Genomic DNA, 72,089 nt, shown 5'->3' on the forward strand with positions numbered 1-72,089 from the left:
TTCAGAGGTGCACGTCAAACCACCGCGACAACTTGATGTAATTTTCTGGCACGCGCACCTTTGCACCTGCTTCACTACGGCGAGCATAAACCAGGCTTTAATCAACTTAGTTAACACTAGTGTTGTTACTAATAAACAGCTGGTGCAACCGGCTCCTGTCTTTCTTTCTAATAGAAGAGTGAAGCGCTCTCTGATTGGATGTGTTTGCTTGTAGGTGTGTGTGTGTGTGTGTGTGTGTAAACTTTGAGTGAGTAGAAAAGGCGAGACATCCTGTAAACAGCTTCACTGCATAAACCTGTGGAATGTATTGAGACAGTGTGTGTGTGTGTGTGTGTGTGTGTGTGTGTGTGTGTGTTTTTGCACTATAACATTACAGGCAGTGGAGTCAGGAGTGGTCTGTCCCTTTGTGTTTGGTTGCAGGCAGGCAGTGTGTATGTATGTGTGTGTGTGTGTGTGTGTGTTTGTAATGTGTGTGTGTCTAGCTGGGCCGGTTCAGGATGCTCGACATGGATGGAGCGATAGGCGGAGGTGGGACTGCGTTATCAGGGGAGGCGGGACCAGAGCTCTCGTTGCCTGGGGGGGCGGGCCCCCGGTTGCTGTATTGGCCGATGAAGGAGCCGTCCTCGTTGAACTGGATGTCCACGCTGTCTCCGTATTCGGCCAGAGAGTCATCGCTGCCCAGCTTGCTTTCCCCGCACAGAGACGGCTGGCTGTCCGAGCGCTTCTCATCTGCATCACTGAGAGACAACACAGAGAAGAAAACACGTCAGTAATTAAACCCGTAAACTCTCATAAAAAAGCTGGTATTCAAATAATAGTCAGAGCGGCCATGGCCAGCGGTGGGATATAACTAACATTATGTAACATTGCTTTGATTTTATCAGTCACAGGATTAGCACTACTTCTGTTCTTTTACTTAAGTAGGGTTTTTACAGTACTTTTACTTGCAGTGGAGTATTTTTACATTGTTGTATTACTGAAGTAAAGGATCTGAGTACTTCTTCCACAACTGGGCACGATTGGTCGGGTAAAAAATGTGTAGTATAGTAATTAGTATATAATTATAGTACAATGATACATTTCCACGGCACTAATTCCATCAGCACAACAACAGAGTCGTGTGATAATCACTCTCTCTTTCTTAACAGAGATAATGTTTTCATACTCTAATTAATTCCAGTCGTTAATCTTCTTTGCCGTTCTCCTGATCGATGGAGTCAACAAAACTCAACACTTCCTGATGGTTTTTCACACTAAAAGCGTACTTATAAAAGGAAGGCCGGAGGAAGGGTTCATTCATGGTAGCGTAACATTGTTTGGGTAAAAAGGTAAAGTGGAACACCTGACATGAGGACTCTGTTGTTGTACTAATTAGTAAACTGTCGAACAGGGTAAATTAGAAATGAAGGTGTAGTTTAATTAAATGTAATGACGCATCATCACAACACAGGAAGCTCAACATGCATGCTAAGAGTTAAAGAGGCGGTTGACTCGCTCACCTCTCCAGAGATCTGCAGGCAGAGCGTCAAAAGAGAGAAAGAAATGGGAGATAAAATGGAAAGAGAGCCGGGAATGTTAGAGCTAAAGGTTAAATGAAGCAAGCAGCTACGACATTAGTGCAAAAACAGAACATAAAGTGTAAACTAGTGGAGATTTCATTCCAAAATAAAAGGTATTACAATTTAAAGCAGAGGTCAGAAACTGAGTGGGATGAGGAGGAACACATTAACAGTGGGTGTATTAGTGACAACGTTAATCAGAGTCGATCAAATCAAATCAGCTCCTGTCCTTTCATCTTAAAAGCAGAGCACTCTTCACTCTCAGCTCTGTGATGAAGAGGAGCGTCTGGCTTCTCCTGACAGGAAACTCGTGTTCAGAGCAACAAAGCAGCATCATAAACCTCAGTAATAAACCGTAAAGAGCTGTTATAATAACCACATGTTCAGTGCATCATGATACTGATTATTTTAAGTTTGGTTTACTAAAGTGGTGTACTTATGTACGATTTTAAAGTACTTTACTTGAGTACTGGTACTTTATACTTCTACGTTTTTTGTCTGCTACTACGACGGCATATTAGGGCCCAGGTAAAAAAAATGTAGGTAAAAAATAAATAAAATATGGAGCCCGGGGAGGTGGTAATATTCCGAGAAAAAAATGTAATTCCGAGATTAAAGTAGTACATTTACGAGGAAAAAAAACTGTAGTTTTCTCTGACATTAAAGTAACGAAAACTGTCCAACGGCCGACTGTCGGATCGGTGTGTCAGGGCTCTAACAGCTAAATCACACCACTCTCAATTCAACCAGGAAGTTTGATAAGATCTGGCAACTGTTTCTGCTTTATTTTCAAAATTGGACAAATCCTCATTAATGGTGCGATAAACTGACTGACCAAATATTACACCATAGTGTGTTGCCCTTTTTGCAGTTTGTAAGTTCTCTGTAATAATGTTCATATGTTTCCAGCGTCCCTCTGGGAAAGATGAAATGGGACTCGAGGAGAGGAGGAGGGACCCACCTGTACTCTCCAAACGTCTCATCTTTCATGGGCCGAGCTTCAGAGTCCACCTCCTTGTCTTCTTTGTCCTTCACTGTGGGGAAAAATCCTCAACATCAAACTCTTGACTACAGACTAAACAATGCATGTGCCATTGTGTGTGTGTGTGTGTATATGTGCGTGTGTTTAGTTGTGTGTGTGAGTGTGTTGTTTGTCTCACCTGCGTATTTGCCGCCCTTGCTGCGCTTGATAAGGCAGAGGATGAGCAGTATCAGCACCAGCAGCAGGATGGCGCTGATGAGTCCTATCAACCAGCCTTGAGTGGCGAACCCACCGGGCATCTCCGACGGCACTGAGAGACGGAGAAAGAATAATTAATTAATTAATTAAATAATGATTAATACCAATGGTTTTCATGCAGGTGCTACTGGACAGTTGAGGGAAAGTAAATAGGAAGTCTATGCTGTGGGCTACGACTTGAGCCCTGTATTTATAGCTTATATTTGTTTACATTTTGGTAAATTAACATCATCTAAAGTATGATGAATTACCTAGTAGCAGTTCCTGTTTACAGTGTACTCATGGATGTACAAACAACTATCACTGGATTATTCTGATACTGAAGAACACTTAAAAACATGATGAATCTCAGTTCTGCAGTCTTTTTTTCTATGATTTCTAAGATTTATTGAGGATTATAAACGATGTTTATTAGCAATTGGCTGTTATTTGTCTGTACCAGCTATTATTTGAGAGTTTACACTATATTTAAGAAAATCCAAACAGTGTGAGTTTGTGCATGTTTCCAATCCACACAAATACCTGGTCCGAGGGTAAACGTCACGTTTTCCCACTGAGTGTCGTTTCCGTGTTTGATCATGAGGTGGTACTGGGATCCTGGTTGGAGGCCTGTCAGCGAATAGAAACCCTGCGTGGAGTTCAACACCTCCGAGTCCGTCCACTCGCCCACGGCTGCAGCAAACACACACACACACACACAGACGCACACTTGTCATATTCTGCACTGATGAACGTTTCCTCCCTCTCTTATTCTTCTTTCTTTCTATCAAACATCTTTCTTTTCTTTCATCATGTCTATAAGCATGTGTTCCCTCTCTATGTTCTCCTCCTCCATTTTTATCTTAGGGCGTTTTCATATTAGGTACGATTGATCCGTACCGTGCCCGAGTACGATTGACTCCCCCCCCTCTCCGCTCAGCTTTCACATTAGTAAAGTTGTTCCGTACCCGAGTACAATTGCGTCATCATCCGTGTGTATTTGTTTATGTTAAGATCAGCTGTTCTAGTGGCGGAGCATCGTAAAACACTTCATTCAAACTTGACAGAAAAGAAATGAAACTCACCAACTCTGGTTTGGTCAAAATAAATTCTTATTTCACCGAGTTTGATGTAAAAATATGCCGACTCTACGCGTTGTTTCCCCCCAGCTGTCTCTCTCTCTAGACCTTCTTTTCAAGTGGACTCGAGAACGGATCGACGAACCGTGCCCGAGTAAGGTACGGAGCGTTCACACTAATCAAACAAACTGGACTTTGGATACACGTGTACTCGGATCCGGGCCCATGTCCCTGATGTGAAAGCACCCTTTGAGTCATTATTCAGAAAAGTAAAAGCTTCCCCCTCCCTCTCTCCCGTCCACCCGTCTCTTACGACTCTTCCTTTGGTAGCGGATGATGAAGCCGTGGTTCCTGTCTCGCTCTCCGGGCACCCAACTCAGGTTGAGTGACGTGTTACTGGGAATTATGCTGACGTGGGACGGAGGAACTGGAAGGAGAAAGGACGGGAAACAATAAAGTTAATATAGCGTAGATTACAGGAGAGCAATAAGAAATAAAGACAATTTAAAGTAGAAATACTTTAAACAAATGTGTAATTTCACCTCCTTCGAGCTGGGTGGCGCCCCTCCGTGTGATGGGAGGTCCTTGTCCAGCGGCGGTGCGTGCGATCACTTTGAAGATGTAATGAGTGCTGGGGTCCAGAGGGCCCAACTCCTTGTGAGTCACATTAGGATCGATGATGTCCTCCATCTGCAACGGGCTGTCCTCCCCCTCTGCACACGAAACACAAACCAGCAGCGAGTTTAGTCAGCAGTGGTGGAACGTAGCGGAGAATAACGTACCTGCGCTCAGTTTTAAAGCTAGAGTGAAGATACTGGTATCATATGAAACTAGAAAACCTAATGAATCCATTGGTACCAACCATGTCATACTAGCTTGTCGCAAAGGAGATAAAATAACGCTCCAAACTTACGCTAAATTTTGGCGAGGAAAAACTGTCACGGCCATTTTCAAAGCTCAGAGGTCCCTTGACCTCTGACCTCATTCTTTGTCATTGTTTTGTGTTGTTAATTGATTTCCAATAATAAATATATACATACATTTGCATGAAGCAAGCAAATTTGACAACTCCCATGTTGATAAGGGTATTACATACTTGACAAATCTCCCTTTAAGGTACATTTTGAACAGATAAATAAAGTGTGATTAATCGCGATTACCTATTTGAATCGATTGACAGCCCTAGTAATAATCAATATAACCTCCACACCCCAATGCATTTAGTACAGTCCCTTCTAAAATAGCCTGTGTCAAACCTCACCCTGTTGATACAGCACCACATATCCCAGCAGTTTGCCATTGGTTTCATCTGGAGGGGTCCAGTAGAGGATCAGGGATTTCTCTGTGGGATACTCAAACCTCAACGATGCAGGAGGATCAGGCGCTACACACACACACACACACACATAGGGGCACATGCACACACCAGTTAATATATCGTTAATGCATACCTTAAGAACATCTCTTACTGTAACCATTTGAAACAGATTTTCATTTCCACTCACCTCCCTCTGGCGTGCTGAAGTAGTGCGGTAGGGAGTGAGGCCCCGCCCCTTTCCTGTTGAAGGCAGAGACAGACAGCTCATAGCGAGAATACAGGTGCAGGTCCGACACTTCCTCTGAGGTCTTCATGCCGTGGACAACCACCACCCTGCTGTCCCTGTCTCTCTCCTTCGCTCGCTCCTCTCTCTCTTTCTCGTGGTGCAGTTTTCCGAGAGACCTCCGGACCCGATCGCCGTGGACACCCAGCCTCCTGATGTGGATCTGACACGGAGGCAGGTAAAACGAAATGAATGTACGGTTCAACCGAGAATGATGGATGCATTAGTGCTGCCTGGAATTGAAGTCACTAATCCTGAATCGCTTTGCTGGATTTACAACTACAGCAGAGAACCATTAGTCCAACCAGAAAATGAATTTGCAACAAGTTTGATTAGCAATTAATCGTCTTTTATCAAGCAAACATTCTCCAGTTCCAGCTTCTTAAAGGTCCAGTGTGTAGGATTTAGTGACATCAAGTGGTGTGGTTGCAGATTGCAAACAACTGAATACCCTTTCGCTCAATTCTCCCTTTCCAAGACTGCGGTAACGTGAGCCGCCGAGTGCAAAACCATGGTAACGCCGTTCGCCTTGCTCAGAAGTCATCCTTACCATAATAACACGACTAAAGGAGCAACGGAAGTCAGACGGCGGCTGGCGGTACCACGGTTTTGCACTCTGCAGCTCACGTTACCTCAGTTTCACAAGCGTCACACAGCTGCCTCTTCTTGAGTTGTGCTGTTGTAATAACTGGTACCTTGTATCCCAGCAGCAGACCCCTGACATTCTGGGCTTCGTTCCACTTTACTCTGATGGTGCTGTTCATCACAGTTGTTGTGACTCCAGTTGGAGCATCGTCAGGCACTGAGAGACAGAGACAGAGACAGATATTGCTTTAAGAATAAACATAAGCAAGTATTGAAAAAAACAAAAGTCATCATTTAAATTAAGAAACATTTGTTTCCCTCTATGGGATCCTTTTCAAAGGGTAACCTCTGTACTTTTCAACCTGGATTTTCAACCCATGTTGTTGTGTCTATGTGACTAGTGGGGACAATAATTTCAGTGCAGTGAGCAGCGTCAGTGTAACGTTACGTTGACTAAAAGTCCTTGTTTTTGCCGCTGACAGGCTCAGATTGTTATTATAAATGTCTGACAACATTGTGGAAAGGACCCTACGGAGAAATAAAACCTTTTTCTCACCTTTCTCTTGATCTTGTCTGTTTGTTATTGTGGCTAAGTCCCACTCAAGGAGAAGTCTCACTGTGAAATCTGAATATCCGTATACTCACGTTTCCACCATGGATGTATTCCTCTATTCCACCGTTGTCTTCCGGCAACACGTCACCTCGCCAGATTTCAGAACGAAATTTCTCCTTGAGTGAGACTCTTTCCATAATGTCAGACACTTATAATAACAATCAGAGTCTGTCATGGTCAAAACAAGCACTTTTAGTGGACGTAAATGACGGTGCCAGCTTGCCCCAATAGTACCATATTACAGCCTGTGAGCAGCTGCTGTCTGCAGCGTTCTCCCTCAATACCGGACCAATTTCAGAAAGTCGCTATTAGTCAGTTAGACACAAAAACATGGGAAAATAGTTGTTGACTTATGGACTTTACAACGCTCTAGAGTTATAAAGTCCAAAAGTCAACAACTATTGGATCACACACGTCTGAAACAATCCTACGGAGCACCACTGGAATCTAATTCTACTAACAGTAAAATACTAATGATATTAGTGTATCCTGATCTTTATCTGACACTGTGCACACAAATACCGTATTTAAATCTATCTTTTTTAAATAGTTTTATATACAGACTTTTGTAAAAAATTATACAGTAAGTGTGTTGTTATGATTTTAGTTCTACATGTGCGAATCTAATTCTGACAACCTCAGAGCAGACAAATCCTGGTGCACCCCCTGTGATCTTTGGCGCCCCCCTGTGGGGGTGCCGGACCCCAGGTTGGGAACCACTGCTATAAGCGACCTCTTGCTGATAAATCCACCAGTCTGTCGGCCCAAACTGAGACTGATGAGACTCACCCACATGATGTTACACAGAATTGGCATTGCAGTTACATAACAGCTGCCTATCCATCACTCACTGAGACTCTTGACTCTTGACCTAAAGACATTTTCCCTCCTCTGAGAGCAATCAGCAAGCTGCACAGCAGAACGCTTGTTTTCTACCATAAACAACAGAACGGGGCATTCACGTTGACTAGTCGTCCAACTGTTTGTCACTACTTTAATTGGATTTGACATTTCTGAAGAACAAGGCTTGATGTGATGCACTGTGAAGCCGTCTTATTGTAAGATGATATAATATCCAGACTCCCTTGTGTAAGAAGGGAATTGTGACCTCTTTTAATGAGGGATGTAATTACTCAGTTCTGGTGCAAGAAAGCTCTTCAAGTATTTGTGGCCCACTATAAAGAGGGTGAGCGAACAATTAGCCTCTACATACGGTTTACTACAGACACAAGCTCCTTCAGATCAGACACTACATTGAGAGCACTTTTCTCACGCCGTAGTCCATTCGGCTAGTCCCAATTTTCTATTTAGTCTGGTTCGGTTTCACAGTGCACAAATTAAAGCGGATCATATAAAAAAATAATCTGCTGAGGAATTGGGAATCTCAGACTTTAAAATATTGCTGTCAAAGTTTTCTCACTTTGACTTGGCACTGGTCTACAGTCTGCACGAATCCCTTCTCCTTCCGTTTATCTTGAATTACTTTATAAACATCACGATTTTTGCAGACTTGATTTAACATATTCTGTATGTTCTCTTCAGCCCAGATGTCAAACATCAGTCAGTCCTGTCCCACTCATGTTAACCTGACGTTTACCTGTTTCCATCTCAACAACAAATGTCCACACAGGCAGCCTGGAAACGGTCCGAGACAACCTCTCGCAAGCAGCCTATTTTTTAATTATCTGGATTTCATGCAGTCTTATGAGCGTGCAAATAATAATTGCAGTATATACTGTATATACATATATGGTGTATTATTTTTTGTATTTCTTTTGTTGTTTTTTAAATTTTCTTTCATTATTTCCTCTTTTAATTCCTAATTTTCTTCACATATTTTATTTATTTATATTACTTTTTTCTACTTTAATGGACTATTATCATGTACTTATTGATCAATTTTTCCATCTTTTCTTCTTTTCTTTTCCTTTTTAATGACTTTTTAATATTTCCGGTATGCATTGCTCGGTAGTATTTTTCTATATAGTTTTTTAATGATGTTTGTACCTACATTGATTGTCTGTGAGGGTGCAGTTTACTACCACATGTTCTAACTCTACTGCGACTAAAAGCATTCATGTTTTCTTCCAGGAGAAGAAATAAATTATGTAGAGGGTAAAAATTAGTGTTCATAGGATCAGTCACAATATGTCTCTGTCTCTGTCACTGGAATGAATGATCCAAAGCGTTCAGGAGACCTACCGTCCTCTCCGGAGTGTCCGATCTTGGGATCCGGTGCCGGTCCATCTCCCAGTGAATTGACAGCCTGGACTTTGATTTCAAACGGCGTGTACGTTCCTGTGTTGTTTACCACGAAAGGCGGAGACTGTACATCGGCGTAGTTCCAGTGTACACTCTTCCCGTCAGCCTCCCGCCAAAACACCTTGTACTGGAAGCCCGGGCCGTTATGCGAGCGTTTGTCCATCTCCTGCAAGGACACACAGAAATGTTAAAATGGATTTGGATTAAACTTGGTGAGCACGCATCAAGAGCATGATTACACACAGATGCATGCAGATTCAAGTACTCACATCCCACGTAATGATCAGAGTCTTTGGGTCTATGGACTCACTGCGAACACCAGACGGGTTACTGTCAGGAACTGGAGGAAGGAGACAGAGGGAGAAAGATAGAAAAGATAGAAAACATCACATTTTAAAGAGATAGTTTGACAAATACACTTATCGATACCATTCTTCACAGCCAGCAGCCGGTTAGCTTAGTTTAGCAAAAACAAACTGGAAAACTGGATAACAAAATCTACCGGCCGGCACCTGTGAAGCTCACTAATTAAAACGTTATATTTAGTTTGTTTAATCCGTATAAAAAACAAATTGTGGTTTTAAGGGACAATTCCTTGGCCGGATGCTAAACTAAGCTGATCGACCCTCTCTTCATCTTACAAGAAAAAAAAATAAGTGTATTTCCGAAAATGTTGAATTATTCCTTTAACAGCTCCGAAAAATGTCTAAAAAAAGTCAAAACAAATGTCCGAAAAAAAGTTTTTAAAAAAAGTAAAAAAAAATGTTAAAGAGAAAAAAATGTCTTAATGGAGACAAGATAAGAGTGGGAGTCAAACTTCTGATCAGGCAGCTTTAATGAAAATCTAATCCAAACATCACAGACGTCAGCGTCTGGTGTCACTTACCAGCTGTTGGCGTGTTGCGGTGCACTGAGGGATAGCTGGGGACGCTGTCGCCGATCTCGTTCATGGCGATGACCCTGAAGCGGTAGGTGCAGTAAGGGTGGAGGGTCAGCTCCACGTGGTTGAAGTCTCCAGGAACTTTCTTCCACATTTCCCACTTCCACTTCCCCTCCTCCATGTGCTGCTCCTCCCGGGCTTCCACGATGAACTCTGAGAGACATGATGATGATGTTAACACTACTGTACTTCCTGTAAAGTGTTAGAGCGTTCAGTGACTCCACGGTTACACAGCAAAATCCCTACATACTAAATCCTATCAGAAGGCAGGTTCAGGTAATATGTTTCTAATAACTGACAGTTTATTAGTTATCTAGGTGGTTTCTGCACACGCTCATGGGCATACTTGACAACTTTGAGGCCACAAAAATAGGCCATGTCATACCAGCTTGTCAAGAAGGAGGTTAAATAACGCTCCAAAGTTACGCTAAATTTTAGCGAAGAAAAACTGGCATGGCCATTTTCAAAGGGGTCCCTTGACCTCTGACCTCAAGATATGTGAATGAAAATGGGTTCTATGGGTACCCACGAGTCTCCCCTTTACAGACATGCCCACTTTATGATAATCACATGCAGTTTGGGGCAAGTCAGCACACTGACACACTGACAGCTGTTGTTGCCTGTTGGACTGCAGTTTGCCATGTTATGATTTGAGCAGATTTTTGTTATGCTAAATGCAACATGATTAAACATTTTAAATGATTGACAGCCATAGTTTTAGTGTTAATACTAATACCAGCTTCTACGTGTCATGTTAGCTAGCCAGAACAGACAGATGTCTATCAACATGTGGTAAAGCTAAAGTGCTCTATGTGTGTGTGTGTGTGTGTGTGTGTGTGTGTGTGTGTGTGTGTGCGTGTGTGTGTGTGTGTTCAGTACCTAAGATTGGGCTGTTGTGAGAGTGTCCGGAGATCCAGCTGAGAGTGAGGCTGTGGTCGTCAACATCAGACAGAGACAGATCTTTGGGAGGGTCCGGCCGTGCTAAGGGTCCGACACAAAACCGTTAGTGTTAAAACTACACACACACACACACACACACACACACACACACACAAACACACCGTGACATACCTACGACAGTGATGGAGCCAGTGGCCTTTACGTGATCCAGGCCAGTGATGACCTCACAGGAATACGGCGCGCTGTCGTCTGATTGGATGTCTGTCACTATCAAGGTGCCGTTCTCAAAGATAGTGTGCCTACACACACACACACACACACACACACACACGCAAAACAATCAGTATTAATATATTTTTAGTGTGAGGACTTTAATTAAGTTATTTCACTAACTTGTATTAGTTTAATGGACACCAGACTCCATTGACAAAAACAGTAATTTTGCCTCTCAGAACACAGGAGTTGCTGGTCTACCGCTGCCTTGATCGGTTAGTTTGTTTGTGTTATTGTGTGACTTTGGTGAATCTGAATTAACCCTTTAAAACACCAAAGTCACATAATAACACAAACTAACTAACCGATCGATGCAGCGGTAGACCAGCAACTCCTGTGTTCTGAGAGGTAAAATTACTGTTTCTGTCAATGGAGTCTGGTGGCTTTGAAGAGAGCAGTTCAGTTCCCCGTCAGAAGGTAAAGCGGAGAAAATATTCTGAATATAGCGTCCACTTAAACTGATATTGATTATTTATAGGTGTCTAAAATGTGTTTTGCTGCCGCCCCCGTCCACAGCAGTACATTGCTTTACTAATGTCTGTTTCTCCAAACTGAATCTACTGTAGTTAATACACTGACTATGGAGAAGTACCTCCTACAACCACACTGAGAAACATCCAAACCATCCCTTTAAAAACGAGAAAGTATTGTGATATAACAAGATAAAGTGACATGTTGAACTCTTGTTAAATCCGAATAATTTGGTTGTAGTAACAAGAAAAAATATGTAATTCTAACATGAAAAACATCTTGTTAGAATGTGAAAAGGATCTTTTTAAATCAAGAAAACTAGGATCAGTTGGATCAATCACTTCAACATAACTTGATAATAACGTGCTTTAGTTTCAGTGTGTGTGTTTACTTGTCATCTGGTGACGACTCCTGCAGTTTCTGTCCGTTTTTCTTCCAGACAATCTGGTACTCGAGCAGCTGAGGGTCTTTGTAGAAGCGACAGTCCAGCAGAGCGCTGGTTCCCCTGAGCGCTCGCACGTCCTGCGGGTTCGCCAGTATCACTGTTCGATCTGACAGGAACAAGAAAACACAGCACAGGTCACGTTGTTTGTTGTTAATGTTTAATTACGCTGAGTTTATGTTGTCCTCTCAGGTATCTGCCAGCCATGTGCACATCTGGCACATCTGTGCTACTATTTACTCCTGTATTATATGAATAATGTCAGAGCTGATGTGTACTTTATTATTATTATTATATATATATATATATATATATAGTATATAATATTACACTTAGGGCTGCAACTAATGATTATTTTCATTGTTGATTAATCTATTGATTATTTTCTCGATTAATCGATTAGTTGTTTGGTCTATAAAATGTCAGAAAATAGTGAAACATGTGGATCAGCGTTTCCCAAAGCCCAAGACGACGTCCACAAATGTCTTGTTTTGTCCACAACTCAAAAATATTCAGTTGACTGTCATAGAGGAGGAAAGAAACCAGAAAATATTCACATATAAGAAGCTGGAATCAGAGAATTTTCTCTTGAAAAAAAACCCTCAAACTGATTAATTGATTATCAAAATAGTTGGGGATTAATTTAATAGTTGACAATGAATCGATTAATCGTTGCAGCTCTTGTTGGACTCACTGAAGACTTCCAGGTAAGCGGCGATGGAGATGTTGGAGTGTTTAATGGAGCAGGTGTACTCTCCACTGTCACTGTGACTGGCGTTGGACAGCTCGATCGTCCCATTGGTCAGCAGGGCGACGCGAGGGTCAGACAGCAGAGGAGGCTTGTCCTCACCTTCCCTACAGACAACACACACACACACACACACACACACACATATTGATTGTTACATTCATTAATGAGACGCGTCGCTGCAGCTCTGCCCCTCCTGAGTCTTTTACTTCAACATTAGACAACCAGAGATTAATAACACAGCAACGGCAGTAAATCCAGTAACTACATCAATGGGAGTGTGTTTCCTGGCTCATCAGTGAATGGATGATAGCCGGAAGAAGAACATCAATAATTGATGGGCCAGAGAGAGAAGCCATATCACTCTGAACACTGGGATCATAATGTAACCTGGAGAAAGCATCCTTTGCATGCTGTATAATGCATGTAACACATAGAAATCTCCTTGTGCTTTTTGTTAATGCAGCCACCAGAGGGCGCTGCTCCGTTGAAGGTAAACACCTGGGGCTGTGTTGACATGTTCAGTCTGATCAGTTCAGGTGGGGACTGATTCAAAAGCTTTACAGGTTTTTAAGAATTTAAAATATGATCTTATACTTGAGAGATTTTATCTTATAACTTCAAGGATAAGGCTGCTGTTATTCTGTGTTTGCTTTATTGTCTTTATAGATAGAACAACTGTCAACTCTACAGCCGTAAGTGACATCACAAAATGATGATGATTAGAAAAACTGCTCACTACAGAGTGTATACTATATAGAGAGGTGTGAATGAGTGAACAAGGGAGTGATTTCGAACACAGCCACAGTGGAAGAAGTACTCCTTTACTAATGTAAAAGTACTAATACCACACTGTGAAAATACTCAACTACAAGTCCTGCATTCAAACCCTTACTTAAGTAAAAGTATGTAAGTGTTATCGGTATGGCTGTCAATCAATTAAAATACTTAATCACAATGAATCACAAATTTGCATTTTATTATCGCATTAACTTTAACAGTCCTAATATAATTGTACTTAAAGGACCGGTGTGTAACAATTAGGGGGATCTGTTGGCAGAAATGGAATATAATATTTCATAACATTAATAACAACCTAAAAACCGCAAGATGCGTTAATACGTTAAATAAATTAGTGGCGTTAAATCTGATTTAACGCGTTATTATTGCGTTAACTTTGAAGGCCAGGATTAGCAGCAAAATCTAATTAAAGTACTTAAGGTTTAAGTATTGCTGTGTCAGTAACATTTTCCCTGTCACTGTATATCTGATGTTTCTGGATAATATTACTGCTGCATTAATGTGTATGTTGCATTTTAACTCCTTCATATCCTGTTGGCTAGTTGATTCTGCAGCAATGCATCATGGTCTATAAGATATGTTTGTAGCGTCACTGTCCTGTGAGAACCACGTATCTCTAAAAAGTCAGTAAAACAGCCTGTTTTCAGCTTAGTGACGATGAAATTTAATTCTTAAATCAACACTTCCTACTTTCATTTAAAAATAAAAGCCGTCAAGCATTTTTTTTTTCCGTGGACAGAGTTCCTTCATTTGCTAACACGAGGCTTTTATTCTGAAATATTTGCAGGACAGTGTTGTAGGAAATGCAGTGACTTGCACAGCTTCATGACTGAATAAAGTACCGGGTTTTAACTGTGGATTATTACTATTATTTACAAATGAGCACACACTTCTCAACCTTTTTCTGTCTAAAATAATATAAATGGCATTTATAATGAAATGAAATGGCCATTATTAAAGGCAAACTCTATGTAGAAAGAAAGAGCTGGCAGCAGCAGCAGCAGCAGACACGCTGCCAGTGTGGACGCTGCACGTCTGAGACCCACAGTAGTTCAACAAGCCAGCCACCCCGCAGTGCTGACGTTCACTATGTGGCTCGGGCTTTAGGATTGCAGGTGGAGTCCAGCAGGAGCTCTCAGACGCCACCTCGGAGTTTGAATATTGTGTGTTTGTGTCTCACCATGTGACATGCGGCCGCGGCGAGCCGAAGGATTCACAGTGCAGCTTGATGTCTCCGCCCTCAGTGACCCTGTACACCACTCCATCAGAGGACAGGATCTGAGGAGGGAGCTCTGAGAGACACAGAGAGCAGGAATACATTATATTACATTACATTACATTACAGCTTCCAACAGGCTGGGAGGAAAGGGAGGCGGACGTTACGTACCGACGACGTAGATATAGGTGTTGAGGAGGATGGAGTCGTATTTGTTGATGGCCTCGCACTGATACACGGCGGTGTCAGCAAACTCAACGTCCCTCAGTATCAACACGCCACCTGATACGCTCCGACGAGGATCAGCGTCCACCTCTACACAGCGGGGAGGAGGAGGAGGAGAAGGAGGAGTAGACAAGGAGGAGGAGGAGGAGGTGAAGAGGTTAGAAACAATGGGACATTACTGTGAGTGTTTGTCAAACAGAAACTCTTAACACAAAGAATGTTTAACCAAGAAGCTGTCGTCCAATAGATGAAGCAGCAGCTGTCACAAACCATGAACTCCTCCGTCCTTCCTCTTTCTCCCCTCCTTCCTTCCTTCCATTCCTTCCTTCTTTTCATTCATTCTTACTAATTTTTTCTTCCTTTCCTTCCTTCTTTCTTTTATTTCCTTTCTCCCTTCCTTTCCTTCCTTCCTACCATTCGTGCGTTGTTACTTATTTTTTCTTCCTTTCCTTCCATTCTCCTTGATTTCCTTTCTCCCTTCCTTCCTCTTTTTACCATCCCTACTTCCTTCCTTCCATTCCTTCCTTCCTTTCATTCTTACTTATTTTTTCTACCTTTCCGTCCTTCCTACTTTGATTTCATTTCTATCCTTCCTTCCTTTCTGTCTTCTTTTGTTCACTTCTATCTTTCTTTACATCCATCTTCCCTCTTTCTACCTTTATCATTTCTTCCATCCTTCTTTCCTTTCTTCCTTTCTCTCTTTCTTTCCTCCCCCTCTCTCTCTAGGAGTCAGTCAAAAGACCTTGGCGAGGCGAGTCCATCATCTCAACACCAGTATGCAGCCTAATTCATCTGAGCTTAAGAGGCTCTCTGTTCTAGTGGACCAATATGTTGGACGGCCTGGAGCCAGGAAATGATCGCTGCTCTTCCCTAAAATCTCTCCGTGGTCATCAAGCTTTATCTAATGTAATGTTACAGTCAAACTTTAAGTGATACGAAAGAAAAAGGTCGCTGTTGAAAGTGCTGATCATTCCACATGGAGATTGAAAATGTCGATTAAATTAGATCAGAGCACTTCAGGACAGAAGCACGTTTGGATAAATAGTTACTGTAGGGGTCCGGAAAGAAGCTTTGTTTTACATTTCACATGGTTGGTCGACACACTTAACAACAAATAAAGTTAACATTAGAAAGAGGCGTACCTGAGACTGGCTGGCCGTTGATGCTCCAGGTGATGGTGGGCGTCGGGATGCCTTCAGCCTGACAGTCCAGTCGCACGGTTTCCCCGGGAGAGTACAGCAGGTTGGGAGGCTGCTTCACCCAGTAGGGAGCGGCTACAAACAACACACAAACAACTGTCATCTACTGCTGCTGCTGATGGAACAGTGCAATCAGAAAATCCCTTCATCCTATCCAACACATAAAACCAACAACAAAAGCAACAAAGGCAAAAACATGAAAGTAGATCAAAAATAAGCAACACGTCTTTGACTGATGCAGAGCAGCAACACAGAGGAAGTGAGGAAGGAAGTGAAGTGAAGCAGGAAGGAAGTGAAGTGAAGCAGGAAGGAAGTGAAGTGAAGCAGGAAGGAAGTGAAGTGAAGCAGGAAGGAAGTGAGGAAGGAAGTGAAGTGAAGCAGGAAGGAAGTGAAGCAGGAAGGAAGTGAGGTTGGGAGGATATATATACAGTATATATATATCTGCCATCAAGCACAGACTGCCTCAACACTAACAGTGACTTGTTAAACATACAGTAGCATGTGTGTTTTCAGCAGCCTACCGTCCACAGTGAGAGTGAAGGGATGTGAGGTGGAGCCGATCTCGTTGTAGGCCCTGCACTCGTACTCCCCGTCGTCATTCTGGGTGATGCTGTCAAAACGAAGCCAGCGGCCATGAGACTCGGAAACCACTTTGCCACTTGTTTCGTCCAGGCTGCCGTCCTTCTTTTTCCATTCCACCTTCGGAGTGGGTCTGCAGACGCAGAGATTACGATGAAAGGACGAACGGAGAAACAAAAGAACAGAAAGAGACAGAAGTGACTCTCTGAGACAGAATTGATCACGGAGGGAAGAGCGATGGATGGAAATGGATCGATTGAGAGAGATATGGAGGAAATTAGAGTTGAATGAACACAGATGATCTTCTTAATGATGTAATATCCTATTTCACTCCATTTATCGCCATGGAGACGGAGCTCCCAGGGGAAGGAGGATAATTAGAGCGAACACAAACTAGCAATGAGACAGAGGAGAGATAAAATTATTTAATAAAAAGGATTAGTATCAAACCTGTGTAAGCAGTGTGTGTGTGTGTGTGTGTGTGTGTGTGTGTGTGTGCGCGCGTGTGTGTGTGTGTTTCCACGTGTCCCATGAAGGATCGTGGTGAACCAGGATTGGATTGTTACCTCGAGTCAGATTTAAAACATTCAAGATACAAAACTGCAATTTAAATATCAATGCTTTTGCCGAGCTCAATGATGAACATTCAAGCTGAAGCACCTTTATGGAATTACCACAAAACTTTACACGTGTACAAAGACTTCTTACATGTGACACATGTAGCCTGCATGTGTTCACTTTAAATGATGCTTGTTGTGCCACATGGGGATGCCATCACATGGGGATGTTGTGCCATATGGGGGTTTCATCCCCCCTTGTTAACCTGCCGTCCCTCCTCGCCATCCTCTAGTAGCTGAGAGAGTGCAGGGCAGAGGGGTTGTTTATGGCCCCGACCACGGCTCTAAAATATCAGTAAGTTGGAATCTATCGTCCCGACCAAGGCTCTAAAATATCGGTATGTTAGAATCTATGGCCCCGACCACGGCTCTGAAATATCAGTAAGTTACAATCTATGGCCCCGACCATGGCTCTGAAATATCAGTAAGATAGAATCTATCGTCCTGACCAAGGCTCTAAAATATCGGTATGTTAGAATCTATGGCCCCGACCACGGCTCTGAAATATCAGTATGTTAGAATCTATGGCCCCGACGACGGCTCTGAAATATCAGTAAGTTAGAATCTATGGCCCCGACCATGGCTCTGAAATATCAGTAAGTTAGAATCTATGGCCCCGACCACGGCTCTGAAATATCAGTAAGTTACAATCTATGGCCCCGACCACGGCTCTGAAATATCAGTAAGTTACAATCTATGGCCCCGACCACAGCTCTGAAATATCAGTAAGTTACAATCTATGGCCCCGACCATGGCTCTGAAATATCAGTAAGTTAGAATCTATGGCCCCGACCATGGCTCTGAAATATCAGTAAGTTACAATCTATGGCCCCGACCATGGCTCTGAAATATTAGTAGGTTAGAATCTATGGCCCCGACCATGGCTCTGAAATATCAGTAAGTTACAATCTATGGCCCCGACCACGGCTCTGAAATATCAGTAAGTTAGAATCTATGGCCCCGACCATGACTCTGAAATATCATCAGCCTAACTGTGTATTGATAAATCCATGGCGCTGTCCGTGGTGCTGAAGTAGCAGACAGATTTGTAGTTGTGACTTTTTCTGTGAGTCGTGCCCTTCTGTCAGTTTCCAACCTAAGTTTCTCTAAACTACATAGCTACTGTCAGAACAGGGTGTGCAGTAGTTTTAGTTGTACTAAAGTAATAGTTTTTTTTTTAACATATGTGGCATTTCATGTTTTGTTCTTCAAATGCATTACGCTGCAAACGCTGTTGTGTTGCACCAATTATGACATGATGTGACCATTTATGACATGAGATATGGTGGAATTAAAATGAAATTAAAATATGTGTACACAGACTTTTACACAGAGAGACAGACACTGAGATCCTTACAGGCCTTTGGGGATACATTCAAGGGTGACGCTTTCCCCCATGAGGACGATCTTAGAGGTGTGGGAGGAAGTTGGATGGAAGAGGTGGGGTTTTCTACCATGAGCGACATCATTACCTGAAGAGAGAGAGAGAGAGAGAGAGAGAGAGAGAGAGAGAGAGAGCATATGAAATCAATACACTGTAATGTATTCATTATAAAAGTGACGTGATTTTTCTTCCTATTGAATTTTGCAAGACGGCATATTTTCATAAAGCCAGGCGTCTCTGATTATAGATAAAATTGAAGTGTTCCTTTATTGCATTACACAGAGAAGTGTTTCTGCTATTTAGCCTACCCTCATTGATATAAATGGGTTGGACAATATAATAGAAACACCAGTCAGTATAACGCAATACAATTCAACAGTAGCACCACTAACTGCAGCCTCCAAAATGATCATAGAGTGTGATGAACACCTCTCTGAACATATAAAACTGCGTTAGTTTTAGTCAGGTGTTCCCTAATAAACTGGCAGCAGAGAGTATTACTTCATTAGGTGGAATTGGGGAATTGTGTGATGATGTCATCAGGGTTATATAGATCCATTACAAACAGGAAGTGTTGAAAGAAGAGGGCATTTAGGAGGCAGGGAGGCTCTAATAAAAGACGCTATTGAGTTGCATTTTGGGAAATGTAGGATCCAGTGTTTTTAGAGCATGACTCATACTAAAAGTCAGATATCTCAGCTTATACAGCATTGATTTTGACTCTTCTTTGAGTCCCCTAACTTTATGGAAGTGCAGTACTAAATTATTTGAAGCTTCAATTGAGGTTTTCAATTCATTCGAATGTCTGTTGTCATATTTTATGATGTCATCACCCTAAAAAAAGAGATTTTTTTTTTTTTAATTGTGGTTCTACTTAATGAAAAAAAAAACATCTGCACACTCAAATATGTGCTAAAATGTTTCTTTCCTTATTGCAGTTCTATAAATGTAATTTATGGAGCTCGTAGATTTCTGCTAGACTGCCCCTTTAATACAGGAGCTGCCTCCCTTTTTTTAGTTTTTCAACCGCAGTGAAAAATGTTGTTTTTGAAATGCTAAACGCCAACAAATATGGATTGAGGCAGAATATTTCGGTAGATAAAAAAGTGTTGTGAATTATGGAAATGATTACATCTATCTTTTTTCAATAACTGTTGACTTTTGGACTTTACAACACTCTGGAGTTATTGAAAATGTTTGGATTAGGGCTGTCAAAGTTAACGCAATAATAATGTGTTAACGCAAATTCATTTTAATGCCACTAATTTCTTTAACGCCACTTGCGACTTGATTTTAGGTTGTAGTGGGCTTAAAGCTAGAGTGAAGATACCGGTATCATATGAAACTAGAAAATCCTAAGGAATCTATTGGTACCAACCATGTCATACTAGCTTGTTGTGAAGGAGGCTAAATAACGCTCCAAATTTACACACAATTCTGGTGAGAATTAGAATGTCAACGTTATGAATGACGCTTCCAACTATTTGGTACAGCCCTAATAAAAATGCAGAGCGAGTTGGTGACTTTACTTTGGTTTTTCCTTTAATTTGCCATATGAATGTAATATTGTCAGCACAATCATTTGCAATTGTTACACAGAGTTTGGTTAGGGTGTGTGTGTACTCACTGGGCTTGACGGTGAGGGTGACAGCGGTACTAGAGAGAATAGTCATGGCTGCTGCATACTGGGCGTTGCAGATGTAGTCGTCTCTGCTGTCGGTCTTCAGAAGATTAGAAAAGTACAACTTCCCATCCAGGCCGACCATCACTCTTTCGTTCTCCTTGATGTGCATCATCCCTGAGGCAAACAGGACACAGAGTTAGGGCACGATGGAGGCAGTGGGGGGGAGAAGAAACCGTGAAGGCGGTTGCAATTTGAAAACAGGAAGGCTCTTTAGTGCTCAGCAGTATTGACTTTCACGTGTGAGTTAAACGAAATGGACAACTTAAAAGGCACTACTTCATCAGACAGGCAGTGAGAGAGTGAAGGGAGGACAAGAAAAGAAAAAAAAATGATAAATATAAAGAGCCCAGCTGACAGTGCTGCATTCATTAGTTTGAGTGGAAACGGGCTGCAATGCAGCGCAGCGATGCAAATCCCTCAAGTCTACAAAGCTGCTCAGATTCAAGAGAGACAGACAGACGGACAACAACCAGAGACAAAGTGTCTGTCTGTCTGTCTGTCTGTCACACGGAAGGGTAGCTAATAAACTGGACAGAAGACACAAAGCCAGAATGAAAGACAGACTCACCCTTGTCCATCCAGTGGATGTGTGGAGGAGTTGAGCTGTGTGGAGGGTTGCAGGGCAGGATGATGCTGTCTCCCTCGAAAGCTTCCTCAATGTCTCTTTGTTGTTTTAGGAGAACGGGTTGAGCTGAGGACACAAACAAGACAATTATTAATTAAGAACTTCAACATAAATCATCAACAGCATCGGGGGACATCTTTCACATTGAATTGAATCTCACTGCAGCCTTTCCTGATGACTCTGATTCAGTAAAGTAAGAAAGAAAATAGGTCAGGATTAGCCAACAGTGCTGACTTTTATCTCTCTGTTTCACTTACAGGTATTTTCTGTCACATTTTTGCTGCAGCGAACCTGCAGTGAGTCAGTGCACCTTTCTTGCTTCACAGTTTTTTCTTGTTTCAGCAGAGGATGCTATACCGTTGAGCTTACTCAACAGTTTTTTTTATTCTCTTTTCTGTACAGAGAAAAAACAAATACTGTACACAGTATTCATTGCTTCACAGTTGCTGTAACACTATTGATCAAAGGAAATGGTAGGCATAATAACTAGGGCTGTCAATCAATTAAAATATTTAATCGTGATTAATCGCAAATTAATCAGAACATTTTTTATCTGTTCAAAATGAACCTTAAAGGGAGATTTGTCAAGTATTTAACACTCTTATCAACATGGGAGTGGGCTAATATGCTGCTTTATGCAAATGTATGTATATATTTATCATTGGAAATTATTAAACGGCTGTGTTGAATACTAGATTCTGATTGGTCAATCACAGCGTTCTGCGGTCTGTAATTTCTCTATAACAGACCGTTGCTATGTATAGCAGACCGTTGCTATGGGCGCAGCTCTGGTGTTGGACTCTGGAGGACCATTTTTGTGTCAAAATATTGATTTCTTAAGTAAGTAGCCGTGTAATAAGCGGGATAATGTACAGCTAGCCGGTCATTGTTGGGAAAAAAATCCCCTTCAGGGCTTCGCGTCGGGATGCAGCATCGCCCTGTCATAACAATGACCGGCTTGCTGTACATTATCCCTTACTTAATTAACAACACAAAAAAATGACAAATATTGTCCAGAAACCCTCACAGGTACTGCATTTAGCATAAAAAATATGATCAAATCATAACATGGCAAACTGCAGCCCAACAGGCAACAACAGCTGTCAGTGTGTCAGTGTGCTGACTTGACTATGACTTGCCCCAAAACTGAATGTGATTATCATAAAGTGGTCATGTCTGTAAAGGGGAGACTCGTGGGTACCCATAGAACCCATTTTCATTCACATATCTTGAGGTCAGAGGTCAAGGGACCCCTTTGAAAACTGCCATGCCAGTTTTTCCTCGCCAAAATTTATTAAATTGGAGAGTTATTTGGCCTCACAACAAGCTAGTATGACATGGTTGGTACCAGTGGATTCATATGATACCTGAGCCCGCTACAACCTAAAAATCGCAAGTTGCGTAAATGCGTTAAAGAAATTAGTGGCATTAAAAGAAATTTGTGTTAATGCGTTATAATCACGTTAACTGTGACGGCCAGAATTAATACATTTTTGTTGATGAGGCGAACTAACAAACTGTTGCTTATTTCCACATCCAGCAGTTACAGAGCAACGTGATGATTCATCAGGAGTCTTTGTGTTTGTGTCACCTGGTGAATATAAGTCCAATATTTATTCTCTTTAAGTTCTGTTTTTGGTCTCCTGACGGAAATATCTGTCTCTTTAGCTACTAAATGCTCCACTATGTTCACCAGCCAGTCTCTAAAAACCAGACCTCCTAACACCGCCTCATGCAACCCCCATGCACCCTCCCGACCGAGTGACGTCGCAGCTCTGTCTCCAGGAAATGGTTGCTACGGAAACAAGAGATGAGAGAGCAGAACAGCCTCGCTGAGTCATTGAAATGTGTGTGTGTGTGTGTGTGTGTGGGGGGGGTTTACTGTACATCCTTCGTAACATTTCATTCATGTGACATCTGTGACTCAGCATGAGTGAAGATAACAGTGGATGTACAGTAAACTCTCTGTGTGTGTGACTCACCCTCCACGATGACCTTTATGATTTTTGTCATGGCGGTCCCCAGGGTGTTGGAGGCGTAGCAGCGGTAGTGGCCTTCGTACGAGTCGAGAGGCTCGTTTTCTTGGGCTCGCAACGTCCCGGATCCTTTACGCTCCGACCTGAACACCTCGCCGTCCTTCACCCAGCGGAAACTATACAGAGGAGAGGAGAAAGCTTTTCATCACGTCAACAGCAGTTCAAAGATGTCCGAAACACCTAAGAAGACGCTGGCAGCAGACAGAAACACTACCTTAGTTTACAGTTCACAAAACAAAGAAATACATATATAGACATGGTGACATCTGTCACTAAAAAAAGCACTTATAGGATCAGATTGGTATTATTCTATATTATTCTTAATGTCAACAAATCCCATGTGTTAGTCCACTGGTTCCTACTGAAGACGCAATTCTTTCAGTAATCAGTAATTCTCTAAAACAGCTGCTCACTGTAGTCTTTATCAAACAAACAGGAGGAAATAGTGACTTTGATGGGGACTATCTTCAGCGACGGATTAATCCACATTTGGTGCTCAGTGAGTATTTGGGCAACACGTTCTCACTCCCAACTCCTCAAATACCAACGCTGGGTCAGTGACCCTACGGTCCAAATGCTCTACGTACCCCTATGGTGTCAGTTTTGGACGTGTCAGGATTGCTTTTCAAAATAAATTTCTAACGTAGGTTTACATAGTTTTTAGGTTTACTTACACAACAAAACTACTTTTTTAGGCAACAAAAGTACTTAGGTTTAGGAAAAGATCGTGGTTTGGGTTAACATAAGTATGTTTGTTACGTAACTTATGTACGCAGCGTTAGTTAAGTACTAGTCTGTCAATCAATCAATTAATCGCAAACTAATTGCACATTTTTTATCTGTTCAGAAATGTACCTTAAAAGGAAATTTGTCAATTATTTAATACTGTTATCAACATGGGAGTGGACAAATATGCTGCTTTATGCAAACATATGTATATATTTATTATTGGAAATAAATTATAAACACAAAACAATGATAAATATTGTCCAGAAACCCTCACAGGTACTGCATTTAGCTTAAAAGAATATGCTCAAATCATAACATGGCAAACTGCAGCCCAACAGGCAACAACAGCTGTCAGTGTGTCAGTGTGCTGACTTGACTATGACTTGCCCCAAACTGAATGTGATTATCATAAAGTGGGCATGTCTGTAAAGGGGAGACTCGTGGGTACCATTAGAACCCATTTACATTCACATATCTTGAGGTCAGAGGTCAAGGGACCCCTTTGAAAATGGCCATGCTTGTTTTTCCTCGCCAAAATTTAGCGTAAGTTTGGAGCCTCCTTCTTGGCAAGCCAACTTTAAAGCTCATTCCGCTATACCTAAAAATTGCAAGTTGCGTTATTGCGTTAAAGAAATTAGTAGCGTTAAAACAAATTTGTGAGCTTGCTTTGGCTTCTAGCCCCCAAATTTCCGTACCAGCATGTGATGTTGTAGGAAACAATACTTTCCACTAGGCTGATGTAAACCATCCACTGAGCTTCTTTTTGCCTTCTTAAAAATGTAGTCTGAGTGTTCATTCAAATTTAGGTTGGTGTCTAAAACCACCTACCCTCTCTACAGCTTGATTGGCTGACACATTGGTTGCCCGTCCCTATTGGTGACAACGAGTTCCTTAGTGTTGTTAGCGTTTAAGAGCAAAGCACTCTCTTGACACCATGTTAATAGATTGTTGATATGATTCATGTAGGCACTCTAATACATTGTTACCTTTAAACATTAAACCTACCATACTTAATGAGACCAACGTTGCTGTCACAGATCTGCATTTGGGCTTATGGGCTCTTTTGTGGGATTGGTCAACAATTACAAAAATATAGAATATCACCGGCCTTGTCATTTAAAATAATAAAAGTGAATTTGGGAAAGAGAAAAAGCAGCAGAGAGAGGATAGAGGAGATCAGGCAGGGGAGGAGTGGGAGGGAAGGAAAAGACGAAGAGAAACGGAAAGCCAGAGAGATGATGTTGTTATTGCTGTGATTTTATTAGAGGAACATTTATCGCCATGCCAACAGAAAGGCCAGAGGGAGGAAGTGAACAAACATCCAGACACATACATATGTCTTCTTGTTTGTCCATCGTACTTGTCCACATATTGTAAATACATCCACAAACACACACACACACACACACACACACTCGGAGTAAATGACACCAGGGTCTAGCTGCTGTACGTACGTGGGTGTCGGGTTACCAGACGCCTCACAGGGCAGAGAGATGTCCTCTTGAGAGAAGGCTGTGTACGACTCCGGCAACTCTGTCAGGATCGGCGGCTGTGACACTGAACACACACACACACACACACACACACACACACACACAGTAATGAAATACTTTGAGACGTACAACTGAACGTACAGTTATTACAGCTGAGCACAGGCAAGCAAATACAGGAGTACAAATACTCTCCTTTACGAGGAGGACAGGCCGTCGTTGATCTACAGTTGTGGTTCACAACAGTTTATGTCTGTCGTCATTTGAATTGATTTAAAACCAGATGTTATTTAATAGTTGATAAGATCTATTGTGTGTTTGTCCGTCCAGAGAGAGGGATCCCTCCTCTATTACCTCTTCCTGAGGTTTCTTCCATTTTTCCCTGTTAAAGGTTTATCCGTCCTGTCCTGTTAAAGTTTTTCCGGTAATGCTTTGTTTTACAGTTCCGCAAATTTCATGGTAATTAGGTCATAACTAGCAAGTAACCTATTTCAAATTTCTGTGGAATTACTGCCAAATTAACCCAGTATTTACCTCAAAAAATGTATCCAAAATTACTTTATTATAAACATGATTTAATAATTATATTCCGCTATTTCCCAATAGCTTATAATTTATTCAATACATTTCCAGGAAAAGAATTCAAAGTTGATATACTTTATTTCCATGTCTGCTGGTAAATATTTAATAATTAGCAAATAATTTATTTGAAATTTCTTTAAAAAAACTCCCTGAATCATGACATTAGCTACCAGGTTGCATTTGTGTTTAGACAATAAGTCACACAATGGTGAGATTTGTGCCTAATCAGAAGTGTTTTCAATTAGTTTGGGATTTCCACCTCCGATGAAGAGCAGCGCACCGCCGCTTCTCAAGCCTAAAGGGCCCTATTTTAACCATTACATGCTATTTTAGCAAATAATTATTAAATCATGTTTATAATAAAGTTATTTTCAATACATTTTGAGTTAAATATTGGGGTAGTTTGGCAGTAATTCCAAAGAAATTTCAAATAGGTTACTAATTATCACCTAATTGCCAAAAAATTTGCGAACATGTGAAAGGAAGTGTCATCTGAAATGTTTAATATCTAGATAATATTTAATGATTACAGTCAAACCAGCATAGCAAATAAACAGCATATAATGGACTGTAACCACATCCTGCTCTAAGTGCCTGGCTGAGGAACTTGAACACGAGCAAGCTAGTTGAAAGAGTGAAAAACTGTCCACAGTAGTAGGCCTGCAGTCTGCAGCATTGTGTGGGTGAGGTTTTGTCTGTCCGGTCATTCAACAGGAAGCTGGAGCCAGCAGACAATTAGCTCAGCTCAACCACACGACCCCCCCTTGTAAAACCATGACTTTCTACTCCTCAGTTTTTGTGGGAAGTGGGAAAGATGACATGCATCTATTTGGGTTCAATAAATCATTCATTAAATCCTCATTAAATTCTAAATGGAAAAAGCTCAAAATATGCATGAGGGACAAGCTGAAATAATTGTTTTCACTCTGGAGAAGTAAACACATTTTGGAGAAATATCCTTATTTCTTTCTGCCAGCAATGACTAATTTTTAGCTTGCATGGTCTACCTGTCTGTGTGGATAAGTGTAGGCAGAGAAATGTTCTACTGCGAGTGTCTAAACTTTGACATATTCAACTACTTTATCCAAAAGTTAAATAAAAAAGAGTGTTGTGTGTGTGTGTGTGTGTGTGTGTGTGTGTGTGTGTGTGTGTGTGTGTGTGTGTGTGTGGCTACGGGGCTGCAGGGACGGATGATGGAGGACAAACAGTCAACAATAAGACAGATTGGACTGCCGGCCTCCATCGTCTAGGTTTGTGGGGGTGAAGCGTCACTGACGTAAGCGGCCATCACACAGTTCTTCATTGTCACAACAAGGAGAGTCACTTACTGTTATGCACTTTATCTGTTTGTCCACACGAAAGCAAGGAAAGGAGAGCAGAGAGGAAACACTGAGACAAGGGCAGAAGTTTAACACACACACAGATATGACGTGAAGATGTTGATGGCAGATTTATTCATTTACTTGATTATAAATAACACAGACATTTATAGATAAACGTCGCATTGACTCCTGGATCGTACGTCGACGTGGGCGCCATATTGGACCAGGCAAGACTGGCCCGTAAACAAATACAAGTGAACGGGGGAGCTGCCGTTTTTCTGGATAAAAAGCACTATAACGTCTGCATTTCTCAACCAATTTCAACGAGTTGCTTTATATTCAAAAGTTTATGATCTACGAGGAGTAACGTTAAATTCACTTTACGATTTTTTTTTTCTTTTCCCAAAGCTTTTGGTGAAAAACTGTTAAATACGTTAACGTCACTGCTTCCGGTTCATGGATCACCGGTCTGTCCTTCCATATGATTCAATCAATTATAAGGTAATTATTAAAAACTTTCATATCACATTTTCCTTTAGTTAGTTCCTTAAGTTAACGTTGCATCTTTACAAAACGTTTGCTTCCGTAACATCAGATAAGAGCTAGCTAACGCTCGTTGTTGTTAGCTAATCAATATAAGCTAATGTCAGCTTATTGATGTTCATATCTAACATGATATCGTGTTTAAAACATAAAATAAACAATACTTATTAAAAACGATATGTCTAATATTGCAAACAATAAAACTGATGGCATGTCTTGCTTAATTAGATTATTTTGTTTTTTTTATAATTGGTGTATTATCACCATTATTTCAATAAATTCAGATCATAACTAATATTATTAAACTAATATTTATTCTTACCATTATTTATTTATGTACTACTATTTGCCTGTTATTCTGATTGCTCTTATTAGTAAGTACATAATAGTAATTACAGTAGCAGTGTGAGGAGTAGCCAGAGATTGAAAGCATGATCGCTAAAACGGAGGAAGACGTTTCATTGTACATTATATTATATTATATTATATTATATCATATAGGGACCTCTCCACAAGTATTAACCTTAAACAAGGAAAATAAGCCAAAGCCACTTGACAAACGTGAGTCTTTACAATTCCTTATGATGAATGAATTATTTTCTATCATGTCACTATCGTAAGTAACTGGAGACAAAACTTTATTTTTCTACTCTATGTAGACCATAAACCCTTTAATATAAAATGACTCATTGAAATCAGTTGAGAAATGTAGACGTTAAAGTGCTTTTTATCCAGAAAAACGGCAGCTCCCCCGTTCCCTCGTACAGGGTTACAGGGCGGTCTTGCCTTGTCCAATATGGCGCCCACGTTGACGTGTTGCTACAACAGGCTGAAGCGTCCAATGCGGCGCCTATGAATATATGTCTGTGCTAAATAACGTTGACATTATAATGCCTTCCTCTTGGTTTTCTGACTCAGACACGATGGCGTCCCGGATCAATTTACATCTTTCCCCTCTGAGTCTCCTTCTCTACCCATCCCTTCCTCCCTCCTTCCCTCCTTCCCTCCCTCCCTCCATGTTTCTGCTCTATATTCTGCTCATCTCTTCACCTTCCCTGTCCTCCTTCATCCATCTCCTCCTCTTCAGCTCTCCCCGTCTCTCATTTCCATCCCTCTCTTCTTCTTCTTCTTCTTCTCATCTACTCTATCTCTTCCTCTCTCTGCCACACCCAGAGGAGAAGGTCAATGGCTGAAGGTCGAGCTGAACCCGACTCCTCCTCTCCTCCTCCTCTGGGACCTTCGCGGCTGATCCTGCTGACCTTTGAACTTAACCTCCGGGGGGCCAGAGGTCACTCTAAACCTCATTGTGTGGATAAGTGTATTTGTGTTTGCGCTTATGTGAATGTGTTTAAATGTTCTCCACACGCAACGTTTTTTTCTTTGTGCGATTTATCCCAAGACAAACAAAGACCAAATGAACAAGAAAAGGACATGCAAGAAGAAGAAAAAAAACACTAAAGAGTATTTCCTGTTTCCTTTCATTTCAGCGCGGTATGAAAATTAACCTGCTGACACTTGAGTTGAAACATCTCATGCAGTTGATTTTTGTCAAACATAACTTTATGTCATAATGCAGTCAGCACTTTCAAGCTGCACTCAAATTTAATTTCACAATGCTGAAATTAATAAAAAACAACTTAAATGCATTTCTCAGAAATAAAGTTTAAAGTGGCAACGGACAACTAGTGTTTCCAAGTGGTATTATTGTTGGTGCCGCTGTCGCTTAGTCGATTTAGTGACTTCTCAGACCCTCTTCGTCACTTGAAAACTAGGGCTGTCCTCGACCAAAGAAATTCTTAGTCGACTAACACTCAAACGATTTTGCAGACTAAATGATTAGTTGATTTAATAAACAGATCTGTAAAATAACACAAAAGTACCACTTTAAATCTGGTGTCTACCAGAGATGTGCTCATAAGTTTCTTGGAAATAAGAAGTTCAGCATGTAAAAAGCATAAAAACACTAAAGAAATCTTAGTCGACTGAGACCAAAATGACTGATTACTCATTAAGGAGGCAGCCCTACTAAAAAGCGACTTGCGACAAATTTAGCTAATTATTCAGACCATCAGGGAAAAAGCAAGAAATATATTGAAATATATTATATTGTAATTAATTCCCAATGCTGCTCAGAGTAATCCCAGCCAACAGCACGGGGTCTCTCCCTCACTGCAACCGACTAACCACTAAGCTTTATGCAAATGAATGCACGATGACGTCTCCAATATGCAGATGAGTGTATGACGTCATCTGGCGACTTTTAGAGCTAGTGCGTTAGTGTTTTCAACACTGGACAGGACACACTGCATTTTGTTCTCCACAGCTACTTCGGTTGTTCCACCGTCCTCCATCCCCTCTACTGGGGATAGTAACTCCAAAGAACTTGAACATTGATCCTCTCTGGTAACTGGGGATAGCTACCGATAGCTACCGGGGAAAACAAAAGCGCTATCCTCTTTCTGTTTTGGTTGTGCAATGGTTGACTCACTTCCTTTGTGCCGTAAACGGAGCCTTCACTTTTTCTGAGAGATCGTGGAAAGTAAGGAGTGAGCTGAGGGGTACTTCGTCTACAACCACACCACTAGATGTCGCCAAATCCTACACGCTGTACCGTTAAAGAAAAAAAAAACAGTCTATTGCCACTTTAAATGATTTAAACTGGTGGGCGTAAACATAAACCTATACGAGTCAAGTGTTTCCATTCTAATCAACACTGAGGATATGGTTTAAAGACACATTTGGAATGGAAACAGTGACAGTGGGAGATGTTGACGGTGGAGGAGTACTCACAGTTTTCGGGGATTTGGATGGCTCCATGAGCGAGCGGAGGGGTGGAGGAGAGGAAGGACAGAGGGAGGAGGAGGAGGAGGATCAGGGGGAGGGCGGGGGAGCACGGCCCCCTATAACCTGTCCACCGACGCTGTGACACACACATCTCTCAATGTCCCATGAAAAGTGACGCAAGACACCCACACACTCATCAACACATAAAAACACACACGCACACCCTCCCTGCTTATGCACCCAACCAGACACACACACACACTTCAGGGACGTCCCAGACCCTCTGGAGAGTGGAGACCAGTAAACAACTGGGAGTTGATGTGTGAGTGTGTGTGATGCTTTCACAGTCCAAAGTCCTGAATGAGACTCTCTGCCTCTCTGTCAAGTCCACAATCCCTGCTCCGGCTGTGGAGGGGAGGAGAAGAAGAAGAAGAAGAAGAAGAAGGAGGGAGAGGAGAGGAGAGGGAGGAATGACCCCGAGAACAAAGGAGGGATGAGGGGGGAGGAAGGGAGGAGGAAGGGAGGGCACACAGGACAGGGAAGAAAGAAAAGACATCATTAATTTCATCAAACATAAATCATCCCAGAACTAGACAAATATTAATTTACCCCAACGGGGAACTTAGTGTTGACCTACAAATTAAAAATTCACAATTAACTCTCGGGCATGTGAGTGTGGGGTGTTTATTTATTTTTTATTTATTTTATACTTGATTGTTTTCATATATGCAATTTAAATTTCATATTTACAAAAGTTTAAAAACAAACTTTTAAGTAATGAGCTTAGAAACGAACAATGAGGCAATACAAGATGTACACTACTGAAAACAACAACAGCATTAGAAATTATATATAAAAAATAAATAAATAAATAGAAAGAAGTTAAATGAAATAAAAAATGTAAAAAAAAAATGTAAAAGAGGGGCAGAGATAAAACAACTAGGGTGGATGCTGTATTCAAGTTTTTACATTAGATTAATTTACATATACCATGGATACCGGCATATACTGTACGTATATGTACACGTACATTTCCATATATAAATATATATATATATATATATATATATTTACATATATATAAATATATATATGTAAATATATATATATAATATATAATATATATATATAACATATAATATATATATATATGCATACATACATACATAAATACACAATGTGTAGTGTTTAAAGCCAATTTTAATATTTATTTTGAATGCAAATATTTCTCTAATTTTAGACAACAGACAGTCTGTGTGTGTGTGTGTGTGTGTGTGTGCGTGTGCGCGCGTGTGTGTGTGTGTGTTTGTGTGTAGGTGTGTGTGCATGTGTGAGTCAAAGACGAAGGCATTAGGTCATCCTGATAAAGACAGAAGATCAGATCAAAGCAGCAGGAAACATCTTCTCTACTAATGACGTTACAAAGAGAGATTGTGTGTGTTTCTGCCACATCGACTGCATCTCCATTCATCTGAACATCTTCTCTTTTGTCCCTGGCTGCTGACTGAACACTGACCCGTGACAGCAGGAGTGTCGGGGTTTGGGGGGGGTGAAAGCAGACACAGATGGATTGGGCTTTCCCCCCTTTGTTCCTTTAAAACGCCGCCTCGCCGTGCAGGCCAAAACCTCACAGCTCCAAGTTTGGTCATTTTCATGTTTTCTTACTTGGAGTGAGGGATTACGTGCTCCTCCGTGGGCTCATCGTAAAGCTGGAGAAATCCTTTCAAAATCCGCTCTGCACTTTTAAAAACTCAGAGTCACTCTAAAAATAACTCCAAAGCCTTTGAAATCAGCTCCATTTATGGGAATACTTTCATTAAACACAACAAGAACTAAATGAATTCAAGGACATCCCTCTAAAGTGCAGTAACGGTGTTTCTTCTCCTCTTGTTGTTGTTAAACCGACTCCGTCCTCTAGAAATTATGTTTATTTACTACAAATTTCCATTTTTTTCTAGAGAAGGAAGTGCTGCTGCTCAACTAGCGCTGGTCGTAGGGAGGTAAGGGTGGATGATGGTGGACGTACAAGGTGCAGGACCTGCGTGTGGTCAGGTTTAGGCAACAACCAAAGTACTTTCACTTTCATTAACCTCTTAAGCCCTATAGGGTGCTGGAAGGTGTTATTCGCCTAGACAGACATACCCAAAATAAATCAAGAATAGCCCCACAACTACCAGGTCTATATGCATGATCTAGGTCTTTATGGATAGGTAAGACCTCAGAGAATTCAGAATAAGTTATAAGTAACATTGTGACTGTTACTATGCCTGAGTAAATTGTGATGAACCAAAGGAAAAATTTACATTTTTGTCCTCGCCTGAAATGTTTTCTGGATTAGACAGTGGATAACACCATTATAGCAATGATGCCATGCACAGAGACACCACTGAATTCATTCAGCAACTCCTTGACTACAACTGTGCCAAAGCAGATATAAACAACACAAAGCACATAGATTCTACAAAGGTTTTAGACCTTTAGACCAGGCGGACTCTCCATTTGGCCACAAAGTGTGCCAAACACGTTTTCTACCTCTTGAAAGGGAATCTGGAGATAAAATACTGCTGAGATCCACTACAGGAGGCTTTGGCACACAATGGAGCCTTTGGCCATGACATTTACCCTGTGCATCATCACATTCTACCATTGTGCACAGTATAAAATCAATAAAAAAAACAACCTAATTGTATAATTTTGACTCCAAATGGAGTAGTTTTATTATAATAATAAAGTAAAACTGAGATAATAACAAATAAGATCAATAACGATGTAAATAAGATAACAAAAAAACAAAAAGGAATCCAACGTCAGCTATGTACATTCAATATAAAAACGGTCAAAATATTATACAGTAAAAACTATTTTTTTTTACTATTAATATTTTACATGATGAAAAAAACGACTGACTGTCCTGACAGCAGCCTGATACACTGGAATAAGAACAGACAACAAGGGCAGAGGAGGTGACATGAGGTGTCATAACTTATCAATCTCTGGATGTAACCGCCTGGAGTCCTCGGCCAAGGCTTCTCTTAAAACACACGCACGCGCACACACACGGATTCACACACACACACACACACACACACACACACACACACGCGCACACACACACACACACACACACACACACACACACACACACACAGATAGACGGGGGGTGAGGGGCAAAGGGTGACAGCTGGCTAATGTAGACCCCCTCCTACATCTAATAATTACGCAACCTGTCCCCAGCACACAGCTCTCTCTGACACACACTCATGAATGCACGCACGCACGCACACACACACACACAAACACACACACACACAGAGACACACTCAGATAGACAGGAAACATACATGACCCCCATTTCAGCTCCTATTGTTGTCAGATCCTCACCCATCTCGTCTGCTGTTGTTGTCAATTATGACTCTTGACTCACACACACACACCTTGACACACACGCACACACACATCTGCCCTGCTTCACGGTCACTTACACACATACACACAAACACACACACACACACACACACACACACATACACATGCACATACACTTGCACACTTGCACACACACACACACACACACCTGCCCCAGGCCCCCGGGGCTGCTGTTACCTGCCAGGCTTATTTACAAAATAAATGACCCAAACAGAACAGTGGGCCGTAAAGTATGTGTGTGTGTGTGTGTGTGTGTGTGTGTGTGGGTCATTAACGAGGTACAGATAACGACCAGCGTTGGGGGGTTCCCCAGATGTAATGAGGACAGACAGAAAATGTAACAGACAGAGAAAATAAATGACGTCTGATGAAAATGTCCCAGCATGCTCCAGTTCTAGTAATAATATCTGTGGTGACGGCGTACACACTGATTCTGGCTCGGGGTTGTAATTCATGTGGACTTCCTTTAATTTAAATATTCATGGACCTCCTACTGCGGCGCTGAGTTAAGGATGGGGGGGTGGCGGTGCTCATTAATGAATGAAGTCTTAATCTAAAGACGGCGGATCGTCCCCTGTGCAGACATAGAGTGTGTCTGCGTGTCTTCATTGAGGCTTAAAGATACTTGACCTCTGCTGACTGAGGATCCTCTCAGTGGCATTTGTGCACAATGACATTTAACGCACAGTATTGTTCTCTTTTCATGGTCTCTAACACCTCTTGAATTAAATCAGACAGAGAACCATTAGAGAGGAGGAGAGGCCTTTTAGGATGAAGAGATGAGAGATGTGCAGGAAGAGTTCAAATCCTGTTAGTGCTGAAAGTTGGAGTGTTCTCCACATCCATGCTAGAGTTTGAGATAGAACAACATGAATGTCTTAACTAGGGCTAATTTGTTTTAACGCCACTAATTTCTTTAACACATTTACGCAACTTGCAATTTTTTAGGCTGTAGCGGGCTCAGTTTTAAAGCTAGTGAAGATATCATATGAAACTAGAAAACCTAATGAATCCATTGGTATCAACCATGTCATACTAGCTTATCGGGAAGGAGGTTAAATAACGCTCCAAACTTACGCTAAATTTTAGCGAGAAAAAACTGTTATTGCCATTTTCAAAGGGGTCCCTTGACCTCTGACCTCAAGATATGTGAATGAAAATGGGTTCTATGGGTACCCACGAGTCTCCCCTTTACAGACATGCCCACTTTATGATAATCACATGCAGTTTGAGGCAAGTCATAGTCAAGTCAGCACACTGACACGCTGACAGCTGTTGTTGCCTGTTGGGCTGCAGTTTGCCATGTTATGATTTGAGCATATTGTTTTATGCTAAATGCAGTACCTGTGAGGGTTTCTGGACAATATTTGTCATTGTTTTGTGTTGTTAATTGATTTCCAATAATAAATATAAACATACATTTGCATAAAGCAGCATATTTGTCCACTCCCATGTTGATAAGAGTATTAAATGCTTGATAATTCTCCCTTTAAGGTACATTTTGAACAGATAAAAAAATGTGTGTTTAAATATTTTGAGCGATTGAAAGCCCTGGTGTAAACATGTTTTAAAGCAACCCAGAACAGAAGTAATGTGTCATTTTTGTAGAATTAGCCAAAGTCGTTAAGTGTCAAGCTGATAAAACAGAGTTAAGTGTGTGTTTGGTGCCGTTGCTGAGGACTCTGAACACAACATCAGGTTTAAAACGATCAGTGGAGTTCAAAAACGGACAGCGTGATACATGACTGTCAATCTCATTATAGAGTTCAGACCCTGCAGGCACTCATATTTCAGTTCTGTACCGTTTAACATTAAACATACTGTACCAATTTCCTCTCTGTCAACCCCCCCCCCCCCCCCCGTCCCTGACTCCTCCAGAGTCCTGGGCCGTCCCACAGAACCTGAGGGGCTTTAGAGGGCCGGCAGGTGGACCAGCCAGTCCACCGGGAGGCCTGAGGGAGGAGGGGAGGCAGGGCAGGTGCAGGTGGGGCGGTCTATTGGGAGGCCTGAGGCGGGGAGGGGGCTCGGGAGGGGGCGGGGATCACAGAGTCAAGGCGAAGGGGTGGGGGGGGGGGTGCAGGTGGACGGATAGTGAGCGACGGAGCGGGAAATTAATTCATTGATAGATTCCGATCTGCAGGAAAGAACTGGGAAGTGTGGATGGAGAGATTAAGCAAAAGCAAGGAGGATGGAGGGGATACTTCCCCCTCAGTGCACACACACACACACACACACACGCACATACACGCACACACGCACATACACACTCACACCCACATACAAAGAGACGCATAAAGACGAGAAAGAAAGCTATTCCCAGTTTGTCCCTCCCAGTTGGCTGCGTGACCTAAATTCACCTAAATTCATTATTCATTACATACCTCACATTTACTACTACTATACACACACACACACACACACACACACACACATACACACACAGATGCTGACCATGCTACAGCCTGGAGCAAAGAGGCGGGGTGACCAACCTATAGATGATTTCATCTGTGTGTGTAGATCACACTGCTGATGTCCTTCACATCAGGCCTCATGAATATGTAATATAAATGACATTTTAATAAAGCCCCACTGAGTTAAACATGTCTGTGTGTGTGTGTGTGTGTGTGCAACCCTTCTATACTAGCAATATATAACTAACCTTGTCTGGATTATGTTAATATCAACATAATGAGAAAATCTGGATACAGAACGGATCTGCAAAGTGCTCACTGATAACATATTTTGTTTTCCTACAATATCTACTTGCAGCAATTAAAACATTTTTTCATGGTTATGTTTAGGCACTGAAGTACTACGGCTACGGTTAGAGAACGATCACATGGTCTTGGTTAAATAATGATAAAGTCGACAGCGACTTGAAACATGAGATGTGACACGTCTACTGCATAGTCGCAGATTGAATTTTAAGGTCGGAGGAAATGTAAGACTACAACAGGGGCTTTGTTTACACAAAAACGAATAATCAGGCACCAGCAGGTGCATTTTTATATCCCGACTAATATGCCCAATGAGTGATGAAATATTGCAAGTATTACCATAGAAACCAAACTCACACAAAACCCGACAGTAAACCAGAGATGAGCCTTGCAGTCTTGTTGACACACCTACAGTAGACTACCCGATGCTGTGTGTACATATTACTACTAACTGAATGCGATGCAAGCATCAGACAAAATCTGTTTGATTGGATTATTTTCTATTGGGATGTTCTAACTGGCCGTTGAGCGACGCAGCGCTGCACAGAGCGACGTCTGGAGCTGAACTTTTGTCAGAAGCTGTTTCTATTTATTCCTGTCACTCGCGTTGAAAGCACCGCAACGGACGAGGACCGGCTGATTAGTGAAGTTTTAATGAGGAGTTATCTGATACGATACCCCGTGATTTCACTACAAAAACCTAAATAAGGAGGCAGCTGGAGGGAGATCGCCTGAAAGTTTCCTACTTGCTTTTGGCGATATTGTATCCTATATCATTTCCAGTAAATATCAAAATATAAAATGTGTGTTTTCTGTTTAGAAAGTACAAATGTAGGAAGATAGCAAGTATCACCGATCTTTTAAATAGTTACGTCTCTAGTCTGATCTCAAGCGCACAGCTGACAGGTACATGGTTTGTTTACATGACGTAACAGACGTTCGTATTTAACGGATTCAGTGCGGACAGAGAGCTCCGATGTTATTATAAGTTCATAAAAAGACCACAAAAAGTTATCCTCTAGGTATCTTATTCGGTCTACAAGATCGATATTATTCATCATTACATTAATTATTAGTTCTGTGCTATTATAAAAGATATAGATACTATTTAAATCCCTACATGCATTTTTGGCTACGGCCACTAGGGGGGTTCAGTGAGCCCCCTGAACCAACGCAACTGGTCTACTGTATTGATTTGACTGTATATAAAGATGAACGCCACGTCTCCACTCCCTCCCACTGTACAGAAGTGAAGCAAAAACATCCCAAATACGGGAGCTGCCATCGTGAGATTTTGACGTTATTTGGAGCCAGAGTCTGCTCAGTAGCGATCGGAGGGTGGCGCCGCAGTATCGAGGTCACTCGCGCAAACCAATCGCAAGCTGATCACGTCTTACCCCCTTTTATATAGCATCAAACAACTAATTAAAACCAAACTGATCAGAAAAAATGAACACTTGAACATACATCAGCGTGATAAGAACTACCTAAAATGACAGAAAAATGTATTTGACGCGTACAGCTCCCATTCAATCTTGAGACGGCCAAGTATCTTTCTGGTGAAGTGACGCACTCGACTGTTTCCTGCTTTATGACTATCGCGAGACGAGAGCGGCCGCAGCTTCTCAGCGAGACTCACAGCTGATGCTCATGACGTCTCACCCCCTTTTATAGCATGAGATAACTAATTAAAACGTATCACTGAAAAACTGAAAAACAAAAACTGATTTATGGCCTTCTGGAAAAGAACTCTTTATATAACCGTATCAATGTGTGGTTTTGTTTGAACAGACACTAAAATGTGCATTTTTTCCACATCTGCTTTTTTATTGGATGCCCTCTGCAGCTGGATGTGGAACACATGAGATGGGATTTCAACATATTCACTTCCCAGCATTCAGTCTTGAGACGGCCAAGTCTCTTTCTGGTGAATGCTTGAATGCTTGTTTTGTTTGGACAGACACTGAAATATGCTTCTTTTTTTTTCCACAACTGCAGTCAATTTCCTCACATCTTTTGTTTTGGATGCCCTCTGCAGCTGGATGTATCACCAGCCAACACATGCGATTTCAACATATTCACTTCCCAGTATTCAGTCTTGACACAGTCAAGTCTCTTTCTGGTGAAGTGACTGTTTCCTGCTTTATGACACTCTGACCAAGTCACAGCTCTGATGTCATCATCACCTCGCACACTGAGACACCCACAGCCACATGTCTGTGTTAGGCTGCCTTTGTGTCTAACTAGACTGGGAGTCCCTGTGGAAGACAGGACGTGAATAACTCAATAAACACAAGGAGGTTTCTGACCCCGGAACAAAGAGCATCAACCGACTGTCAGGCCTCCAACCACCCGCTGTCGTCCCCTTCCTCCCTCTCTTTCTGTTTGTGTCGACCCCTCCATCATTTCTTACTCTTCTGCCATTCTGTTTGTGTGCAGCTTCTCTCTCTCTGGCTCTGTACACCAGCGATGTGTCTGTTAAAACTGCTCTAGGCGAGGCTTAAACATGAAAACTCCCCCGTCTTATCAGCTTCAACCATAAAAGAAAGGCTGTAATACAGAGAAGAGCATCCAACCCCCATTCATTGAGACGCTGTAGTATTTGCCCAAATAATGTTCTGGTGATGGTTACGATCACTGGCAGAGATTTTTAGCCACGCTAGCAGCATGACTCCAGGGATGGACATGTCGGTCGGTCCACCACTTTGGTCCAGACTGAAATATCTCGACAAGTATTGGATGGATTGCTGTGAAATCTTGTACAGGCATTCATGATCCCTAGCGGATGAATCCTACCGACTTTGTTGCTCCTCTGAATTTTCTTTTAGCCATCATGAGGTTGTGGTTTTGAGTTAAATGTCTCAGCAACTATTAAATAGATTGATAAACGCCACAACATTTGGTTCAGACAACCACGTCCCCCTCAGGATAAATTTCACCAACTTTGTCATCATCAGGTCAAGATTTAAATATGTCAAATACTTTGTTTCAGGACTAAAAACCTGCAAAACTAACGACATTCCCATCAGCCTCAGCTGTACTTTGTGTTTGGTGCTAATTAGCAAACCTCTCCCAGCTCTCTGCTTTCATTCTTTACAAAACTATTTCTGTCACATGTGAACGACCGACTATGAATGTCTGAAAACATGCTCCGTTATCTCCATATTTAAACAATATCGTGACTCTCCCCTCTACAAAACACTTTTGATTTTCGACGTGGTCAGACAACATATCGGACAAACTAGTCCTGATCGAGTATTACAGGAAACATCAAAACTTTCTTCAGTCTAAACCAGGCGGCAACCTCCGGGTCTGAAAAGTGAAGCCAATGCTGAACTGCCTTAAACCTGCATTCTTTCTAACAACCAGCAGGGGGCGACTCCTCTGGTTGCTAAAATAAGTCTGATTGTATAGAAGTCTATGAGAAAATGAGCCTACTTCTCCCTTAATTTATTACCTCAGTAAACATTGTAAACATGAGTAAATGGTCTCAATTGCTAGTTTCGAGTCTTCTTCAATACAGCATGATGTTCATTTAGTAAATTATAGTCCCATTTAGAGTCAAACAGACCATAAAGCAGGGGAGGCTTTAGGGCGTGGTTACCTTGTGATTGACAGGTCGCTGCCACGGCGTTGTCCGGTCTGGGAGTTGTCCGTGTTTTCGTCGTATAACTTTAACCCTTTCACAGTGTGTTTTCAGTTCATCAAAGTTAATTATAACATGTTGGTCTCCTAAAAATGTCTTATTCAGTGTTTGGTTGTATTTAGCTCCACCTTCTTGTCACTTCTGGTTCAAAAGACCAAGATGGTGACGGCCAAAATGCCGAACTCGAGACCTCAAAACATCAGTCCACAAACCAATGGGTGACGTCACGGTGGCTACGTCCACTTCTTATATACAGTCTGTGGTCTACAAACACTTGAAATCTGGTTGATCTCAACAACAATTTGCCTGGAATAATAAAACATACATAAAGAAAAGGCGGAGAAATGAGCAGCAAGAATTGAGAAGACAATTTAAAAATGATCCAAACTAAAAACCCAGCCCAGTGTTACCAACACTTTTCCAATGAAAGTAGATAACAGCACTAGCTCCAAAGTCCCTAAAACTAGAGAGAAAGTCACCAAGTCGGCAACACTGACAGTCCGTTACATTCCGGCCTAATGAAATGACTGGATTGGTTTATTACAGTCCTGCAACAGCCACAGATACTGGATTTGTTTCTTTTTTTCCAGAGCATTTGATTTTTTGCTGTTGGGATGTAAAGATAATTTCAACCAAAATAACAAAACAATTTTCTACCTTTAAGTTGAATACTGTTTTGATTAAGCAATTTTCCTAAAGCACACGGTGATGTCTTCAACGGTCCAAAACTCAAAGATATTCACTTTACGATCACGACTTACCTCACGACTGAGAAGCTGGAACTGGAAATGTTTCACATTTGTGCTTCAAAAATGACTTAATTGATCAGCAAAAGTTGCTGTGGGTCAAATGACCTGATGGATCTACTCTCTAGTAGAGTATTGAATTAAATCATTGTGTCATTTCTGTCTGTTTGCCTTTCAGATGGGATGGGGGAGACGTTTTACCCGCTGGTCCCACAGCACAACCCGACGCCTTTCACATTCAAATCAGCTCTTATTGGCGTGACATTGTTTAGCCACCTCTGGATTACCCCCTCCTCCAACCACACACACACACACACCACACACACACCTCCGCAGACACAAAGCCAGTAGCATGTGTTTGTTTCTGATTTGCCTCTCTCCACACGACAAACGAAGCGACTGCATAGGAGCGCATAAATCAGTCATTAGTGACGGTATGTTGCAGGATAAACAGCAGCTCCGCTCTGGGTGGCGTCCTGGCCCGGCTGGGGTCTATTAGATTTAGCTGAGGGGCGAGTGGCGCCAGCTGTGAGAGGCCACGGTGTAACAGAGCGCTCAGGGCGGTATATATACAAGACCCACGGCCATACATCTATCACCGCCTTCACACTAAACCAACACCGAGGGGAGAGGAGGGCAGCTAAAATAAAAGACTAACGGAGCTATTAATGAATTTAAGTGACATAACAGTATCAAACATATTAGAGAAATAGTTTAAAATGACATTGATTAATCTAATCATATTAACACAGTCTGGATTTAAACATGAAATCATCAACATTAGTAGCGATGAACTCAGAATAATGCTGTGAAGCCTCGGCCCTGCTAACATTAGAGTGAAGTGTCCCAGCTAGTGGGTTCGCTGTGATGTAATGTCAATCAATACATGACATGATCATATATCACGTGCGTGACGGGCTCAGTTAACCAGCGCCATTAAAATACTGCTGACCAGCAATATCAGTGAGCAAGAGAGACTCTGCTTCTTCTTCTCTTTCATTTGGTTTTCTGCTTCTATAAGAAATCAAGAACAGATCTGAGAGAGGAAATGCCTCCGACACACAGAGTGATGGTTACCTATTGGTTTTGTCATTTTTGCAGAAAAAGTAAATCAGGTTTGTATGAATCTGTATATTCAGGTTAAAATCAGCTGGTATATATGGAGTATAAATGTCATAAAATCTGTAATTACCTCTGCCAAGGCCGAAGGCCTAGGAAGGTGGTTATTTTTTCACCGGCGTTGGTTTGTTGGTTTGTCCGTTTGCAGGATTACTCCAAAAGTACGGGATGGATTTGAATGAAATTCAACTATAGATTCTGCGTTTTTTCACATTAAACTCTGTGAAATTACAGTTGAGTTCGACCAAAGCACACTTGGTGATTGTTGGAAAGAGTAACGACGACGGTTTAGGTGAGTTTTATTCTGTTTCTGTCCATATTGAATGAAGTGTTTTACGATGCTCCGCTACGGTCTGCTGATCTCAACATAAACAAAAATACACGTGGATGATGGCGCACGCTGAGCGAAGAGGGGGGTGGAGAACTGCCCTCTCCGAGTGCCATTCTAGTTAACCTGTAATTCTAATTTGCCTCCAGGCCTGCTGTTTTCTGTTCAGATCGTGGTTAATAAAGTCATATAGCTCCAGGTATCAGGCTCCTTAAGGGCTTATCAAGAGGAATGTAAAGTTTAAATCCACAACCGAAACAAGCTGACACACTACCACCTTTACGCTGATAAATTAGCAAACACTGTCACTTCAGGAAAATCGCAATCATCAAATATTCTCTATTTTGAAAATAAGTTGATTGGGCGTCCTGGCTCCTCTCGATAACGTGGCTGTCAAACGTAGTGAGGCCCGAGGCAATAACCAGCCTAAATAGAAAATTACCCTACATTATGTAGAATAGTTCCACTGAAATGTTTTCACCACTGGCACCATCATCACACACACACATAATCATCCACCCGCCCACACACAGCCTCTCATGAGCCCACCACATCCACCGCCCACGCACACCCACCACCACCAACCACCACCACCCAGAGGCTCGTCTGGCTCGACTCTCAACCTGTTTCTTCCCAGCTGCTGCCAATCCAGCGGGAGCTTCAACAGCCACTCACATCCCACCTAATCCCTACTGGCAGGTAGAAGAAGTTACCCTGCGCTTTGATTCAGGCTCTTCACATAATAACATCATCCTCTTGATCTTCAAGGTGTGAGGTCAAAGCCCGGCGGCTGCTCTCCAGCTCGAGAGGACCGGCCGGGTATACAGTTTAGATCTGCAGGGGATTGTTTTACACAAACACTTTTATAGATTTATAGAGGTTTTTTGAGATGGATTGTTGCCGGCTTGAGAGCAAAGCTCACAACACGGCATCTTAAAAATACACACCCTGGTGTCATTACCCGGGCATCAAATACCGACACTTTGTCACAGCCCACGGCGTCTGATACCGACGCACAACCCACTCTTTAGCGACTGTATGACACGCACCACTTTCAATTAACTCAAATGTAAACCCATCCACGCCAATATTAGACAGCTGCTCCAGAAGTGAGTATACTATGTAAGGGATAACGTACAGCGAGCCGGTCATTGTTGTGAAATAAACCCAGACAGGGCGATGCCGCATCCCGACGCAGAGCAGAGGGTTGGATCCCGACGCAATGTCTTGCAAGGGGTTTATTTCACAACAATGACCCACTAGCTGTACATTATCCCGCTTATTACACGGCTACTTACTTAAAAAATTAAGAATTTTACACAAAAACAGTCCGCCTGAGTCAGAACTGCGCCCATAGCAACGGTCTGTTATACATAGCAACGGTCTGCTATAAAGAAATAACAGACCGTAGAACGCCGTGATTGACCAATCAGAATCGAGTATTCAACAAATTAAAAATAATATAAAATAGTAATAAAAACACCACTATAAATACTAGTATTTTTTATTTTTTTATTGTATTTTCTTCTATTTTTTATTTATTATTTATGATTTTTGTACTAGGGGAGGAGGACGGTCCAAACAAACACAGGACTTTCAGGGGCCGCTGTACGTGTCCTGTGTGAAACCAAAAGCCAACGTTGACTTATTTTACCTTATTTTACTTTTGTTGCGTAACTTACGTACGTAACTAACGCCGCATATTGACGTTACGTAACAAGCGTATTTAACCCAAACTTGATCTTTTACTAAACCTAACCAAGTAGTTTTTGTGATGCCAAGGGGTCCCGATCAAGCGTCACAAAACACAAGCAAATGAAGAAAACACCTTCACTGATCTGACAACACGAGCAGCATTTAGAAAAAATAAAAAAAAACATCACAACGTGAGAAAACTAGGGCTGTCAAAGATAACATGTTCAAGTTTCTTCTAAATGCTTTTATTTTGTCTATCTGCGTTTTCTAAGTTGCTTTGCATCGAATTCTCAGGGAAGGACAACATGAATTTCTCTTGTCCTCAAGTCAATGAAAGTCCCCGGAGAAAGGTTGAGGAGCCAGAGTAACATGTTCAAAATAATATTTAAGTACATTTTCCTTTAAAATCAGCGTCTGCCATCACGTCTCTGTGCCCTTTATCTAAAAAGCCACAACTCTGTCTCCAAGTTACACCACTCCCAGGTGGGAGATCACATTTCTTTATTTCCACTCCACTCAGAGAGCCTCTCTCTTTATCTCCTTCATCCCTCCATCTGCCCCCCCCCCCCACCCTGAGAGAACAGGAAGGAAGGTTTAAATTAAAAGGAGATTTGATGCTTATCATATTATTCAATCAGTCGGTGAAAATGTCAATTTGTATTGTGTGTAAGTGTGTGTCTGTGTGTGCAGCCCGTCTCCCATCCCTTTCCGTCTTTCCCCCATCACCATGGTAACCCCCTGACTCCAGCAGCACACAGCAATATTTCTCTCCCCCATCCCCCACGCTGCCCCTCCTTCTTTTCTCCCATCCCCCACTCCGTCCCTCCACACCTCTCCCTCGCTTTCTCTCCGGTGCCACTCCCTGCATCTCCTCGCTTCACCTCTCCTCCTCTCACACTCACAGTCTCTCCTGCTATTGTCTCCCACCTGGCTCTCCTCCTCCCGTTTGACTCGACCGGTCTGTTCATAGGAAACATTTCTTTATTTCTTTCTTTCCTCTTGTGCAGCTTCTTAAAGAGCAGCAACACAAACACAAACTCATCAATATCCCACAAATACGAGGAAGCAGATGGTCAGCTTTGGGAGAAGTTATGGCGTCAGGGAATCACTGCAGGTATGAGGAGATAAATGAAGCAGACGGAGGGGAAATTAAGAGTGTTCTGCTGTTTAAAAAGATGCTCTCGTAGTTTTGTATTATCATATTGTTTTTATATCTGAATTAATTAGTATGGTGCCGCATCCAACAATAACACATTTTTCTAATAAAATAATCTTTTCCATGTTTTTTAAGTGTCAGAAATTGAGAAAACGAATGCATTAATTGGAGCGTCTTGGCATAATGGAGAAAAACACTGAATGTGAGAATGTTAAAAAAAATACTAATAGGCAGCTAGCTGTCACTGTTGAATGATGATGGTGTCACTGGTGGTTCAAATTAATTGCACTAGAGAAATATAGGTCAGCAACTAACAATTATTTTAATTCTTGCTTAATCTGTAGTTTATTTTCTCTTCTTATTACTTGTCTTAAAAATGTCATAAAATGGTGAAAAAGTCACAACTTCCCAAAGCCTAAGGTCGTATTTTATTTTATAATTATTATTTTATCTTATATTTATTTTGCACTATTTTATGTCTTAGATTCTCATCTTTACATGCGTGTTTTTTTCTTTTTATACATATTCAAATGAGCATTGTTAGGCCCCGATCACACAGAGCATGTTTTGCAGGTGGAAAACACGAGGCGCATCGCACTGCCTTTTTGTTGCCCAATCAGACAAGGCGCTTTTTGTAGTTTGCTGCGTCTTTTTATTTTACATGTTGCTAGGCAACCACCAAAAGAGTGCTAACGTTACCTTAACACAAACCATGAACTGTACGCGACCCAAATAACTAATAGTGCAATTTAAAATGAATGTAAACAACTCACGCAAAATCTCAAGTGCCGCACTAATTTGTCTCTGCTGTTTTCTGTTCAGATCATGGTAACTACGGTTGGTAAAGTCAGAAAGCTCTGTCTATCCACAATGAGAAAAAACTAATGACATCGGGCGCTTTATCGCTCTGAGTTAATTTGTTTTCAACTCGAGGCGTTCAGGGCGCTCCTGTAAAAAGGCAAGGTGTTATCCATGTCTACTTTTGAAAATTTTTTGACATTGTTGTTGTCTGTTTATTTGTTTACATGGCGTTAAGGTGGCCAGCTTATTCGCCCCTGCTTTTTTTTTTTAAAGGAATATGGTTTGACTAAGATTATGATTATTATTAGTATTATCACTTTTGAAAAATAATGAAAACAAAGTATATTTATTCAAAAGCAGCGCACAAAATGCTTCAATCTCATTGAAAACAATCACAAAAAGCCGCCCCAGGCTGCTAAAACGCTCTCTGTCTGATCGGGGCCTTAGAGGTCGCCTGAGATCTACGTTTTTCATCACCAACGACTGCTTCTCTGTCATTGTTGTGCATATGACAATAAAGAACTTGAAACTCAAATTGTTTTGGTCCGACCAACGATGCAAAACCCAAAGATATTCAATTTACTCTAACGTGAGTCAAAGAAGAGCAAAGAATGTTTTACTTTTCTGCTTGAAATATTACTGAAAAGGCGATCAAAATAGTCGCTGAGTGATTCTGCTCCATGTGCAAGACTTACTATGATAAATATTGATCAGATTCATTGCAGATGAGATGAGATGAGACGAGACAAAGTTATGGATTAAAATCAGCTCCTGATGGAACCAATTTGCAGACTGGAAGATTCCAATTGATCGCAACCCGTTAGTCTTCAACCCTCTGGTGGTGGTGTGAGTCACTCTACTGTATTGTTATGGTCGGATATATTGTGCACCATGTGGTTATGTGCCATTTGGGTGACTGGTGATATTGTTGGTCAGATATTCGGCTGATAAAGTGTCCTCTGTGTTTTTGCTTCATGAATGGACTCTAGTCATGGTTCAACCACACTGGCCAGAAAACACAGAAGTCACATATTTGCAGGAGGAAGTGTGTAAGTGTTTGTGTGTGTGTGTGTGTGTGTGTTTGTGAGTGTGTGTGTGTGTGTGTGTGTGTGTGTGTGTGTTTACTGTACATGCTGAAGCCATTGAAGTTAGATTAGCTGTTTCTGAGGAGATTAAAACCCAAACACAGAGGGGCTGTTAAGACCCTCCTACAGTCTCTAATCCGAGCTAATGGATGCCCCCCCATCTACCACACACACACACACACACCCACAAACACACGCACACACACACAGAGGAAGAGAAGGGTTGAAGACATGAGGAAGAAGAGCCGAGAGGAAAACGAGAAGGAGAGGGGGAAAAAAGAGAGTAAGGGGCATTCCTCTAATTTCTCAACACAAAGGCCTCATTCTGTTGAGGAGAAATGTAAAAACAAGAGAAAGAAAGGCCAAAAAGAAAGGAGGGATGGATCAGAGGGGAGGGAGCGGGGGCGTGAGAGAGATGGATGAAGACGGATGAGGAAAAAGCATAATGAGAAATCCAGAGGAAACCAGAAGCAGAGATAGAGACAGGAACCAAAAGAGAGCAAAAGTCAGACTAATCTGATTTCGTGGGCCCAGATCTCCCTCTGACCCGCCGTCCTGCTGCTCACAGCTCTTAGTCTGGCTCCAAACTGCATCCTCTACCTTTCTCTGGGGACCTTTATTGACTCTATAGACCTGCCAGGACAAGAGCAATTCATGTTGTCCCTTCACTCCGCACACTATCGTATACAAATCTAAATGATAGCAGGAGGTCAGACAGTCTGTCTCGCTGGCTGCTTAACAGGTGCAGTGATGCTCATACAGTCAGACAGGAAGCAACAGTCTGACTCGAGGTTGAGAAGACGTCTGATACTTGTCTTTTAGGACAGAAAATATTTCTATAATCAGCTTGAGATGGTTTCCAGAGCTGTTTTATACATTTTCTATTGGATTTTTCTGCATGCTACCATCCCTCAAATGATTCACTGGGGAGTTTACAATATGAAAACAAAAATCAATTTATATGTTTGTTGGAAAACGTCACCTAGATTTAAAAAAAAAGTGTTACTGCAATGAATCATCAAAAATACTCAAATGCTGCAGTGTTAATGATTTAAATATCAGTAACATGTTTTGTCATCTTTTCTATATGAATTGCCAAAAACTCTACCAATAATATTGGAATCACAGACTGTATATAAGAGGTGGACGTAGTCAGTTTGACTGGTTTGCGGACTGCCGTTTTCAAGCCTCCAGTAAAGCGTATATACAGTAGAAGCAAAGCAGTGTTTTTTTTACAGCAGCCGCCATTTTGGACTGAAAATGCTTATTTATATTTATAATATTTTATCTTTCAACACAGGCCATTTCGGTAGAATATGTCAATAAAAAATAAATAATTTTCTTTTACTTTTGTACAGCACTTTGTCGGGGAACGTTTTACTGGCGTCCGGTAGTCGCTTTCAGTCCAAAATGGCTTATTAATATACGTTCTTTGCCTCCAGTTTGGTATTTTGGCCGTCGCCATCTGTTTTTTTTGCAACCAGAAGTGACACAAGAGGGTGGAGCTTAGTACAACCAAATGCTGAATAAGACATTTTTAGGCGACCAGAATATTACAATTAACTTTGATGAACTGAAAACACACAGACCGGACAACACCGTGATAGCGACCTGTCAATCACAAGGTAGCCCCGCCCTGAAGCATCCCCTACTTTATGGTCTATTTGACTCTAAATGGGACCATAATTTACTAAATGAACATCATGCTGTATTGAAGAAGACTTGAAACTAGCGATTGAGACCATAAACTCATGTTTACAATGTTTACTGAGGTAATAAATCAAGTGAGAAGTAGGCTCATTTTCTCATAGACTTCTATACAATCAGACTTATTTTTGCAACCAGAGGAGTCGCCCCCTGCTGGCTGTTAGAAAGAATGCAGGTTTAAGGCAGTTCAGCATTGGCTTCACTTTTCAGACCTGGAGTTCACCACCTGGTTGGACTGAAGGTGCTGACAGTTCACCACATTCATGCCCCCCAAAAATGACTTAAAAAAGTGTTTGTATCACAACATTGAAACACTGAAAGTTTACACTCCAACCACCCCAACCAAACGTAACCCTTAAGAGGGAAATATACTGAATGCAAAAATCTAGCCTCGGTGCTGCCTGCCCAGTTTTTCTATAGCAAGCTAAGCATTGTTGGAAATATCTCAGGATGTATTTTAAGATATGTCTCTGCGTAAGTAGAAAATCTAGTGTTACGTATGAAGTAACTGGGTCTAATCTCACTAGCAGACTGGTAGACGCCTAGCTATCAGAAAACCGGTTGAAATTGGATAAATGGCTTGCAAGGAATGTATGTATTTATGAAACAAAGATAGTCTATCTTTGTTTTTGTCTGAGTCTATACACCAATACAATCAAGTAGAAGTAGAGGTAAATAACATAAGGGTGTAAGAACATAGAATTATAATTGATCATACTAATAAAGGGATAATGTATGTAGAACATCTGTTTTATATGTAATAGTAATTCAATTGTAGGACTGGGTAATAGCATGTATGGTATGTGTGTACAAGTGTCATCTTTATATCTTATCGAGCCTGGGACAGAGGGAGGAAGGGGGTAGGGAACAGGGTGTTCTTGCAGAATGGATAACGTAGAATGGAGTCAGAAGTAGCAGAAGTGAGAGGTCATCTAGGTCACAAGAAAAGTAACATAACAAAGCTATGGAAAAGTACTGGGTCTTGCCCATTAAGAACGCCCTGTCCCTCCTTCAGACCCTAAAGGTGCATAAATATCAAGTGTAAAGAACGACTATTCATTCATTCTCTGCGAACTGACCTCCGTGCTGCGTGACGTCAGAGACACATTGATGAATCCAGATCTGTTGTAATAACTCTGTGCAACTATTGATGAGTATATCTTCGGAATAAATTGTTTGACTTTAACTAACATAATATCTTGTGTATGATTTATCTTTGAGCTTGTAGCTGCTTAGAAGACAAACCAACACGCAGAAGGTGAGACATCCCTGAGGGGATTTCCCTTCAGCATCCATTTCTATAATACCTGGGCAATCTCTGACCTGCATTACAACACTACTCTTTTATTTCCATGTCTCCTACATCGACTGGTGAAGATGTTGACTTTTTGTCCCTCAGTATTTCAGCACAATATCCAGCCCAGTTGCACAGCAGATTGCGAAATAGTCACGAAATTGAATGTACTGATTCGTGTACATAGACGCAAATTTCAATTTTTTTTTCGTGATGGTCAGCACAAAATCAATTTGTATGAATTAAATTAGCTAACTTTTGTGAAATCAGGTGATTCACTGATTAAAAAATGACTATGATTTACGAGTGTTATATTAATAAACATGCATATGTGTCGTCTCGTCTGTCAGTCTGGAGGTTGTAAAGTATAAAAGAGCGCTAATGTAAAATCCCACCAGATGGTTACAGTCAACTTGACTACTGCCAAGCATGAGGAGGAGGAGGAGGAAGAGGAGGAGGGGGGAGATACTAATTTGGCTAAAAAATCCTCCTACGCCATTCGCTCCTAACTTTCCCTCCTCCTCCTCCTCTTCTACCTCTCTCATCCTATTCCCAGTCCAGACTTTCTTTTCATCTCCCTCTCTTCTTCCACATCCTCTCTTCTTGGATTCACCCTCTTCTTGGCTGAATCTTTTGTCTCTTAGCTCGTCTTTCACTCATTAATATCTCCTCCATTCTCTCCTCTTCTTCTCCTTCAGTCTCTCTCCTCCTCCTCCCCCTCCTCCTCCTCTTCTCAGGTTCTGGCCTGATTTGAGGCGGTCCACTGCCAAAGCACTCAGGGTGAGAAAACCCCACAATGCAAACGACAGAAGGGTGGAAACAGAGATGTTTGTGCGGGTTAAATGACGTTGCTACGAGGTGAAAAGAGGAATTCAAGAGTAAACAGGCAAACAGAAACCTGGTGAAAAGTATGAACGGGATGGACACACCCGGGAGTGGAAGAGAAAGTGAAATAGATCCTCTTTGTAGGTTTGTCTGCTTTCATGAGAGGCACTTCATACATCAAATAAAGAGCTGCAGAGATGAAGATGAATCAGCAACTATTTTGATAAACAAATAAGCGTCTTTTTTTTTTTAAAGCAAAAAATGTGCAGCTTCAAGCTCCTTAAATGTGAAACTTTTATGCTTTTCTTGTCAGATATGATATTAAACTGAATATCTTTTTGTTTTAGACTGTTGGTCAGACAAAACAAGACATTTGAAGACGTCACCCTGGGATCTGGGAATGTATAAAGGGCTTTTTCTTTTATACAAAAAGTGATGAATGAAAATAATCATTAGTTGCAGCCCCACATCAAATCACAAGAGCTGACAGGTGAGGAAGTCCGAATCACTGCCCTTTGGCACCTTCGCTTTCTGAACTCCTCAACATAAGAAAACCCTCAAAACCAGGTAAATCTCCTGTTCCGCCTCCAACACCAGGAGGTGAAGGGACCTCAGTATGAGGTGAGCAGGAGAAGCCAGGATGCACATGGTGCCGTTGTATCTGCAATAGGAAGCTGAAAGAGAAAGAAATCCTACCTGACTCTTACGTCTGCCCTGAGAGTTTTATCATGAAAGGAAACGAGCTATAAACCAGTCGTGAATAATTGAACACTATAATGTCTTATAGTGCAGCATTTCATTCAATATTAATAAAAAACACGCTGCTGCAGATGACATATCCGATATTAAAAAGCTGAATCAAGTCACTCAGACACTCCCTGAAGACGTGATTTACCCACACAGAGCCTGTTTGTCTGCACAAGGAAAAACATGAATAGTCATTTCATGTTTGACGAAGTCATAAGGTGCAGACAGCGAAAGCAGACAGAAGGGGAAGTATGCACACCCAGCACAGTTGTTCATAGCTGCCATCCTATTATTATGTAAGACATCATCACACCCTCCGGCCCACATCTAGTGTACACACACACACACACGCACACACACACACACACACACACACACAGACTACGATATAGATGCACACACACATTCATGCATGGAAACCCAGACACGAGCAGCATGGTGGGATGCTATTGTTTTCATCTTACCTCTGCAGGTGTCACGTCTCTCCCTCTGGTCACTGCTTCTCTTTTATCCCCTCTCTCTCTTGTTTCCTCCTCGTCACGCTTCTCTTCCTCTCAGTGTCTTTAATTTAGTCTTTCCTATCCACTGAGTTGAGCCTTTTTCTCTTGTCTTTTCTTGCACTGATTCTGCAGTGGTACATAAAACACACCCTTCTGAGCTCTGCCTCTCCTCCCTCCCTCCTTCCCATCCCTGCTGCTCTCTGATTGGCTGCATCACAGAGATGACATCAGCCTTTCATCGCAGCCTCTCTCTCTCTCTCTCTCTCTCTGTATTCCCCTGGTACTTCCTGCCCCTCCCTTCTTCTTTACCTCCTGCTACCCCCCTCCTCCTCCTCTATTTTTACCTCTCTCCATCTCCGTCTCCTCTCTGTTCTGGGGTTTCTTGTCTTACTGGTGGCCGGCTGGTTGAACTGGAAGAACATCAGAGAATAAAAAATACATTTAACTGGTTTGTAAAAATTATGCAGGTCACTTTAAATAAGTAACAAAAACACAAATGCAGGACTTATTAATGTTTTGTGTGGGCTGTCAATCGATTAAAATATTTAATCACGATTAATCACATGGTTGGCCGTAGTTAATTGCAAATACATTTTTTATCTACTCAAAATGTACCTTAAAGGGAAAGTATTTAATACTCTTATCAACATGGGAGTGGGAAAATAAGCTGCTTTATGAAAATGTATGTATATATTTATCATTGGAAATCAATTAATAACACAAAAAAATGATCAATATTGTCCAGAAACTCTCACAGGTTCTGCATTTAGCATAACAAATATGCTCAAATCATAACATAACAAACTGCAGCCCAACAGGCAACAACAGCTGTCAATGTGTCAGTGTGCTGACTTGACTATGACTTGCCCCAAACTGCATGTGATTATCATAAAGTGGGCATGTCTGTAAAGGGGAGACTCGTGGGTACCCATAGAACCCATTTACATTCACATATCTTGAGGTCAGAGGTCAAGGGACCCCTTTGAAAATGGCCATGACAGTTTTTCCTCGCCACAATTTAGCGTAAGTTTGGAGCGTTATTTACCCTCCTTCGTGATGGTGATGGTGTGTACCAGGAGAGTATCATCTCCCCCTGGGAGGAACAATTTCACCAGAACTATATAATTAATACGTTCTGCTGCCAGGTTTCTTAAACACCTGAAGGGATTTATTTGACATCCATATTAATCTATAGCTTGCTCCACTTCATTGAACTCACCAAAAACAGCCATATGCAATATCATTTGAAAACCTCGTCGTGATTAAAATTATACTGAGTAAAATAACTATAGTTATTTTACTCAGTATAATTTTAATCATGTTTGGCTTATACTCAACTGTTTTACTGCCAAGTGTTTAATACCATGTTCATGCATTCATTTTGTTCGAGGCTTCTCCAAAGTCTCGACGGGGGGATTCTGTGTGATACATATATAACTACAGTACAATATGTTGGCATAGAGGGTTTAATGTTGATCCATTCTGACAGTGACAGTGACCTGGCCTCTAGAAAGTGCAGGAACAGCCATCGTGACATTAGACTTTGATACTGAGATATCTTGTTTCTATTTGTATTAGACCAGAACAGGCCAGATCGGGGACTTACGGGAAAAACCTGTCAGAAGGGGATTAGTCATTAACTTAATTAAGGGTGTGTGTTATGTTGATTTGATATACTGATGTACTCGAAAATACAAATCAGTTTTTGTGTTGACTGCATAGACGCAAGGCTCAGGTCTTTTATGCAAATGAAGGGTCTTCTGCGTACCAATAGATTCCTTTTTCTAGTTTCATATGATACCAGTATCTTCACTTTGGCTTTAAAACTGAGCCCTCTACAGCCTAGAAATTGCAAAAAACAAGTTTGCTCATATCGCGTTAACTTTGACAGCCCTAGTTAGGAAGATATGTATGTCGTTATATATCAAACTCTAGCATGGATGTGGCGGACGTTCCAACTTGCAGCATTAACTACGAGCAAAAAGAGGCTAAAACTCATCAGAGTAGGATGATAATTCTGTGTGAGTTCTTCCCTTATCATAGCAAATACACACATTTTTTTGTCTGATTTTGAAAATATTGACCTTCCTTGTGTAAAAGTTGGTGAAAAAACACCATTTCTCCCCATTTACAACATTGCAACATTTCATACTAATTTAGCCATGCTTGTTTAGTCTTTATTTAGCCATAACTCCATCATCTGTAACCTGCAGACACATTGTATCCCGGGTTTGTTTGTGTTTTGTTGTATGTTTCATATTCAACTTTTAGGTTAAATTAAAACACGGACCAGCATTGTTTAGTTTAGTTATTGTTTATTGGCTCAGTATTTTTTAATAAGTTAATAATTGTTCCTTCTCTCCTACTCACCATAGCTACCATGTGCTCCACAGACAAAAGGATGAGGCATCCAACCACCTCCTGCCTTTTTGCACTGAGTGACATAATCAGTGATGTCACTGGAGTGGACCAAGCAGAGGGGGGGAGGTAAATTTGGGTAAAGAAGTGATGTATCTGTATTGTGATCAGTCTAACAATGGTTGCAAATGTATGTTATGTAGTGATATGTGTGAAGTGTTTTGGTACTAATTTAGTGAGAACTAACTACTTCATTAGTTATCTGTTTTGAGAGAAGGCTCTGGGTTTCCTGTGAGAATGGTACAGCCTGCTGCTGATTGGCTCTCGGTGATTGAAGGGTCTATAAAAGCACTTGTTTTGAACTTATAAGGAGGAAGGACGTCTGTGTGTAGCTGTGTGCACGTAAAGTAAGTTAATTTATTTTGAGTTTAGTTTTTTTTTTTTTTCGCTTCGGATCAGTTTCAGTCGCTGCATTCAGACAGTAGCAGCCCACATCTCCTTCAACCCTCTGTCTTTCTGGATGCTTTTCCCACTTGGCTCCTCCTATCCCCTTCCTCCTCTTCCTCTTCGTCACTAAAAAGGAGATTCTGTTCTGTCGTACCCAGACTATAAAGGCCGGTGACACCTATGTGGCATTTTGTTATCTGCCAAACAGAACAAGCAGCCAAAACACCCCCACTCCTCCTCCTCTTCTCTCTCTCTGTGTGTGAAATACAAAAAGAAAGAAATATGTGTGACAGATGGACAGATGGACAGGGAGACTGTCTGTGTTTGAGGGTTTCTCTTTGGCAGGAAGGTAAATACGGTTGGAGCACTAACAGTGACCAGTCTGTGTCATTATTGTTCGGCCGTTTTCCTCGGCTGTCCTTCCTCCTTTATTAAAATAACACAAAACCAGCAGTCAAACAATAGTAGATCTGCACTGTAGCTGCTGAGCAGACATTTGCAGTAGAGGTCTGGAACGGAGCTGAACCTGCAGACTCGGCAACAATTAATAAAAAAAAAAAATCAAGAGACCCGATCCAGACCCGAGGATGATTAAACCCGATCCAAACTAGACCAGAGGATGATTAAACCCGATCCAAACTAGACTCAAGGATGATTAAACCCGATCCAAACTAGACCCGAGGAAGATTAAACCCGATCCAAAATAGACCCAAGGATGATTACACCATGGATTCATCCTCTAAGACCACGAATGTTTGTACAAAATCTCTTGACAATCCATCCGATAGTAATTAGATGAGTTAAGAGATGTTTCAGTCTGGACCACAGCGGTGCACCGACCGCTAGAAAGGTAAAATAAAAAGTGAAAATGGTTTAAGGAAAATACGGACCACAGTGACCTTTAGAGGAAAACAAGTTATTTCCATGTCTGCCTGAATCACCCTCACTTTCATTTTCCTCCTCTGATCTCTTTCTGCTTTGCAAATTGAGTTTCCTCTCAAGCAGTTCCATTATCTCCTCCACCTCCTGCAGGTTGTGCTTGTCCCTCACTCCCCTCCTCCCATACCTCCCTTCTGCCTCCACCCTTTCCTCCATCTCCATGTCTTCCCTCACTTAAGCCTTAATTCACTTAACCTGCGAGTGTGTGTGTGGGCGAGGACCGAGGGTTAAGATGCAGTGATCAATACAGCAGATGAGGATCTTTCTCTCTCTCCTCTCGCATGTCCTTGTCTCATGTCTGGCATTGTCTGGGACATGTCATCGAACGCGCACACACACACACACACAAACAAACACAAACACACATACACACATCCTCTTACCATATGGATACAGTTTACCGTAAGTGTGACTCAGCCTCTATGACTGGAATACAGAACACCAAGAAACTGCAGCACACACACACACGCACACACACGCACACACACACACAAACACACGCACACACACACACACACCCACACACACACACACACACACACAACTTATACAGATTAAAGACGACCGGTCATCTCCCTCATCCCAAGTTTGAGGATGGAGCGAGAGAGAGGATGAGGGGTATGGAGGACCACAAGAGTCACATTAATAGTAATAACGCATTTAATTGATTAATAACTAATTGTACAAAAAAAAATAGCCAATAATACATTTGTCTACAAATTGATTTATTAATCTATGAATAAATGGACTAAATTACAAGGTAATTAATTATTTGACATTTTACTGGGCAATAAAAATAATTATAATTTTATTATTTTATAATATAAATATTATAAAATAATTTAAAATTAAGCAATAATCCAATTATTTATTTATCTTTTTAATCTGAATTTTCAAATAGAATTTTAAATTCCATTATTTATTTATGAATTCATGAATATATTTTTGAATGATGTACTTATTTACTGTTTTAAGGTGTTTTTGTAAATCCCTTTTTAATTTGAACTATTTATTGATGGATTCATATTTAATCATTAAATTCTTTATTGCTATTTATGTGACTCTTGTGGTCCTCCGTAGAGGGGAGAGAATGACGAGGTACAAAGAAGAGAGAGGAGGAGAGAAAGAGCAGCGCTGATGGAGAAAGAGATGTGAAGAAGAAATGAGAAAATGTATAAGGGTAAACTGTTTTATTAAATTACGCGTCAATAAATCCTGTAAGGCAATTAGACCCATTAGGCTTATGAATTCTGTGCCCGCTGCTGCCTCTATTCTCCTTGTAAAACACACACACACACACACACACACACACACACACACACACACATACCGCTGTACTTTTATTCATTTCCTAATGCTGAACCCGGACTAACAGCACTTACTTCAAATTGACCTCCTTACACTAAACCAAGCTCCTTATAACAAACTACTTTTTACCCTTAAGGTACACAGCCTGCGTCCTTTCCACGCTTCCCATTCATTGTTTATGTAAGCAGCAATGCATTCTTGTAGCGTGGCGGCGCGATTTGAGTGACAGACAGTCATGTCGCCCACTCCTATTTTCCATAAAGTTGAGGTCTATGCTAAGTTAACGGTCTGTTATAAAGAAATAACCGACCACAGAATGACATAATTGACCAATCAGCCAATAAAGCCTAATAAAACATTAAACACTTGATCGTTGGGAAACATTATTTTGGTGTTGCCCACAGACGGGCACTGTTATGTCCATGGCTTTCATGAATTATGGCTGTTTTGTTCAGCGTGATCTCATAGAAATAGGTGGAATGACCACAACCTCTGGAAAACGCATTATGTTGTGAAGGCGCGGAAACAATTTAACAAGTTTTTTCAAAGTTAACACAAATTTGTTTTAACGCCACTAATTTCTTTAACGCATTTACGCAACTTGCGCTTTTTATGTTGTAGTGGGCTCAGTTTTAAAGGGTATCCATTGGTACCAATCATGTCATACTAGCTTGTCGGGAAGGAGGCTAAATAACGCTCCAAACTAAAATTTTGGCGATGAAAAATTGTCATGGCTATTTTCAAAGGGGTCCCTTGACCTCTGACCTCCAGATATCTGAATGAAAATGAGTGCTAGGTGGTTACATAAAGGTGATTATTCAAACCAGTTGGAAGCGGAATACATATTTCTTGCAATCAATATCGCTCACATAACAAGACTGAGAGTCTACAGTCATGCTCGCTGGTCTGTGAGGCTGAGCTAAAGCTCAACCCGGGGAACATGAATGTATTCACTATCGTGGTAATCCATCTAATAGTTTTTGAGATATTTCACTCAAAACCACAAATGCAACAACCTCATGGTGGTGCAAGATGGAAAGTCAGACGATCGCCACAATCATCCTCCAGGCAATCCATCCAGTCTGGACCACAGTGTGGGATCCACCAACAGACCGGCTGGGCTAAGAATTACCTCAAGGTGCAACAAGTAGCTAAACACATACAACATGGACATAGTTTCTATTTAGATGCATAAAATATATGTATCAATACAAAAACATAGCGACAGGATGCTGTTTCGTCTCTGCTGTTTAGGAAAAACACAAAATCTTTACTTCTGCACTCAATCTTTGGTTGTTCTGCTCCATCATGTGTCCCCGCATGTGATTTACACATGATCTCTGTGGTTGATCAATACAAACAGTCAACTATCAATACCTAATACAAAAATATTTCCTCTTCACAAAGTCTGCCTCACGATGCACTGATGAAATATCAGTAGAGGCTCTGGTAGGAAACACTTTGAGGAATCCCATTAAACAATTTAAACTAACTCAGCGTGCGTCAGACATTTTCACTCATTATTGACAGAGAGTCTACGACTAATGTGAGCTACTGGACAGAAATGTGTGACGTGATTATCGGAGAAGTCTAAAAATCATCAGACAGACAGAACACACACAGTCACACACACACACACACACACACACACACACGAATGCTGCGTTTGTCCTCTTGTGTGTTAATGTCTCCACCTACAGGACTCTCTCTGAACAGCACTTCCCTCTGCATGCTGGGATATCTGCACAGATGTGACAGCACTTCATGAAGCAGCATCTGCATCTGGGAAATCTAAAATAATTTTGATCTACTTGTACTATTTGCTTGTATTTCCACTTCATGCTACTTTATACTTCTACTCTACTACATCTCAGAGGAAAATGTTGTACTTTTTACTGCACTATAGTTACCTGTAGCTGCTAAATGCTCCACTATGTTCGCCAGCTAGTCTCTAAAGCTGTGCATACACTGTACGATTTTAGAAATGTTGCTGTGTAGATGTGTAGGGATTATTGATCATTTATATCAATTCTCGAGTGATAAAAATTGTTAAATTTAGCAGCAAATCTGTGTAACAGATGGTACCGACGAAATTATCGCTACAACAACGTATGAGATATAATAGAGCATGGGAATGACCATCATATACTTCCATCATAATGTTATAAGCCTGTATACACTTTTACAATTTATTTTAAATAACTAATTAATTAGTTTATTCATGTTTCTTTCTGATTTATGACTAGAACAAATTTGACACACAGTGCTGAGCAGCATCACAAATTAATCTTCAGGTTCCCAGCTCTCAGATGATGTACATCACTTCTATGTGACATCTACTGTTGACCTGCTATCTCCCCCTAAAGACACCCTGTACCCCCCTAAAAAAAGACAAAAACAGGTCTATTGTGGGTCTCAGAGGGTTACGCTGAGCTTCTTGTTCAACACGACAGACCAGACAGCTGCATCTCAACAGTTTTTGAAGGTTTAAACAAATAATAAAGATGAGAGAAGCATCCCCAACATAAAGAGTAAAGTGAGTAATTAAAAATGTCCTCAACAAAAATTAACTCAAGCTGACGTATCGAATCTGACTGAAATATTAGCTGTGAACATAGAGAGCGAGGAGCAACAACGATCACACTGTACCCACAGGAGAAGAAGCACATGTATTTACTGATGGCAAAATTAAGCTTTCTGAAATAATGAGGCTTTGACACACTTCACAGTTTGATATATCAGAGTGCATACTGCCATCTACTGGTAACACTAACCTGCTTCAGATAAGCTGGCACCTCAGGATTCTGCATTGAGCACAAAGCCACTAACAACATAATGTGGTGTGAAAGCATTCAGCTCCCACACTAATATGATTCTACTACAGTCACCAGCGTGTGATGTTTTATTGACAATATTCATAAGACAGTAGAGAAAAAAGTGCCAGTATGAGTCCTCTATATTATGCCAGTAAATATTAATATTGGAGGAGAAGTTTTGACTTTTATTATAAAGTGGAAATGCTGAAAAGCTTCTGCAGAACTTTGTTGTTTCTAGATGCTGTGTTCTGTGAAGAAGTGTATTTACCCTCCTCTCATGTTATTCGTTTTGTTGTGTGTTTTCCTGTTTATCAGTTTAATTTCTTTTGTAAATGCTCTTTTGACACCTGAAGAAGAAGAAGAAGAAGAAGAAGAAGAAGAAGAAGAAGACATACTTTATTGATCCCCTGAGAGGAAATTACATGTTTTACCTGTTCTTTGTATTTTTATATTTCTATTGCCATTCTCTGGATCTTTTTGTATTTATATGATAATCTGGTGTTTGTAAGGCTCAGTATAAACTGCTTCCTGATTGCTCTTTCTAAGCGGGCGCTGTTAGCATGAGTAGACTTCATTATGTCTCTTATTATTATTGTTATCTGATTGCTATCTCCTGACACCAGACTCTCTTTGTGTCTGTGCATGCCTTAACTGCTTTATGAAGTATACAGAATGAGTAACAATACATTTATCAGAGACATTGTTTGATTTGATTTATTATTCTTAAATTGCAACTTCAATCATTTTTTTTTTCATAACACAATTCATATTTGGATGTCAGGACAGCCACATAAAGTACCGTCCCTTCCTGTGCTCAGCAGGAAGCTCAGCTGCACTCAGCTGGTTTTTTGAGGTCACTCGCCTGTTTTGTCTGCCGCTTTATGTAAACTGTTTACAGAGTTTTATCTCCAAATCTCTTATACAATATAGAAACGAATATCTTGATTTTGGAAGTGAAAATCTTCCTCCCTCTCACTGTCCACATTTAAACATTAAACAGTCTGAGGACTTCCACCTCGAAATAACAGAAGCTTGTGGTTTGAGATAAGATCACAAACCGGCTCGGTTCCTGTTTCTTAAAAGGAGAAAAGGTTTCTTACTTCTCTTTTTGATCAAAATAGATGTGATGTTATATTCTTTCTTATTTCACATGCTATTAAGGGGAGACTCTACAGGTGAATTAATCCCAGTTGATTACTTACATTAAGACTATTATTCTGTGTTCTACAAGTTGTCTGAAATTGTATGTTTAAATATGCAAATGAGGCATTCTCTTATTACCTCTGCCAAGGCCGAAGGCCTAGGAAGGGGGTTATGTTTTCACCGGCGTTGGTTTGTTGGTTTGTTGGTTTGTTGGTTTGTTGGTTTGTTGGTGTGTTGGTTTGTTGGTTTGTTGGGTTTGTTGGTTTGTTGGTTTGTTGGTGTGTTGGTTTGTTGGTGTGTTGGTTTGTTGGTTTGTCCAATTGGAGGATTATTCCAAAAGTCTGCGATGGATTTGAATGAAATGTTTTGGAGGGGTGGGGTGTGGCACAATGAACAATCCATTACATTTTGGTGGCGATCCGGCTTCAGGAATTATTTTTAATAACTCCGCTCAGCATTAACACCACAGGCTTTAAGACATGTACAGTGTATCTGATGGCGTGTCCATGACGCAATCACCCTGCCTCTTTCCTTCTGCCAGCAGAAAGACGGACAGAGAGAAAGCGGGGGCCGGAGGGAGGGGGGGACACCTGTAGATTCGGCGTTTTTTCACATTAAACTCTGTGAAATTACAGTTGAGTTCGATCAAAGCACACTTGGTGATTGTTAGAAAGAGTAACGACGACGGTTTAGGTGGGTTTTACTTTGTTTCTGTCCAGTTTGAATGAAGTGTTTTACGATGCTCCGCTACGTTCAGCTGACCTCAACATAAACAAAATACACGTGGATGATGGTGCACGCTGCACGGAGAGAGGGGGGGGGGCAATCGTACTCGGGCAGCTCGGCGGAGGTCTGCCCTCTCCGAGTGCCATTCAAGTTAAATATGTGCTAATTTGCATACATTTCCAGAATAGAAATCTGAACATTGGATAAAGCCAGGTTCAAAATTCTTGTTTCATTTTGCTGACATATCAGAGTCAAAGGTTTTTACCTTGGCTGTCAATCAATTAAAAGATTTAATCACCATTAATCGCAAATTTAATCGCAAAAAAAATCTAAATGTACCTTGAAGGGAGATTTGTCAAGTATTTAATACTCTTTTCAACATGGGAGTGGACAAATATGCTGCTTTATTCAAATGTATTTATATATTTATTATTGGAAATCAATTAACAACACAAAACAATGACCAATATTGTCCAGAAACCCTCACAGGTGGCAAACTCAAGCCTCAGTTGCAGAACAAAGTGAGAAAGAGTGCAAATATAAAATACAATTTAAAAAGAGTAAAAACATTATCAATAAGGTGCAAATCCAAAATATACAGAATGTCTACATCACAAACAGATTAACCAGTAAGGATCATTCATCTGTATGGAGCATCTATAATCCAGAATTTAGCTTTTAATAAGAACTAGACGCGACCACATCCCACCTGCTCTCAGACATCAAATAATGTTTCATATTTCTCTATTTTTGTATAATTTGAAATTTGGGTTTAGCAAACCTTTAACCAAAATAGTGAACCCTAATTTGAACCAAAATACCTTATGCTAACCTGCTAGCTTTGCCAAAACAATTTATCTATCACTAACTTAAACATAAATTGTCTTGACCTAAACCAAAATAATTTACTGTAATGATAATACTAACTTAAACATAAATTGTCTCATCCTAAACCAGAATAACTTATTGTAATAACACTAACTTAAACATAAATTGTCTTAACCTAAACCAAAATAATTTACTGTAATGATAACACTAACTTAAACATAAATTGTCTCATCCTAAACCAAAATAACTTATTGTAATAACACTAACTTAAACATAAATTGTCTTATCTTGTGTAAATAGAAGTAGTAAAAGTAGCTCTAACCTGAAGCAGATTGTTGAGGCAGCACATGTGTGGTTATGTTACTAAGGACAGAACTTCTTATCACATGAAAAAGTCATAAACAAAAAGATGTTTGTGTGAATATGTTTCAAATTATTTACAGTTACATAATTTAAACCAGATATTACCACGGGTAACCAATATAGGGTGCTGCAGGAGTGAGTCCTAAAACAAAATAACTTAACATTTTTGTACTTCCTGCTCCCTCGTCTCAAAGTCAATGGGTTTTTTGAATGCGTTTTTGGTTTGATACCTGAAATAAGGTCTGTGGTTAACACAAGCTGAAGAGATTTTAACATCTTGCTCTACAACATAAATTCCATCAGTGAATATCCCACTTGTACATTTTGAAGTTTTTACAGTTCTTAAAAAGGTAGTTGCTAATAAATTGCTACATGAGTCTACAAAAGGTCATTATGCTGACATGTTGTTTATAGCCTAACGTTAGCTTTTTACTTCTGGTGATTGCATTTACGCTTTAAAAATCATAAAAGTGGTGATCATTAGAGAAGATTATCTTGCCGATCAAAATGTGTCCGTATCATAAATGTTTGTTTGCCACAGAGCTTATTTTCTGCAATAATCCAATGGAACAATCCCATTGGCTTTTTGTTGAGGGAACCCATGCGATGCTAACTTCCTCGTTGGCCAACAAAAATACGTCATTCCTGCAGCCCTCTATTAACAGTAGAGTACACAGGCAGATCAGCTTCAGCATGGCTGACATCAGAGCTCGCATGTACCCGAGGAACAGAGTAGACGACATTATCGCCGTCACCACGGAGGGTGCTGTTGGACGAGCCGACGGCCCGGTTGGGAAAATTCACCTGAGAGTAGGTGAGTCTACTCGAGTCGTCTTCAGCCTGGAAATAAAAAACAAAACAAAGAGAGGTCAAAGGGATATGCTCAGTGTTGTTTTTGGTGTGATAATAATACAAAATCAGATGAATTACTCTTAAAAGGTGCCCTGTGGAGAGCACAGTTGTGTTTACACTCACCAAAATCCTGAAGCTGAAAAAACATGTTGAATGTATTTCCTTCCTCATAGAACATTTTCAAAACCAATTTTAAAATATCTTTGCTGGCACATTGCTACAGTTCTTGGCAGGTTACCACCAACAACTGTCAGCCTGGGTCAAACTGTCAAACAGTACTTTATCGATGTACATTTATGAATGGGTCTTTAACATCTGTCATTTCACAACCTAGTTTTGTTTTGGCTCTGACATCAAAAACCGAAACAACATCATCCATTTTCCTTTGGTCAGGCTATTTTTGATATTTAAGATATTCAAGTTGACTGCAGACATCGTCCAAATGAATCAATGAAAAGCCAAAAACAGGCATTTAACAAAAATGTATATGAATAAAAAGTTAACTACAGATGTCCAAAAACTTTTCCCCACTACCATTCTTGGTTGGATCTGTGACCGGAGGGACAGCTTGTGTTTTCTTTATAGGATGCAGCCTAAAGCTACTGTTCTCTGAGCCCAAAGCTAAAATCAAATTACTTTTTCTCCTTACTGTATTTTGAGAACCGGCTGCAGTGGTAATGCTGTAGTCGTCATTGGTTTCAGCTTCATTTGTTTCGACATATTGGGCGTAAGCGTAAACTGAAGAGATTTCCACAGGAGGAGTCCTGCTCTGTCCGTCATCTCTGATATTCTCGTACACTTGGTTGGTCTATAGGAGAAGAGGGATTTGGTTATATTAATATCAGCTAGTTTCACAAACACTAATGATGCGCAGATGTCTCAGATTTCGTCAAACTCACCTCTGTGACATAAGCATACTGTGTTTCCACAGTAGGATCTGAAAAACACAACAGTGTGTTTAGAAAATGACACTACGCTGTTGAAACATCCGGCTCAGTCAGATGGAGATATTACACATTAACAGATCATAGCATTTTGTTTAAGTAAATAAACTTTGAATGGTGTGTCTGCTTCAAAAGTTAATTTTACGTGCAAAGAGAGAACAAACTTTTCTGTGAGAAATAGGAAGTTTCAGTGGTATGATTGCCTGCCTGTGTCTGTGTTTCCTGTTGCCTCACCTTTGGGTTTAGAAGTCCTCTTCCTGCAGTACATCAGCACAGACAGTGATGATACGATCATGACGACCAGAGTCAGACCCAAAAACCCCAGCACTTTTGTAGTAACTTGAAGAGAAGAACAACTTTGTTATACACCGACACTTCCTGGTGGACTATCACATTAATATTGTGTACTGGACTCACAGGTATATGAAGCCCCTGCATACAGTACACATACAAATATTACATTTTTGTATACAAGTACATACACATAAATGTAAATACATACATAAACATCATGATACTTTGTCATGTACTGAGTGTACATGAATACATCAATGTACATTGAGTTGATGGACATACTTTACTAGCATTGTACCATGTCTATGGAAAATAAACATTTCTGATTGGCTGGCAGGTGTTTACTTAACTTACAACAGCCGAGTCGCACAGGAGAAGAAAACACAGGACTTTCACCGAGGAGACCGGTGTTCGTGTCCCGGGTGAAACCAGAAGTCAAAGTTGATTTGTCACGTAAATTACGTACTTAAATTACAGCACTTCCGGAGTTATTTTAACCCAAACCACGATCACTTTTCCTAAAGCTAACTAAGTCGTTTCTGTCACGTAACTTCCGTACTTAGTGACGGCCGGCTTGACCGTACGTTACCGCAATACGATAACGTTTAAAGTTAGCAAGCAGCTTTAGCCCTGATGTCTAACTCTGCTTTTCCTGCAATGTGTGAAGCCCAAAGTGTTTCCATACTTTACTGGATGTGTAGTGTTTAAAACTTTGGATTTAAAATGTGAGGGTGCAAATCGTATCCACGTGGATCCTCCGCCTTTTTCTGCTTAGTCGTTTCGGCCGGCTGCGGTTTGTTTTGGTTGACGGATACAGAACGGATATGACGTCACGTTACTCAGAATACAACAATAATAGCGGTAACTTCCTTCTACCTCCATATAGACTCAAATGAAGCAAATATATCGATTCTGGCATTAAAAAAATGATTTCAAAATCGTAAAAAAATCGCGATATATAGGTGAATTCATTTATTTTTTCCACCCCTAGCTTACACTGACCTCAAGACGGTGGAAATTATTTTTCAGGACGGTTTTGGGCGGTGGTGAAAAAAGTTGCCTTGCTGTTAAATATAGTTTTTAGAAAAGAAATTGGAATCGGCAGGTCAGACTATTAAAGAATCTGAATCGGCCAAGACATTTACATCTCTAATTAACTTAAATTAACATGTTACACACAGCCATGACTGGAGAATTGAAAGGAAAAGACAGTGCTCATGACTGGTCGGTTGTATAAAATCTGGAATAACAGATGTGTGTGGTTTGGAATGAATTTGGATGAAGCTATCATGTCCTTTGTGTTTGAGGGAGCTAAAACTTGCAATTATATAGACACTTTAATAAACTCATGTACTCGCAAAAATAACATGCTAATGTGTACATTCGCACATTAACACATACACATTAGGGCTGGGCAATATATATACTGTATATCGGCTTAGATTTTGGATATCGTAACATGGTGTAAGTGTTGTCTTTTCCTGGTTTTACAGCAAATTGATAAGATATTCTGAACTTACCAGACTGTTACATTATTTGCATTTACTCACTTATTATACACACTCATTATATCCACATTACTGATGATTATTCATCAGAAATCTCATTGTGTAAATATTTTGTAACAGCACCAATTGTCAACCCTGCAATATCGTTGCAATATCGATATCGAGGTATTTGGTCAAAAATATAGTAATATTTGATTTTCTCCATATCGCACAGCCCTAATACACAAGCATACAGAGACAATACATAGAAGCTCCATCTATCTAATACAGTGTGTGGATGTACCTATACCTGTCTCAGACTGCTCGGTGGTTTTAGGGGAAGCTGAAAGTGTGGAGTTTCCTGAACTGGAGCTTGTTGCTGTGGAGGCTGATGATGAAAACACCGGTAGAGTCAAGTTTGGTTTAGTAGTGGTCGGAGCTGTGGACAACAAAAATATGCAAAAAAATAAGTCCTGCTGAGAGAAATGAGATACTCCTGTATGTCTGTGAGTCAGCTGATACGTTGGTTTTAAATGAGCATTTATCAGTGTTCACACTGATGGGAATTTAAAACATAGCAGCTGTCGGTGAAAATGTTTTTCAGACCTCCAGAGACATAAACAAACGTTTTTATTCTCATTACATTTTACGTGGGAACTCACCATCTGTGACAATGATCTGAAACTCCAGGTAGGAATCTAGAAAGAAAGGTGTGTACAGACCACACCTGTAGCATCCTGAGTCAGACTTGGTCAGCTGTGTGATGCCCACATACACAAATCCTCCTGATGGAATTCCTTCTACATATCTGATGCTGTATCTGTCTGTCTGACCCGTGTAACCAGATGTTTCAACAAGAATGTCTTTTTCTTTACAGTCTTCCTTACAGAAGTACTTCCTGAACCTAGAGAGAGTAAAGTAGCATTCAACTATGATATTTCCTCCAGTTCTCTTATAGAGGGTTTTTTCTTCAGAGGTATCTTTATCCAGAAAAGCTGTTGAAAAGATGAACAATTAATAGTTATTATCTGTAGTTCCTGTAAGAAATCACAATGATTCCTGTTTCAAATCTGATCTACAGTCACACTGGGAGCTGCCCAGTTCAACCAGTCTGTGACTTACTTGGATTCGTCCATTAAATATTTTATCATAATATCATCTGCACAATTTGATTTGATTATATTTGATTGAAAAGAATGGCATTTACATGTTGATAGCTTCTTTGCACATGTAATAGTAAGATTGTTTTACATTTTAAATATATTGTTATAAATATTTTGTGATGGCAGGTGAACGCATGCAAAATTATTAGTAAATTGCCAAACCTATCAATAAAAACGTTCTCGTCAGAAACACAAACTGTTAAAACTTTCACACTGATGTCTACAGGAAAACGGATATGGAAACTATTGTACGACACATCCAAAACCATGTGCTTTCATCATCTTCTGCCACATATAAAATTATTAAATCACAAAAATCTGTAGCTGTCAGTGAACAGTTAAACTTTTCTTCATACAAGAAAAAACATTTTCACGACTTTTCGTAGAAAACTCACCATCTACAACAATGATCTCAATCTGCTCGAATGTTGAAATACTCTGACCACACCTGTACCATCCTGAGTCAGACTTGGTCAGCTGTGTGATGGTCACAAAAACATCTCCTGAAGCAGTTCTTTGTTTCTTCTTCCATTCAATGCTGTATCTGCCTCTCCGAACTCTGACATTAGTTGTTTCAATGAGAATGTCTTCCTGTTCACATTGTTCCTTGCAGAAGATCTTCCTGCTTCCAGACGAAGAAGAGGAGCACTCAATTGTGACATCTCCTCCTTCAGTTCCTGTATAGACAGTGGATTGGGCATTGAAGAGACCGTTGTTTCCATCCTGCAGAGCTGAAAAGATGAACAATCATTAGTTACTGTCTGTACTTCCTGTAAGATGCTGCAGTCTGAACACACAACACAGTCTCACGGCAGTTTGTGAAATAGTCACGAAATTTAATCTATTTAATTCGTGTACATAAACACTAATTTCCATTTGTTTTCGTGACGCTCAGCCAAACTTTCAAAAACATATTTTTCATGCGTTATCCTACGAATGTCCAGCAACACGTGACGCACGTGTCAATTTCTGCTTCGGTCTTTTCAAAATAAAACTTCTTAGTAAGGTTTAGGAATAGATTGACTTGGTTAGGATAAGGCAGGGTTAGGGGTTAGGGGGGTTACACGTTACATTAATCTAAAGTCTCCATATCCTTGACGTGTTACATCAACTCAACTCCTTTTTATATATTATTTTCCTTATACTGTGAACATTTGCACATTCCATCCTCTTCGTTTTAAACACTGTACAGCTCTTTTGATTTAAAAACATTATTTAACAAATTTGTATTGTAAATTTCTATTTTATATTTAAGATTCTTAGCTAGCAGTACTTGTTTATTTTTCTTTTCTCTTACTATGTTTATGTTATGCACCAAAAAACCAAGGCAAATTCCATGTATGTGAAAACCTACATGGCAATAAACCGGATTTCGATTATCTTTTATTCTCTCTGCAGAGTTTCCCTGTATAAATAAAGGTTTCAATCAATGAAATGTAAATTGTAAAAAGTAACTGATTCCCTCCAGATCGTTTAATCTGTTATGGTTTCTGGTCCTTTTTTCCTCTTTTCTCTCTCACCCTTTTTTATAGCTCACTGTTGCATGAAAAGAGAGAAAGGAGAACTGTTTGCAGCACAATAATGAAACAACTGTAAAACACAACTAACAGTATTTGTCCACCAACCAAAAAGGGCATGTTGCACTTAAGAGTCCAGACCACAACCCACAACAGCTCAGTGAGACTTTCAACATTATCTTTTGTTCCCATTTATCAGAACAAAGAATTGACTGAACTTATCGACATTCAGTCAGTCTCGATCTGTTACATTTAAAAACAGTAATCAGTTGGTTGTACTTTATGAAAAATAATTCAGTGTCATGTAAATCAATATCATTTCATCCAGATTTTTCATGTGCAGTTTTCTGCTCCAACGAGGTAAACAGAATGATTTAGAGAACCAGCACATCATCAACAACATGTTATTTCCACACCACTGTTTCAAAATGCTGCTGGCTTTATTTTGACTGTTTCTAAATTATTTGTCTGTAGGACGTGAGGTCTTTTTTTTTACTGCATACAGTCGATATTTTGGGAGGCTACAACAAACTCCACTAACAGTCAGGGTGAAGCAACAGAACACATGAACTCTCTTACTGTAAAAATACAACATAAAGCGGCCAAATGGTATTTTGTTACCTTTGAAAACAAGTCGAGCTGCAACGATTAATAACCTGAACTATTATGATAATGTATTAATCGTTTTATTGATTCTTTAAGCAAAAAAGACAAATATTTGCTGGTTCCCACTTCTAAAAAGTCAGAATTCAACGCTTTTCTTTGTCATATCTGATACTAAACTGAATATTTTTTCTTGTGCTAGAATAAAACAATCTATGGAAAGAGATTATATTGGGCTATGGGAAATCTTAACGCCCATTTAATGCTGTTTTCTGACATTTATTGACAAAAACAGTTAATGATTGAATCAAGAAAATAATCTTTAAATTAATCGATCATGAAAAAATTATTAGCTGCAACTCTAAAAACACAGAATGAAACTTGTCTAGCTGTATCTTAGTTTAGTAAGTCAGCTGATTTTCCTTCCTGATGTACAGTTTATTTTGAGGAAGTAAAAAGTACTTGTAATGAAATATTTCAAAACATAGGTTCACAGTTTTTCAAGAAGGTAAATCTAGTGAAGCCTTGTATTAACTTCAGATAAACCTAATAAGAAAAGTAACGTAATGATGAGAGAGACTGACAGAAATACAAAGTGAATGTACTCACAGAGGAAGAAGCAGCAGATCAACGTGTGACAGACTTTCATGTTGAGACTCTGATGATTAAACTCTCTTCCTTCTTCACTGATCAACCAGGAACTTCTAACTTCTTTAAATGATGGAGTCCCTCCTCCAAGCTCAACACAGACAGCTCTACTCTCCTCCCCTCTCCATCAGTCTGTATTTCTACTGCAGGGTCTGAGGTTACCTGAACACTTATGTATGACTTTACACTGTCATTAAAACTCATTGCAAGTGAATTCATTGTCATATTTTTGTGATAAACCGGTATGGTCTTCAGCATGACTACACACACAGTTCAATATTAAACATTTTATTGAGTCTTGTTTTTTTCCATGAGCCCACAAATGGATACAATACAGTTGGATAATATTGCACAGGAATTTTCAGAAAGTTTTTCGGACGTTTTATATCCTTTTTTGCCGTCTTTCGATCGTTCTCCGAGTACTCGGCTCAACTTTACTGTTCATTTTATTTGTTATTTTTATTTTGTTTTTGTTTTACGAAATAAATGAATAAAATTAAATATTAAAAAGACACTCAACACAAGCAAATGAAGAATTCATCATCCAACACTGCAAAGTAGTAACACACCAGCAAAACGTGAAACATATTCTCTCATATGACAACACACACAAGGCATAAAGAAATGCACTGCAAACAGAGAAAACAACAGCTTGTGTGTTTTTTGTTAATTATTTTTCCCTAAATGCAGAACACAGAGTACAAACTGGACCCTTGAGGCACATTAACAGAATCCAGGTCATGTGTGTTGTTTGGGTGTGAGTGTACAGTAGGTTTGGTCCTGATCCATGCTGGCTGGATCGAGGCTCTGGTAGATGGAGTCTTCACATGTGGAGACTGGACGACAGTTCTCATAGTGGGCAATCTGAGGAAGACAAACAAAACAGATATTTGACAGGGAAAGAAAGCACTAAAATACAGTTAGAGCCCTTGAAATACATTTTTTGGAGTCGACACATGAGAACAGGAGGCAGGAAACAAAAACCAACACACTTGCTTGTGAGTGCAAGAGCTTTGTGCATGAGGGTTGAGACAGAAGCTGCTATATATTAATGCAGCAGCAGGCGAGATTGGAGCAAATATGATTCAAAAAAGTTATTTTTTATTAAAATGGTCACTATATCTCAGCTGCCGTCTATGAGAGCCAGCTGTCAATGACTCGCAAACTCTGATCAAACGGTCAAACTAGGCAGTGCTGATCAAATATGAATCATTATTCTGTTACTGTAATGACTATTTCTCTCCTCAAATGTTTTCAGAAACATCTTGTAGTGTGCTGTTTAGCTGTAAAATGAGAAAGTTTGTGACCCGGCAGCCATGTTGAGATCTGCTGAGGAAATACCAAGCACCGCCC

General features: G+C 40.6%; 2 protein-coding genes and 1 long non-coding RNA gene across 7 annotated transcripts in view; 1 reads left to right on the forward strand and 2 right to left on the reverse strand.

The window, feature by feature from the left end:
* Nucleotides 1-307: 307 nt before the first annotated feature.
* LOC119490327 (neural cell adhesion molecule L1.1-like) lies at nt 308-52,491 on the reverse strand. Of its 4 annotated transcripts, XM_037773651.1 has the most exons (29): nt 52,265-52,491; nt 30,515-30,913; nt 27,188-27,202; nt 25,242-25,344; nt 23,005-23,174; nt 20,966-21,088; nt 20,341-20,511; nt 18,687-18,801; nt 16,655-16,845; nt 16,077-16,208; nt 14,881-15,024; nt 14,674-14,785; nt 12,639-12,799; nt 11,894-12,053; nt 10,930-11,057; nt 10,738-10,839; nt 9,805-10,011; nt 9,188-9,258; nt 8,859-9,084; nt 6,154-6,260; nt 5,363-5,621; nt 5,119-5,241; nt 4,400-4,570; nt 4,171-4,284; nt 3,322-3,471; nt 2,720-2,851; nt 2,521-2,593; nt 1,500-1,511; nt 308-737 (listed from the first exon to the last, which is right to left on the reverse strand). In XM_037773651.1, exons 2-29 carry the CDS (start codon nt 30,657-30,659, stop codon nt 479-481), a joined length of 3,876 nt encoding a protein of 1,291 aa, XP_037629579.1. In that variant the 5' UTR covers nt 30,660-30,913; nt 52,265-52,491; the 3' UTR covers nt 308-478. The 4 variants fall into 4 exon arrangements, with proteins under 4 accessions (XP_037629579.1, XP_037629581.1, XP_037629580.1 ...); XM_037773653.1 differs by lacking the exon at nt 27,188-27,202; XM_037773652.1 differs by lacking the exon at nt 1,500-1,511.
* On the forward strand, nt 39,691-47,259 carry LOC119490332. Its single transcript, XR_005207380.1, has 3 exons — nt 39,691-39,702; nt 42,573-42,578; nt 46,434-47,259. It is a non-coding gene; the product is annotated as an uncharacterized LOC119490332 (long non-coding RNA).
* An 18,765-nt stretch (nt 52,492-71,256) lies between the features above and the next one.
* Nucleotides 71,257-72,089, reverse strand: part of LOC119489272 — an 8,028-nt gene continuing 7,195 nt past the window's right edge. For both annotated transcript variants that reach the window (XM_037771508.1, XM_037771507.1), the window contains exon 7: nt 71,257-71,600. In XM_037771508.1, the coding sequence (XP_037627436.1) occupies nt 71,475-71,600 (126 nt within the window). In that variant the 3' untranslated portion in view covers nt 71,257-71,474. The remainder of the gene's footprint in view (nt 71,601-72,089) is intronic.

The sequence above is a fragment of the Sebastes umbrosus genome, chromosome 6 (genome assembly GCF_015220745.1).
Source record: "Sebastes umbrosus isolate fSebUmb1 chromosome 6, fSebUmb1.pri, whole genome shotgun sequence".
NCBI lineage: Eukaryota > Metazoa > Chordata > Actinopteri > Perciformes > Sebastidae > Sebastes > Sebastes umbrosus.

Coding starts and splice junctions, on each gene's coding strand:
- LOC119490327 (XM_037773651.1), bottom strand. CDS start 30,659: ATGTGTGTGTCACAGCGTCGGTGGACAGGTTATAGGGGGCCGTGCTCC. Junction 16,209..16,654: donor CTTCACTCTCACTGTGGACG/GTAGGCTGCTGA, acceptor TGTTGTTTGTAG/CCGCTCCCTACTGGGTGAAG. Junction 4,571..5,118: donor TGTGGTGCTGTATCAACAGG/GTGAGGTTTGAC, acceptor TTTCGTGTGCAG/AGGGGGAGGACAGCCCGTTG.